The sequence below is a fragment of the Balaenoptera physalus genome, assembly GCF_965194825.1.
Source record: "Balaenoptera physalus genome assembly, chromosome: 4".
Taxonomy (NCBI): Eukaryota; Metazoa; Chordata; class Mammalia; order Artiodactyla; family Balaenopteridae; genus Balaenoptera; species Balaenoptera physalus.
The window spans coordinates 64,920,031-64,978,382 of NC_138891.1; the positions used below are offsets into that span (position 1 = coordinate 64,920,031).

A 58,352-nucleotide genomic window follows, 5' to 3' on the forward strand; every position below is an offset into this window, starting at 1 on the left:
CACCCCCATCCCACTAAGTACAATACACTTGTGCTGAATAAGATCAATGCTTACATTGTCTATGTGATAAAACTGATGATTTCCAGCTTCTTCTCCTTTTGCTTGTGTTTTAGAAGCCACACACTGAGCTCCAGCCACCTGTACCAGCGGGCAACGGACTGTCTCTCCAAGGTTTCCAACTGTCTGGGTACGTGAGTGTTTTTCTCCCACATTCGTTTACATTTGTCCCAGCTGCACTACAATTTAGATTCTGAACATACTCTGGCTCTCAAAACCGCATTCTTTTGCCCTCACACTACTTCTTTGTCATCTAACAACTGAAAAAGCACTGTTTCCTTGACTTGGCTCGAGAAAGGGGACCTCGATGAAGAGTAAACTTCACATTTTCTGGGCTTTCTTATCCTAGTGCCCAACAGGAGAAGGGAGGCCCAGTGTTTGGTGACCTCCTGCATTAGGTTAACAATCTGGATATGGGCCCAGGGGCATAATGAGCCCCTGAATAATAGGGAGCTGATTGTCAAAGTCTTATCATGGTGAAGCTGAGTGGCAGAGCTTGCTTTGTACTGGCTCCCTTGCCTTCTCCCCAAGCATCTCTTAATCTGTCGAAGCCAATGGGTTTATGTGGCAGACACTCATTCCTCACAAGCTTCGATTCAAGCGGCTGTGCACCGATTCAGGCTCAGATGTTTCTACACTTAGGGCTTGTAAAACAGTGAAAGAAAGATAGCAGATAAATTCACAGAAAGCCTTCTGTTATAGGCTTGAAAAAAGGATCTACTTATTTCTCTACTGTAACAGGAGTCTTGAAAAGCCCAAATTAAGGTGCAGAAAAAGGGTGAAATGAGAACACTAAAAGGCCTAATGCTGCAGAGAGCCCTGCAAACTTTTCCCAAGTGATATATATATTCCCGAAATCATGAGTTAAATTCATTTCACCTGCATTCACTAATCAACGTGGTTTTAAGACTTACCATGTCCTCCAAGGAGCACGTGGCCTAAACAACGTTTGCCTGAGATATTCTCGGGAACTTGCAGTCAGCTGTGTGTACCTAGTTGGAGCTGGGCTGGTTAAGACCGGACAGGAGCACGGACCCTCCAACTGGGCATGCGCGGTGTCCGCTGGGTGACCTTTCGACACAGAGGGCTGAAAACTCCACTCTCAGGATGTGCAGAGGCCTATAGCCTAGTGCAGAACCTCGATTCCCGCACCTTTTTCCAATCACCTTTCGCCGTGCTCCCCACGCCTCAGTCGGCCCTGACGCTTTATTCCTAAACCTATAAATACCCCCGCCCCTTGCCTTATAGGAGGTAGTTTTCAGACTTGTTTTCTCGTCTATCTCGCTGCTTTCCCTTTAAGCTCTTTTTTTGCTGCAAACCTCGGTGTCTCAGCATTTTGGCTTGCTGAGCATTAGAATGAACCTGGTTTGGTAACATGGTTCAAACTCGGAAGAAAGGTTTTTACTGCTCTATGGCTGGAAAGAACAAACAGCCAAAACTTTCCTAAGTTGTTGTTTTTGAGGGAACAACTATTAGTAAAATTTCTACTCCTTAAGGTCAAACCTTTTGGGGGGAAAACTAGGGAATGGGTGGTCTTCTTAACTTCTGTCTGGTTTTCCAAGAATCCATCTAAGGAGCTGAGCTGGATGCGTCTTGGAACTCAGAGTCCTAGCCTAGTTAGTGATCTTTTCACGCAACCCAGGGCCCAAGCGTGAGCTATGCTTTAAAAAAAGTTGACTAAAAGTTGGCAAGTAGGTGGGTTCAAGGAGAGGGGGTGGTGTCAGCTCACCACTGGCTAGGAAACCCTCTCTGCTTTCTACTCTCCTACTCTCTTGGGTCAAATGTTTAGCCAGAGCTTAAGAAATGAGGCAAGAGAGCAGTTGTACACAAACCATCAACTTCCACAGTCCTAAGGGTAAACAGCTGAGAGGGGGAGAGAAAGATGCCAGGTGGCTTCTGCTTGCTTCAAGATTAGACCACTGAGGAGGGCAAGAAAGAGGCGGGTTTCAAGCACTTGGTAAACTGAAAGCAAACTTCTTTATTGTACACAGTACAGAATATAACGCAGCTTGGCAGGATGCAAACGGCCCTGCGCAGGGGAAAGTATTTCAAATCAACTGGCAGGTTAAAGCCTTTCTGCACTGTAGACTTTCCACACTCTGGAAAGAAGCAAAAACAAGAACAAAGAAACAAAACCATCAGGGAGGTGCATGAGTCCGATGGGAATGCAACGGTGATGCTGCCATCCTGTGTCCCGTGACAGCACAGGCCACGCGGCTACAGCAGGGGAGGGGAGCTCAGGCTACACAGGATTCTTTTCGTACTTGCTAAGACAGCATAAATCCATCAAAAAAAAAAAAAAACCCAACAAAACCCAAACCCGGATAAGTAAAGAAAGGAAAAAACAAATCCTATACAGCATTTACAACAAATTAACCTCTAGCCAGCTGGGGGTAAAATATGCATCTATGTATAGACTATGTGTAGGTTAGAAAGCTATAAATACCGGTTTGGAAAGTCCTTTGATTAGAATACAATGCTAATTAAGGCCCAAGCTACAGGTTCAATAACTTTGTGGGCTAATTAGCTTCCAAGATAGGAAAATCTTGTATTTCCATAGCTATAAAATGCACCCCTTATCTCTGTGACCCTCTTCACAAATGTGCTCCTGGTCACCAGGGGGACTGTTTGAGACTACAGAGCATTCCATCAATAGAAAAACAACTCAAAGCACTGTCCTTCGCATATGAAGAGTAGCATAGTCATTCTTTGTGTGCTAGGTGTCAGGGGAAGCACAGAATCCTATCAGTAGGCAGCAAGGTGCTACCACTTTCTAATTCTTTTTCCACTACTTTGAGCTTAACTTTCATATAGCTTTAGCTGGGTTATTTAAAACTTTCCCAATATAATACAGCAATCAGAGAAAACCTTTTTTAAAGTGGCAGGAAACTAAGATGCTAGTACTGCTTTACCTGTCAGTGTCGCACGTTAAGTCTCAAACCCTATTGAATCATATGCAGGGTTTAAAGTCCAAAAATTAAAGAAAAAGGAAAACAAAACAAACTGAAATGGAAATTGTCATCAGTCATGCCCAGGGAAGAATCCCTACCTAGGGTTTCCACCAGGTGACCAGGTTTCAAATGGACATGACATGTATTATGTACATATGCTTTCCAGAGAGGGCATGTGAGGGAACGTGGGGGACTATACACATAGAATCTAAACGGTGTGTCCAGGCCGCCCTGCACACCTCAGAAATGTACAACTCAGGTGCAAATGTTCCATCAGGCTGTCTGGTGCAGAAAGCACAAAGCAGGCAATAAAAGAGGGCTTGTACTCGGCTAAGGGGACGCCCCCAGCAAAGCCCCTTTCAAGCTGCAGCGTCTTCATAAGTTGGCACTGCCCCGTTTAAAGGGCGCAGTGCACAGTTACCAAAAGGTTTGTTTTTTTTTGCTTTAAATACCAAAACTACAAAAATCAGTTTATAAACTGTTTTTCCAAAACAACCACCAAAACAAAACAATCCCCCGAATCAAAGCAAAACAAAATACTGTCAAAAGTATTAATCACCCTTCTCCTAAAATTAAAGCCATCCACACACACAGCCATGTGACTGGGAAGAGAAAGGGGACTTGCTCTACTTGGTGACCACATGGCCACAAGGTTCCCAAGGGTAGCAATGGTTTATTATTTGAGAACCATGGAGTGGGTAACAACTGTTCATCCTTTTCCCCCTTCTTTCCAGACCAAGAGGAAACATTTCAGATTAAGCTGGAAGAGCTCTCTGAGTTTTAAGATATATTTGTAACCCTTCATGGTTTGAGCCTCCCCAACTTTGCCTACCTCCTGTTCTATGGGTTTGTGACATCTTTTTCAATAAATTGTGCAAATCAGAGCCCTTCTATGTAAAGGCATTTAGTAGTCCATGATCAATGCAGATTGTCACACACTCTGTCCTGGTTTGTGGGTACTAACCTGAACAAGGTATTGCTTTGCATATATTGTCCATGGGAAGGAGGCTCCATTTCAATTGCTTTCCCAGAAACCTTGTCAGGTTCAGAGCTGAGGCACCAGCCTTTTGGTGGTTTTCTGCCCCTCCCTGTTCCCACTCCCCCGCCAAGGTATCTGTCTTTAAGGGTGCCGATCCAGAGACAGCTTGGGTTCTCCAGATAATACTCAAAGGGCAAGCTTTGGGAACAGCCAGAAACACAAACAAAACCACTGCCCTCGTTTGCCTGAATGGGAACTGCTAGCTCTAGGGTTTGGCCGCTCAGCTGCTCGGAAACTTAGTAAGCAAAGCCTTCGGCATAGGGGAGGCTGCTGCAGCGGTCCACATCCAGGAGGTAAGCAGGGTTGTCTTCAAAGTGGGTCAGTGGCAGGGTGTCCTCCTCGCTGAGGTGGCACTCAGACTCCGCTTTCAGGAACGGACGTTGGTTGTCGGGGAAGGCCATGGAGAAAAGGGCATCGGGGTCGCAGACAAACTTGTAGACGTATCGTTCCCCGGCCACCTGAGAGAGAAAACACACCTTATGAGGCCCAGCTGGAACAGGGCGTGGGCCGAGGCCAGGGCACCAAGGGAAGAATAACGAGATATTTGTAAGTCACCAAGCTCTCAGGGAGCCAGGGACCAAGAGGCTCACTGGTAGCTGATTATCCAAATCATTCAGATTTATTTTGATAAACTGTGGGAACCTGTTACCTGCCAAGTGTTGACACCACAGCTTAGCAGTTGAAAAGAATATCTGAATTTCAAACTCATATTAGGTTCTTTTAAAAGAAAATCCTCACTGTGTTATACTCACAGCCTAGAAACAACGGTTATGCTGACGTTGGTGCCTGATATTACGGGAAGATATACGGATTGAAAGATGCAGGAGTCAGACCATGTGTTCAGTTCCCTCCAAAGTTTACAGTCTTCCCAGGACAGCTTTGCTCTGAAGGGCTAGGAATTCAGAGAGCTGTGTGGGAATTTTAAGTTTGTTCCAAAACCAAACAGAACTGTGTTTTGGCTTACCTGCAGTTTTAAATTACTCATTCTATGGTTCTGCTACACTGAAGGAACTGATAACTACCTTTATATGAATTTTATGCATTATAATATTACGAGAACCAAATGGTCTTGATTAAGGGTGGCAGATGTATAAAATCAATCATCCCTATTTGGGTTGTTTTGTTTGAAAGCCAGTTTTACGTTAAATCTCTGGTTCCCCGGCCCAAGAGTCAGCTCACGTATGTGGAAGAAGTAGGAGGACATAGTGGCAATGATACCAGCTCAGAAGCCAGGAGCGGATGGCTCCCAGCCTTGGCTCAGTCGCTAACAAGTCTCAACCTCTATGAGCCTCAATTTTCCCTTTCAAAAACCGAGGGTATGGGACTACTGCTTTTCTAAGTCCCTCCCTAGACGGGCATGCTACCACTCTTTTATTTAGTTCTCATTTACTCATGGGTCATGTAATAAATATAACAATGATCTCTTACACTAGATAGCACATTACTATTTCTAGAATGTTTTCACATATATTACCCTTTGAGATTAGATTAGGGACTATTATCTACATTTTTATTGGAAACAGGCTTTGGAAGGTTGACTTTCCTTAAAGCATAAATAAATGGGAGTGCTGGATCTGAGCCCCCCAAGTCTCATTCCTGTGCCTTCCTGTACTTTTTGCCTGTTTTATTCTCAGAAAATTCTCTTCTACTTCCTTAGAAAACCTAGGAACAAGTTCATAGGGACAACTCGTTGCCATTAGTTCAATTTAACTGTCTTGATTACATTCCCTCAGATTGGATCTGGAGTTGGGAACAGCAAAGGAGTAATGGCCCTCCTTCCTGAGTTTAGGATTCTACCTGATAATGTTAAAACTAAAAGGGGAGAGAGTGTGTGTGAAGTTTGAGGGGAAAAAGGCAGTGATTGCTAATGGGTTCAGGGTTTCTTTTTAAGGTGATAAAATGTTCTAAAATTGATTGTGGTGACGGCTGCACTACTCTGTGCACATATTAAAGCCCCACTGACTTTAACCCTTTAAAAATAAAAGGGGGGAGGTCAGGTGGGGTGACCACCCATCCTAGAGTATTCACTCTGTGCCAAGCACTGAAGTCAAACCCTCATTCCTGCCCTAAAGGAGCTGATACTCCTGCGGCAGATACTGACAAGCCAGGGAGTAACTTACAATACAGACAGTAGGGGAAGTGATGGAGATGAGCCCAGGTGCTCTCAGAAGCAGAAGAGGGACCATGTAACTCAGCCTGAGAACTTCAGATTCTTGGAGTAAAGAGGTGATTTACTGAGAAAACAAGTAGGGGCTGGCCAGGCAATGAAGGCGTTAGGAGTGTTCTTAAGTAGGACGGTAGTTTAATAGGTATTTTTTTCATTTTATAGTATGCTTGATAACTTACATGAATGATACGTATTGTTCGGTAAAAAAATATATTAAGAGAAAGATGGCTATGCTAGTGAAAGCAGCCAAATACAAGTGAGGAAATGAGGGTTTAATGGTGCCTTGAGCCTGTATGAAGCATTAAAAAGTCTGGATCTTATCCAGAAGACCTTCCATGAAAAGCTGTTTTAATATTTTTTAAGGAGATGAGAGGAATATGGGGTCATATTACCACCTGCCTCTGAGAAAGATAAACCTGGCTTCAGCGTAGACAAGTTCTCAGCAGCAATGACCATATACTTCTGAGTGCATCTTGGCATCTACCATGTAGGCTGCTTAAATGTGTAAATGCTAGAATCTGGGCAACAGTACAGTATAAAATCTGGTGGCTAAGAAAAACCAATCAAAGATTTGCCATTCTCATCTTCTGCCTATCCACAGGATTTTAAGATTGTGGTTCTTCACCACCTATCACAATAAGGATTTTGTATTGGCTTCCTCAAAATTACACTTCATCCTCTTTTCTGCTACCTGCTACCAGGTGATTCTGCCATTTTGCAAACCTTGGGCTTTTAACTTGAGTTCCAGTTTCTAAGGTTCTAAAAGAGAAATAAGATTTTTTTTTTTTACTGCCCTAACTCTTTTGGGAGTATTAAACCAACATATTTGGAGGTCTCGGTGTTTCAACTAAAGACTTCGCCTAAGCTCTCATGGGAGGGGAGACCTTCAAGTCGATTCCCTCACTTGCTCCTTTATGGATATAATAGTTGGCCTAAATGTCTGGACATTTTTGTAAGTAGAGACAGTTTAAAGCAGAGGAGGCTAATTTTCCTACAGTGTCGTCCACACACAACCTTTGGCTTTCACATACCCAACAGCATTAAAGGTGCTCTTTATTATCTCATTTAACTCAAGTTTTTCCAAGATGTTTTTCCTATCACAGAATTACTTACGAGGCTGGCATTTCCTCCCAGTCATCACATACAGTTTTATTTCAGAAGCCCTTGACATTTTCTTTGAGAGTGGTCAGAGTGGTCTAAGTGTCTCTAGTAATCGCTCACCTTCTGCATGATGCCCTTTTCATAGTAATAGCGCAGAGATCGGCTGAGCTTGTCGTAGTTCATGGCTGGCCGGTTCTTCTGAATGCCCCAACGCCGAGCGACCTGAAGAGACAGGAAAGCAATGGAAACTCATTCCCTGGGCTTAGTGGTTTTCTCCCAATCCCAGGAGAGCCAGTTCTAGAACCTCACTGCTTTGGTCAGTGACCCATTTCTCTGACCTGGAAGGAAAAGCACTTAATTCCCTCAAGACCAAACATTCAGCAAAGGTGATGATTCAGTCAAATGCTAAGAGGTGAGACCTAGAGGTGGAAAAATCCTAGCACTTTAATAGGACTGCAGAGGGCTCGGCTAGCGTCCCAGAGGAAGCAGGCTCTCTACTGTGTCTCCACATATGAATTATCGACCAATACCCATAGACCATTAGCATGTTGCCATTAAGTGCTATGGTTTCTGTAGCAGTCAATAAGGAATAATTAGAATGGTCATTCCTGAAACATTAGAAACACACTGGTGAGTTGCTAATGGGCCAGCAGAGCAAAAGTTCAATTCTAATAAGATTGGAGAGGGGCTGGGAGATGTTTACTTATAGCAGCTCATGGAGTAAAGGGGAATCGGATCATTTCAGCCTGCTGCCATCCAATCCCCTGCTCCCAGCAGACTTGCAGAATGGACATTAAAACATGTAGCACCATTATCCACTTAATGAAAAATTAACAGGGCTTCCCAAACAGTTCTGAAGTGCATTATATCCAACTTGGTCCACCTCTGAGGTGCAGTGATGGGGGGAGGGGGTGTAATTGGAGCTTTGGGCAAAGAGGCCTTATAGCAAGAAAACTTCCTAGTGGAGTTCAGCAGGACAGCCAAGCAATTTCTGTTCTCAAGTATCTCAACATCCCAAATCCTACTTATAAGGATGACTGTCAAGGTAAGAGAAGAATAACCTTGGAAACACGAGGTCTTTAAATGTATGCAAACCAGGGATCATGTTTTGAACATTTTGGGTCAGTTTTAGAAACTTAAAAAACCAAAATAACTACATTCCTTTTTATTAAAAAAAAAAAAAGATGACAAACATGGAATGAGAAGTAGGGAGACTGCAAGTGGAAAAGGTGGATCATAAAACCACATTTCACTTGAAGTATTCTTTAAAAGTATTTGGGGCAGAATGAAAGCAACATCTTCTGAATTCAGGATTCTAAGATGACCTTTAATAAATACCAAAAATAATCTGATAAGTAAGGAAGAATGCATCTGTCCTAATTATATTACAGTAATTCAATAGCCACGATTCCACTCTGCCTTGCAAGAAACTGTGTGAAAGTTAAATTTCCATTCGTTTGCTTTGTGCCCCCATGGCACACACGATTATCCCTGGCTCTCCCCCTTTCTCCACATTGCACCCGTTCAACTCTTTGAAATGGCCAAAAAGGCAAAATTAACCAAAAATACATCCCCTGGTTAAAGAAGACAAACATTTTATTTTACTATTATTATTTTTGGCTGCACCGAGCAGCATGCAGGATCTTACTTCCCCAACCAGGGATCAAACGCATGTCCCCTGCAGTGGAAGCGTGGAGTCTTAACTACTGGGCTACCAGGGAAGTCCCGAGAAGATAAAACCAATTTTTAATCAATTTCTATTTTTAACCAGTTTTTAATCAATTTCAATATTTAACCAATTTCTATTTTTAAACCAATAGAAATAGGGGTAAGAAAGAACCTGTTAGATCAATACATGTCCTTTTACCTGTTCAAAAGAAATGACACCATGAAACTGTACTTCAACTGCTGTCAGACACAAGTGATGCAGGGACCCTTAAAAGAAGCCCAGCCTCATCATTTTACTACATTCAGTGGTGGAAAACAATTTGTGAATATTTTTCAACTTCAGCCGTGACCTCTCTTTGCTGTCACGTGCATATGCAGTAGCTTGCTGGAGAGAGGTTTTATATATGCACAGACTTCAAAGCAGCTCTGGTAGCCATAGTTACTGACTCATCCTCTTGGGCCAGGGCCCTCTGATTCAGTAGCCCTCACCAGGGCTGCTCCTTCTGCAGTAATCATGATGCAGCACAACTGCAGAGCAGCTGGGAATTAGGGCTGTCCCATTTCTGGGGGGAGGGGAGCAGGCAATAGCTTGCTACCAGATCCTCCTTTCTTTCATCTTTCACATTCGTTACTTTGATAGCATGCATCTTGAGGATGGAGGCTGAAGGAGTTTTAAAAACAAACAAACAAACAAAAAAACCTCACATGTCTCTTCCTCCCTTTTTAAGAGAGAGCAGCCGCAGCGCAGGGAGCGGCTCTTTCTAGCAGCCCGTCCTTTTAAACCTCCCCATGGCATCATTTATCTGCCACATGTTCAACAAACAACCCTACCCCCCAAAATATTCATTAATGCAGATTCACAGTTAAAATGGCTCCAGATTAAAGCCGAGTCAGTCATAATTGAGAGGGTGCTAAGCTGGATGACAATCAAAAGACATTTGATTAGGAGGCCTGCCAAAAGCAGTTCCAAAACCACAATTTCCATGCACAGTGTAATGGATATTATGGATAATTACCCAGAGTGCACTACTCAGCCACACAGCTGCCTACAATTACGGCCCAAACAGCTTCCTCCTCCGCTTCACCCTTCAAGCTTCCCCCATGACAACTTCTTACAGCTTTTTCGAGGAGTTGGTATCTTCCTGACAGTAACAAGAGTAGGGCCCTCCAAGTTACACAAGGATTAGAGAGCGAAAAAATTCAAATGCTGCATGTCCCGAGGCCAAAGTGCACATGTGGAACAGAGCTGATCCTGGGTTAAGAGAATGGAATATTCGGAGTTCATGGAATGCTCGGGGATTTCAAGGTGCGGCGGAAAGAAGTACTTCCTGAAGAAACAAAGCTGTCCAACCAGCTGAGGGGAGGCTCAAGGCCACCACAGGCCTCCCCTGTGACTTGGCTGCTTGGCATTTATGTGAGCATTCTGGCTTAGTATTAGCTTCGTTATTAAGAAAGCCGGGCCCTTTGCCATCTGTTCATCATTTTCTTTACCACTGGTAGGAGAGCAGCAGATTCAATAACAGCTTTACAAAGGGTCATAACCAGGTTTACCTGCAGCTATACAGCCTGTGCTTAGGCCAGAGGCAGTGGCAATAAAGTAATAAAAGCTCCTGTTTGAAATGAGATAAATCAATAAGGGCTGCCCACATGACAGACTGACTTTCAAAAAGCCTTAGTGAGTCTGGGCGACATGCTTTTCTCAAGCCTCACATAAACCAGGCCACGTTATGAGGAAAAGAATGCAGGGCGGATGCTCTCCAGTGTGGCTGGAAGCCGCAAACACGGCTCCACTTCTAAACACGACTTAGCCAAAAAGACACCCTTAGAAAAACACAGCAGTACCAAACTCTGGCTTTGAAGGTAGACTGACTCTTAACAGAAACCGTTTACAATATGAGGTGTTGACATATTTCCATTTTTCTGTGAATGATGCAAGATTGGGAACACCATACATGTATCTTCTCTAACTGCCTTTAATGAAGCCTGCCTTCCTCTCCTATCAGTCAGGATTCTCCTTAAGTCTCCAATCCACACATTCTCCTTTGCTCATCCATCTTAACTTTCAGGCCACTTTCTTCTTCCAAGTCTCCTGCTGTTAACCCCCATGCCCACCTGTCCCCTTGGTGTGCTAAAGTGAGCCCTGGGATTGATGGAACAACATCTACAACTGCAGTCCCTGTTCAAACTCCTTCGGAGAGCATTGGTCCCATTCCAATCACACCCAACCCAAAGATACGTTTTGCTCTGCTGGTTTAATATGTAACACCTAAGTACATGCTACCAAAAGAAGCATATGTTGGATTTTCAGGGAAGTTATTTCTTTTCTATTTATAATCTCTCTAGATTCTGAATCAGATAGAAATCAAATCAACCCCTTTGGGAATTCCCTGGCGGTCCAGGGGTTAGGATTCCGAGCTCTCACTGCTGAGGGCCCCGGTTTAATCCCTGGTCGGGGAACTAAGATCCCATAAGCCGTGTGGCGTGGCCATAAAACCAAAACAAACAAACAAAAAACAACCCCTTTTGAAATATGCCAAACTCAGAGCCTGATTTAATTTACTTTGTTATACTCAGGAAAGGAGGAGTTCTATGATGTCCTCCCCTTTTGAAGAAATGGTATTGGTTCTGTCCATTGGCCTTTCTGTCAATAGTGTGGGCAAACAGACAGTAAAAATGTTTCCTTTTTCTATTAACAAAATAATGAAGGTTTGTGTCCTCTCTCAACCACTGTGATACTACATTTAAAAAAAAAAAACTAACTTCCTAAGATTGACCCATCTCTGATAATTTTATTTCTCTAGGTTAGAGCCATTTGAAATACACAGTGGGGTAGTTGTAACCTATAGTATATAACCAAAATGTCTTACACTCTGTTCATGTAACCTCTGGTATAGGCTATGACATATGAGGGCTGACACCAAAACAAGTTGGTATCACTGAAATAACTCTTGAAAAAGACTTTCCAAGAGAGAGAGCAGACCCTATTAGAATGTAAGTCTTCATGGCCTCCCTCCCCAGAGTTTGCAGAAGTGTTACTAATACTTTTTATATATTCTGCAGTGGAGAACTCTGTCTGTGAATTATAAGTTGTCCTATTAATAGAGAAGGCACTGCCAAGCCCATTGGCCAGGCTAGAATCTGAATGAGAAGGAAAAGCATATTTAACACCGTAAAAAAGGCTCAATGGAGAACAGGAACAAACATCAACAAATCAAATCACCTGATGCCAGACTCCAGTGCTTACCTCCTCCGGTTCTATCAGCTTGAACTCCATGCCTCGGCCTGTCCAGGCAATGAAGTGGGCATTGGCTGGGTCGTCAAGAAGGGTAACCAGGAACTGCCACAGCTGAAGGGAACCTCGCCTCTGGTAAGGGGGCCCCTCCCGATACGTGGTGGGCTCTTGCTTGACTTTGCCTGTTTGGGACAAAGACACATATGTGGTACTTTAGTCTCAAGTTTCTCGGCTGATTTGGGCAAACGCTAATTTGGCCTCAAGACCGATGAGCGTACTCTGACATCTGGAACCTTCCAGTTTCGCAACAAACTGGATGTGGCTACTTACCTTCCAGTCTCTCAGGAACAACACAGGTGTCGTCAAAGTACAACCGGGGATCCTTCTCGTATGAAAAACCTGAAGGAGAATTTAGAAAGAACATGTTGCTGAACAAATTGTGTTCTCTGAAAACTCTGGATTTAAGGACTAAAACAGGATTCTACCATTTCAGGTCCTCAGCCTGATGAACTGCTCTATCTATGCCAGACTGAATTTTGGGGGGAACTTCAACTTCACCAGGACTTAGGTGTCCTGTTCTGATGCGATCAGAACTGAACCTGCGCTTCAGTCAGAGCAGCATCAATTCCTGCTATTAGAGCTGGGACTGTAGGGAGGCACTGAGTCGCCAGAACGTTCCTTCGCATCTTGCTTACGAGGTCTGCCTGGATCAGCGTGGCCGTGACTAAGCCTTTGTATCTGAAAAGACATCTCATCTATTTCAGTTGGCCTTACTGGGTGGATTTGGTTGATCTATACGTGGTCTCGCCGTGTTCCTTTTAGCAAATATTAATTTCAACCTTTCTTACTGCTCGTCCAGGCTGCCCACACACCTCATTCAATTACGAAAAAGCTTGGAGGGTAGGGAACAATGCCAAATGAGTGAAGACTTGGGCCTGTGGAGGATTGTGACAAGCAATAATTTTAAAGACAAGTTGGAGGTATTATCACCTCCAGACACTGTGGAAGGAATCTGAAGAGACTTGCTGTCAATAAAACTTATTCATTGTATAGGCAAGAAAACAAAGGGGAACTGACTGGGTCCAACAACACATGTAAGTGGAAATGAAAGGCAGGCAGGGCAAAAAGTGGAAGGTGTCAAGGAGAAGGATGGCCTGGCATTCTAAACCCACCAACCCTTAATATGCATTCAACGCTGACCACCAGGTCACCAGGCACCCTGACAAGGCCAGCGGCTCAAGCCAAAGCCAGTTAGTAGACAGGCATGATGGGACCACACCCTTGCCTGTGGTCCAGCCTGTTTCAGGGGGCGAGTGCTCCAGCGTACTCCCCTCTACCCGCACACTGCTCAAGAGGAAGCGCCAGGAGCTCCCGTCTGCTCGGTGGAGCTCCCTGTGCTCAGTTCTCTGATCAGTTCGTCCGGCGTGGGGTCCAGGCCTATGAGTGTCAGGTACGCGGTAGGGGGAGGGCAGAGGAGTGAAGGGCTAGCATTAGATTTTGAGAGAGATTTGCTCTGACTTAAAATCCTTGGGTAAAGGCGCCAAGAAAGAATCTGTTCTTTTTCTTCACAATCAGCCCGGGTCAAGTTCTTCTTGGCAGGATCAGCACAATTTTAAAGAGGCCTGGGGTTGGGAAAACACTGCCCAACATGGAGGAAACAGACTGTTTTAAGGTTCTGTATTATTCATTTTTGTTTCCTCAGCCCCAAGCATTATTCCTCTGCTTAACTACAAAGGAAGTATATTTTATTTAGTATTTAATCCAATAAATATTTATGCCGGGCACTGTGCTAGAAGGGGGTAGATAGAAGAATACAGGCGGTGCTTGCTCTCGTGGAGCTCGCATCCCAACTGGTGGAGACAGACAACAAAGTAGGGAAAAAAGAGACATGGTGTAGTGTGAAGAGTGTGGGCCCTGGAGCCAGACTGATAGACCTAGGTTAACTGTGTGACCTTGAACAAGTTAATTTCTCTCAAGTTAATTTCCTCATCTGAAGACTGGGGAAGATAATAATTCCCACCTTATAGGCTTGTGAGAATTTAATGACTTGATACATATTCTGTTCCACTGACCGATTTATCTTTACAATAGAGAGCTAACAATAGCTCCTGGTACATAAGTGTGCAATACATGATAGTTATAAGAAATTAAGACAGTAAGTACTTGTACATTGTGATAAGTGCTATTAAGAGATTAGCTGGATAATGTGAGAGCTTTATCTTATATTCTGTCATGGATTCTAAATTCCTTTAGGATAAGGACCATATCCTGAATATCTTAGCCTCCTTATAGCACCTGGTATGTAAGTGCTCAATAAATATTTGAATAAATATGAGAGAATCTATAGTTTCCATTAAAAGATTTAAGAATGCAATACTAACTTTTAAGTTAGGGACTCAGGGACTCCTATAATTTATTTTCCAGTTTAGTACTAGGAAACTGACTTATGACAAACTATTATACTTTATATTAACAAGAATTACATAATCCATCATGCTTCATGCTTTTTGCCTTGGCTACCAGGAAGCTATGTATTTCCTGACTTTCCACATGGATTTTGCTATTCCAGTGATGTTTTAACAGCCTTATTATAAAGTCATTATAAATAAACTACAAAGTTTACACACCTGTCAAAATTGCCATGTTATTTTTAGAGCTTTTCTTCCTCTAAGGTAAAGAAAATACATTCACAGTTCACAGTATACAGGGAAAAAATGTAAATCTAGATTAAATTCTAGGTTTGGTTTTTCAAACTAATCAGATGAAGCCCTGCCCATGAGTATCGTTTTGGTGTACTTTGTGGTTTCTAGTCATTGCCACATGTGGTTCTCTAAAACATCTGGAAGATGCTGTTGGTTTAAGTGAAATTTAAGTCAGTTGAATTTGCACAGCAGTTACATCAGTTGTGGCCACAACCATCTAATCACTCAAATAAAGGTGGCAGGAAGGAAGAACCTGTTTGAGGGACAAAGTGGAAATGAAAGATTCAAAACAGTATGCAAAGATTCCAGGTGAACGCTAAGGCAGGACGGCTGTCTTAGTAATCACAGATGCCAATCAGAAACACTTGTCTCACTATTTCACAGGCATCTGTGGTCAAGCCCGTATAAGGAGGAGAGAAAAACCATGTCAGGGTAATTAAGAGCAATTAAGAATGCAGATCTCTTTGAAACTAATTTCTTCAATGTGTATGGGGTCAGGGAAGAAGTGGGGGAAAAACACAAGCTCGCAGATATTCTGTGTGTAGTAAGCAGCCCGATGCCTTACTAAAAATATTTCCTTTAAGAGCATGCTCCTTTCTAAATGTTGTAATCATGCAAAGTGTTTTCCTCCCTCTCTTCCCTCACTCCCTTCTAGTTCGCCTGCTGCAGACATCACTTGCTGCTGTAGAAACATTCGGGAACCTGGAAGAGAGCCCCACACAGCTGTGCCGATCATGGCCAGAGGTCCAGTAGACAGCCCTTCCTTCCCAGGGCTGGACACTCACTCGGAATATCCCCGGGTGCCCGTGGCAGCCACGCTGGGTCTCTCCTCTAACCAAGTCAGTGGGAGGCAGCCACCCATAGAGACCACTCTTGTGAACCAATCACTCACAATAACCAGCCAATGCTTCACAGTGCTATTTTACCGGGTCTTTCAAACTTTCTCTAAAACTCTAGAACAGTGGTTGTCACCCTGGGACACATGAGAATCACCCAGGAAGCTTTACAAACTACTAACGCCTGAGCCCTACCTGAGAATTTCTGATTTAATTGCTCTGGGTGAAGCCTGGACACCAGAAGTTTTAACAGTTCCCCAGGGGATTCTAATGTGCAGCCAAAGCTGAGCCTCACGACTCTGCAGTAGTTCTCGTGTGAGTGTGCATCACGATCGCCTGGAGGGTTTGTTGGAACACAGTGCTGGGCCCCTCTCCTGGAGACTCTGATTCAGCAGGTCTGGGGTGGGTCCTGAGAATCTGCTTTTCTAACAAGTCCCAGGTGAAGCTGACTGATGCTGTAGGTTTGGGGAATCACACTGCTCTAGGTATTTACGGAGAGACGTATAGGACAGAAAACAGGACATACTTCTGGGGAACGTGTTCTAAGAGAGAAATCCTTCCCTGTTTCAGCGTTCAGAAGAGAACTCTTGAAGGTACTATCTCAAGCCGTGACGTAGTTCCTAAGTGCCAGTTTAGGTGATAGCGTTATCTACAGCTATATATACATAACCTCCTCGTATGGAAGGGTGGAAACCAGACAGTTCGTGTTTTCCTCGTAAAAGTTAGGGTCATTACTGTGGAAAAGGATGGCAGCCCTCACAGGTCAAGAGCATGCCTCAAACCCTGTGTGTGAGATAACTGGGGATCACAATAAGTGAACTCTCGTGTTCACAAGCTAAGGAAGGTTTAAACTATGATCTCAAATCTTAGCCTGGAAACTGAGCAACTTTAAGCTTCCTTGAATATTATTATTTTTTAACAAGCTACTTACCTTCATGGCTACTGGAGAAGTAGCCCCCTCTCATGTAGGACGACTGGCAGTTAGGCACTTCTGAAAGAGAAACAGACACACACACTCCTGTCAATAGTCTCTGCAGCTGAATCAGCACATCGGTCCAACTGCAGCACTGCGGGAAAGCCCCTAAACCTTCTCCTGCTCCAAGGTCATGTCTTTTTGGCCTTGTCTTGGAAAAGAGGTACCACTCTAGTAAGCAGCGTGGGAAACACTATAACCCACCATCTGAACGGGGAGGACTCGACTCGCAATCAAGAGAACTGGGAGGAAAAAATACTCCCGTAACTTGCTCATTTTAGAAACTAGTTAACGTCGAACCTCGTGAGAGAGTTAATGGCAGAAAAAGAAACTGGCTATCAGAAGGCCAACTTGGCCTTCTGCCTGTACTGACTCAGGGGCTTTGGGGTTTGGAGGGGCAGGAAGGTCACTTTAGAGCTTTCCCAGTTTGCTCCCCTTTACTGCTGATGGTCATATCCATTTCTGCTCCAAGAAGTGAGGGTATTTTTAGGTCAAAGAGATGAGGGGATTGGAAGTGATGAAGCGAGGATAAGAATGGGCAGGAGTGAGGAACTGCAGCTTGGCAAGCACATTTCTACCACATTGTTACTGTTAGAATGGAACCCATGCTGAAGCGATCTCTTCTTCAGACACCATGTTATCAAGGTGTCCATCGAGACAAAAGACAGTGAGCTGAGCTGTGCCCGTGTGGGATGAGGCTTCACCCTGGGAACACCTCTCAGATCAAAGCATTGTAGATACGGTAACATCTGCTGGGTGTCTTGCTTTAAGGGAGTGGGATGGGGTGAAAGACTCATAGGACCGATGGAAATGTCAGTCCCAAAGGAAAAATGCTGCTGGTCATGCCTGCTCCTGAGAAAAGTACATCAAAGCCTTCAGGAGGAATGCCAGTGGACATTTTATAACCTATCGATACCTATACTTGGTAATTTTTCCATCATAAAGCAACAGATGTCTCCCTTCTGCCTACCTCCCCAGCCTTTCCCATAACCAATTTCTGCCTGAATTGAGCAATCTATGTATTATCTCAGAAGGCCAAGAGAAAATTCTATATCCTATTCCATTTGCAAAAGCCATTGAGTACATACTGCCCCACCCCCTCCCCAGGGCCTTCAAGGAAAGCACGCACAGGAAAGGTTGATAACTGACCCACCACCCTCAAATTCCTTTAGCACCAACTGCAAAAAAAAAAAAAAAAAAAAAAGGAGCAAAAAAGTGTCATTTTTAAAATAAGGGGAAATGAAGAAGAGGAAAGAGTTTCTAAATGTGCAAGCTGCAAAATTCCCACTCTCCTTTCCCATAATGATCTCATTTAATAAGCCTGGCCTATAAGATATATAGTCAGTGAATGAGTGTTCGGGTGAGGGTGGAGAGGACTCCCAAGGACAGCTTAAACTTCTTTACGTTTAAGTTTCTAGAGAAGAGGTAACCCAAAAGCAAACCATAGGTGTTCTAACATGTTATACCTCTCCCTGTGTACACTGGCAACAGCTGAAGGACACAGGAATTTTCCCAGATGAAAGTACTGCAACAGAGCAGCGACTCCTATGAAGCAACCAACAGGACAAACTTTTCCATGGCGTACCCAGCACCCTATACAGCCATGACAGACCAGGCAATTTCTCAGAACACCACTCATTTCAAGAATAGAAAGAATCCCATCCTGCATGTGGACTCTCTTATATTTGTATTGGGAGTTTAATGGGTCACTGTATTCAAAAAGAAAGCCATAAAACTAGAGGCAGGACTAAAATGCAGAAATAATATCCCCTGTGTCCAGTGACTCAAAAGGTAACCGGTCTTAAGAAAGGACATCACCAAGACTGGATGGCGGCAATCCTCAGGCTCGGACTCAGATGTACTGTGACCACTTCCGACTGCCTACTGCTCTTCCTACCATTTGCATGGCTTTTCTGTTTTGTTTTGTATTCAGTTATGCATAGACATGTTTGCTTTACTAGCTCCTAAGTTCTTTGAGGGCAAATTTTATAAAACTACTCCCCAAAGCCCTGCACATAGAAGACAGTCAGTGACAACCTGACAGATGAATGGGAGACTGAAGAAGGAACGGCATGATTTTATGCTTACCTGAATCAACGCAGTAATCCCGGGGCTCCTGCTTGATTCCCATTGGTGACTGGAATCCATGTGCTGGGGGGCCCGGCATGCCTGGGACCCCATGTTCATAGAGTGGGTCATGGTATTCTTGTTTGAATCCCTGAGGGGGTGGGGGAGGTGCAGGGACGATAGGTTCTGACATTTGCCGGTGGTAATTGGGGCGATTATCTCCAGGAACTCCTGACTGAGGAGGGAAGGGGTGGCAGGGTTCAGACAGTTGTCTCTGAAATCTGCAAGAAGAAAGTAGTAGTTACATTGTTAAGTAAGAACAAGATGAATACCTTCTATGATTTAGCACTGAGGATTAGAAGTCCAGATTAATGGAATTATTTGCAGAGTACTTATTAATGCTTATTTCTGGACATCTTAGACTCTTCCCAAAATTATATCGCACATTTCAAACCTCCTGAGTCAGGGACTGGCCAAAAAAAAAAATAAATAAAACAATGACATGGTAGCATCTTATTTTCCATGCATTTTAATTTCATGCACAGTCTGTGTATAGTTGGGCCAGATTACGTATCTGAATATATAAAACCAATTATTTGCAAATATCACATGTTATGCTTGTTTACTCGTTCATTCATTCTCTAACCTGTAGACAGAATTAATTTTTAAAGACAGAGGAGTATTTAACCAGAAGTTAACCAGTTAGCAAACGTAGTTAAAAAAAAAAAAGCCTACATGTAATAGCAATCAAAGCCATAAAATCCCTAGGAATAATCCGGAAATGTGTAGGCTATACAAGAATAAAATCTTAAAACTATTTTCTAAGCAACAGATCTAATGAAAGAAAATATTTAGGACTAGGAAGGTATTCACTCACTGAAAATTATTCTGTAAAAGCAATTCCTTCCCAACCAACTTGACAAAATGATTCTAAACTTTAAAAGATTAAGAAAGAAATAATGATCTATTAGATTGACAAACATTATAAAGCCACAATAATAGGAATACAAAGAATGAAAGATAGGCATGTCAAAGGAATCCAACGAGAAGTCACAAACTGTCAAGCATATTCCAGAATATGCTACTTGTTAAGGTTAGCATTTCAAGTAAGAGGGGAAAAAGATCCCTGTTTTATACCACATGCCAAAATTTTTATGTAAAGATTTCGATGTGAAACCACGATAGTAAATATATATGAAAACATATCTTGGAGTGAGGAAAAACCTTTCAATACATCATACCAACAGCAAAAATCATGAAGATAAATATGGATATATCTCCTTGTATAAATTTCTGTAAGTCAATAAACACCAGAAACCTAAAGAAAAACAATAAACTGGGGGAAAAAATCTATAATAGTCAGAAAATACCAGAAACAAGGCCCCAAATTAAACAAACTGAGGAAAAATCTCTAACAGATACAGTAATGTTAATACTGTTGATATAAAGAGCTTTTAAAAAATCAATAAAAGATGGACACGCCAACAGAAAAAATGGGTAAAGAACATAAACGGGGAAATCACTAAAGAAGGGATGCAAATGGTCATAGACGAAAAGTTTAACTTCATTAGTAATCAAAAAAGGTAAGTTTTAAAAGTCAGCAATGTAACCCTATAATATTAAGGTCTTACTCTCTACTTTTAGTTTGATCCTATTGATAGTTTTAATCAAATAATTTGAATTTGATCTGAATCAATCTGTGACAACAGGTGGCCAATAGATTTCTAGAACATCAAGACTTAAAATCTTAAACTGAAGAGATCTGTGTGCAGATAAAACACTGTTTAGATCAGGGTATAGCGTGGCTCTCACTTTGTGAGTCTTTACTATCTTACTAAAAGCAGCACCACAAGACCATTTTATAACATGAAGATCACCAAACTATTTTATATATATTTATCCTTTTATCCCACACACCAAAAGCATCAGAATCTGCCTGGCTAATTATTTAAACAAGCTTTATGAACTCTGTAAGGTTCAGTGGGCACTGAATGCATTACAGTGGATTGTCACCAGGAGCGCAATTTTCAAGGTTGCTGTTATTTAAGGAAACCCTTCTGTGGTCTTTGAAGTGTAAATTTGAAACTTGGGTTTAGGCTTGACATTTAGAATACAGGCACCAGGAGCATGCTGCACCTGATTTTTTTTTTTAACGCAAATTCTGAAGAAGTGGCCAGAAAAGAAAGTGAAGATACTCTTTAGGGCTTTTTAAAATAACGTACCCAAAGTTTATGCTAGCAGGAACAGTAACGAGGGCACCCACTGTCCATGTTCTCTCCCTCCCCAGCTCTGCAACCTTCCTAGCACCTTCCAAAGTAACCTCCACAAATCACTTCCTCGATGGCTCTGAGACAGCACCGAACCGCTCAGTTCTGTAACCAGAGCCTGTGCAGCTGGCAGGCCCAATCACTGCACTTCCGCTCAGCGCTCATCTTCTCACTTTCCAGAATGAAACTCTAGAGTTGGCCTGCTATGGCCCCCTCAGGAAAAGGTACTTCCAGGTGGGCACCAGCCAGCAACCCTCATCCCCTCCCCCCAGCATAACTTTAAGGATGCATGAAGCTTACAGGCCTGGGATCTGCAGAACAGATTCTATAACTGGGATTGTTTTGTCCTAGTTTGTTTTGAGGGAGCGGGGGTGGCAAAGGGGAGCTTAAGGGTAGGTCACAAAACCAACGTATTTGGAAGAAAGATTCTCTCAGAGCTTGCTGCCGATAATGGCTTTTATTTGCAGAGATTAGTAAAGTGATTCAGTTCTTGTCCTCAAATACATTCTGTGAACTTTACTCACTGACCTTCATTTGAACCCCCTTCCCCTTTCTGCAATCCTTCTGAAGTATCTAAGAATGTGTTGTATACATAGCACAGCTATGACAGAGGTGCCTCTTGTTTACTGAGGCAGGCAATCATTTTCAGTGGAGGGGTGGCTTGGTTCCTAACAGACCTCTTCTTCCTCCTGATAACCACTCCCCCCTTCCACCACCCCCTCACCCCGTGATCCCAACAGATTTCAGGCCATAGTGAGCTCACAGTTGGTGAGCAAAAGGAGACTTCTGACTACTGAGCAAGCCTAAATTCAATAGGTTACAGATTAAGGCTTTTCTTCAGTGCCAGTTTATTTAAAGAATCAGTTATTTATTTATTTGTCAGATTTATATAGCGCCTTTCCTCCCAAGAGCTCACCCACGCTACCAACATTTGGTTTACATTATGAAAACCGTTAGATGCTTTTTCTGCATTTCCTTTTCGGTTTCTGCTGCCAACACATAGAGTAAACACAATCCTTAGAGAAAAAAGGAGAAAAGTGTGGATTCAACGAAGGCTACACAGTGGCAGGCTATGGGTGCCAGGTGAAGTAGAGTGACAGTTCAGAGGCTAGCCGAGAGATGATACAGAAAATTGGCTAAGAAACCACCACCACGTACTTAATATTTCCGTTAAAGCTAAGAGAAGATAGAAAATAGAGAAGCAGCATAGCTGGGTAAGAGGCTCTGGCTGCGAAGTCAGAACACACTGGGCTGAAATCCAATCTCTACCCCTTACCAGCTGTGTGACCTTGGGTTAGTTACGTAAATGCTCTGAGCCTCAGTTTCCTCATCAGGAAAATAAGGACAGTCCGGTTACTTGTCCCAAAGATCTGTCGTAAAGATTACATAAGATACTGTGTGAGACAGGGCCCAGCACGCTGCTGAGTTCTTGATTTTATGTTACCGTCAAATGTCACCATCAACTCCCCATGCCACCCTGACCCCCACAGTAAGCTAAATTCAGAAGGTATTCAAATGTAAGGGAAGATCTCAAGGAGCTGGGAGAAGACTTTCCTCCACACAAAATAAGAGTCTCCTAGCTGCCTAATCAGTCTCCTGTCTCAGAAAGAGAATGCTGACTTTTATTCCGGGTGGTAACATACCACCTAACTTCACATAATATTGATTTTCCTGACATATACCAAGAGCCAGGCACTGCTGCAAAACAAAACCCACACATTGTCCCTAAAAAGCCCAAAGAACTCTGAAACAGCTCTCAGGACTCTGTGAGGCCTGTTGGCATTGCTTAAACTCAAATTGGCTTAAACTCAAATTGGCCTATCTAAACTATGGTAAAACATAAAGAGATGAGGAACAAAATATGTCCTTTAAAGGCCTAGATATTTGTCTGATTTCTCATGATCTAATATGGAAGAAAAAAGGTGATGTAAATACAAGATGTTACCAGGAGATTAGATGGTGAAAGTATTAGTTTTACGTGTACAACATTAGTAAGTAAGTCTAATGATGAAAAGATTTAGGGATACAGGGAGCTTTACATTTTTAAAACTTAACATTAAACAGTGAACCAACTAAAGTTTCTGTTGTAGTATCCACATCATTTAAGGAAGATTCCTTTAGGATAGTTTTCTTTATAGAACATAAAAGTGATTTTTGAAATAAAATTGTCATGGAAACATTGAGTACTTTCCCTGTGCCAATGTGACTTCATCTAATTCACCCAATGAGCTAGTATTCTCCCATTTGCAGATGAAGAAACCAAAGCTTAGAAAAGTTAAATGCCTGCCTGAGGTCACACAGATAGGAGAGACGTAAGTGAGAGAGCAGTGTATTCCAAAATTCTTAGATAGGAAGTAGCAGAGCTGGGATTCAATCTAAGGCTGTTAGTCTGTCCAACTCCAGAGCCATTGGCCTATACTATTTGTACAATTGTTTCTATAATTGTTTTTAAATACCCTCTTGATGACATTTAAATAACAGTCATTTAGTCCAGGCAGCTAGAAAACTCCCATATGTTTAGAAATCAAGAAATATATATTTTAAGAACTCCAGGATTGAAGAAATAATAGAAAACACTTGGAACTGAATTTTTTAAATACCACAAATCAGAACCTGTGGGATACAGCTAAAGCAGGACTTGGGAAGGGAGATCAAATAACTGATTGTCCCAGCCATGATATTTTGGGGAGTGAAAAGGCAAGCTATTAGCAATTACTTTCATAAACCATAAGTGACCCAGGAAAAACTGAATGTTTGGTCACCCCAGCCTTAGGAGAAATTTTATTTGGTTATATGGTTGTAGTATAAAGAAAGAAAGCTAAAAAAATTAATGAGCAAATCATCCAACCAAAGAAGTTAGAAAAAACAGAATAAGCAAAGAAAATAGAGTAAAACATTTTAGTAGGAGCAGAAATCAATGAAATAGAAAACATCCAATAGAAAGAATGAGCAAAGCCAGAGTTGATTTGTTGAAAAGATGAGTGATATAATCTGCTAAGACTAAGAAGGTCTAGATAAATAGCATCAAAAATGAAAAATGGATAAACAGATGCTATAGAGGTTGTTAAAAGGACATTACGAACAGCTTTATGCCAATTAATTTTAAAACTCGTAAAACAGAAAAATTCCTAGAAAAATAATGTATTAAATTCACTCAATTAAATAGGAATCCCCAGAGCAAGACCATAAAAGGTGAAGACACTGAAGCAACCAGTAATTAAAAAATCTTCCCACAAAGAAAACATCAGGCCCAAATGGTTTTACTGGTAAATTCTTCCAAAAATTCAAGGAATGAAAAACCCCAAATTCACACGAGCTATTCTGGAATATGTAGAAAGGAGAATACCCTCTACTCATTTGGTGAGTATAACCTCAATGCTAAAACCCAACAAGGACAATATAAGAAAGAGAAAGTATACATTATTCTTAATCATAAATACAAATGCAGAAGTCCTAAATATATATTGGAAAACCTAGCCCAGCAATGTATAAATGATAATACATAACAAATAATTTTGCCTTATCACAAGTATATGAGGTTGGCTTCATATAACTCAATGTAATTCATAACATTGAAAAATAAAAGGAGAAAATTTGTTTGATCCTCTCAATAGAGGCAGAAAAAGTGTTTGATAAGACTCAGTATGTATGTAGTCATATTAAAAAATGTCAGTACACTAGGGAAAGAAGGAAATTTCCTTTAGCTTGATAAAAGGTAAAAAAAATTAAAAAACCCAAAATCAACCCCCCACCCCCCAAAAAAACCTATAGTAAACATGGGGAAATGCAGAAAACAAGCTCTTTTAAGATTCAGAACCAAAAAAAACCCCATACTCGAACCATTAGAAGTACATTATTCAGTCTGTCAAAGAAGGTTCCATTAAGCATCTATGAAACTCAGTTTTGGATCCTAAAGTGAATTTGCGCTGCCACACATAACACGCTGTTAACAGGAGTGCGTGGAGAGGCATGTGTCAGACAGGCTACAAGTGTGACTCACTGTCAAGTTCTTCCCTCTCTAAAAACTACGAAATATGAAGGACAAAAATGAATAGCCATTTATTAGGGATGGACTTTAAGAGAGGAAGTAGAAGCAAGAGAAAAACTTGCATATATTACATCTCTTAATCTAGCATCTTTAGGGAATAAATAGTTTTCTATTAAATCACAATTCTAGAAAACGTAGGCTCATCCTTGAAGCTCTTAAGTTTCGATCATAACCACTGAGGGAACCTTCTCAACCAGGCCATTCACTCCTTTAGATTGTGTGGCACACAACAGACCCTTTCTTGATGACTCTGGGGACTCGGTTCTGACTATCGATTTCAGTGTGATAGCTTATTGCAATACTGATGCCCTTAGGAAGCATCAAGAAGCAGAGGATTTTTCCACCATCAGGGGTATCTCCTTAAATTTTGTCTTTTCTTGAGTTTTTGCTTCTTGATGCCATGTAAGTGCGACAGCAGTGTATTCCAAAATTCTTAGATGATGCTTTTCTTAGTGGAGTCTCTTCAGTTGAATTGTGGGGACTCAACTTGAGATGGATGACAAATGGAATAGTAAAGATGAAAACATATCTGGCCAGGACTATGGGCATAACATAGGAATGTTTTCTAAGTTCCTCCACCCAGCACATGTAAACATCGTAAACAGCACAGTGAAAACTCCTGTGAGAGTGGAAAAGCTGCATGAGAAGCACTCCTTCTCAAGGAGCAGCTGCTCTTTAAGGATAAATGGAACATGTCTGAACATGCCAAATTGCATGTTTTTTTTTTTTTTTTCTCCTCCTTGAGGGGAGGAAATAACGAACATAAATCATGGCTTTCAAACACAGTATTTATCTTCTAAAAATGAATTTTGAGTTGTAAAGAATTATATACTAAGATTATACAAAACATTAAGAATGTACTCTTGACTGGATTCTATTTTACTTGTTTAAAGTATAATCTTAGCAAACAATCGCTATCAATAAACATTGAAGACAAGATACTGAGCTGAATGTGGTCTAAAGAAAGGGGTCTAAGTCATGATTTTTAAACCTTAAAGAGTTTGCTCTAGTCAACTGAAGAAATAAGGCACTCTGTGAGCAAAACAGAAAATATAGGTGTTACAAGGTGTTACAACGTGGGCTTAGATAAGTGATGTGGGAATTAAGTAGGATTTTGTAGTTTAAGAGATGGATAAAGTTCTGGTAGTTTAGGAGATAAAGAGATAGATAAAATTCAAGGTCGAAATGGATTTCTCAAGGTCCCTTACTCAGCTTTCAGTAGATTGTTAGCAACCTTCCTCCTGCAAGCATAACCAAAATGGTGTACTTATATGTTAATGTTTTGGCTTCTAAGTGTAGGACCCTGTATTTGGCTATGCGACCTTTAGGAAGTTCTTTAGATGCTCTGAGGTCTGATTTTTTTTCCTTATCTGTAAAATGGGGTTTTTGTTTTTCTACTCTGCCTTGGTTACAGAGCTGTTAAAAAAAAAAAAAAAAAAAAAAAGCTCAAGTAAGACTATATTTCCTTCTATCCTGCAAAATATCACATTTTTGTTATGGGGTTAGTTTTGAAGCGATATTCCCTCTAATTTAAGAGTCAGCAAAGAACAAGCTACAGTTACAAACTAATCTGCCCCACTTTCAGGCAGGTATAAGTTATTGAATATGTAATTATTAAGCTTGTAATCATACATGACTACAATTCCCATTACTTTTACAAAATCAGACTAGGGATTTTAGTTTGTCTCATTTTCTGCACGCTATCCAGTATCTACAAGCAAAATCAATTGTCATGTTTTTGATGTATTCTGCATCACACAGATATCAAATCTCATTAATAACAGACAAGGGCAATAAGAACAAAATTCAGAGTATTGGGTACTTGCTGCTTAAAAAGAAAAAAAAGATGAGTTGGAGTAGGCGTGGGGGGTAGAAGAGAGGGTGGCACCATGATGTCTCAAAGTGTGACAATAATATTTCCAGGTCCTGCCCCAAAACCACAACTCCATCTCTGGGGTAGAGCAAGAAATCTGCATTATTAATAGCCCCCCACGGGGACTCCTGTGTACCCTCAGCTTGGAGACTACAGTGGTCTGGGGTAGAAGCCTAAGCACCCAGTGTTGCTTGTATTTTACCTCTCTAGGCGCCTGCCCTTCACCCCAATTTTCTCAAGGATCTCTATCACTTCCGTGTGTGTGAGGTCTTTTTATTTCAGACCCACCATTCCTAAAGGCAGAGGGGAAGGGGAAGTGAGTGCAAGGCGGACAAGCAGATTTCAGGGAGGAATCACCCCCCAAAAGAAACACCTACTTTCTGGCTCCTGCCTTTGGACACCTGAGGACAGACACTCAAATCTCAGGGATCAAATGTCCTCCTTTTGGGAGGAGGCAAACCTACTTCATCGCTGAGACTAAGGCTCCCTGTCTGCCAGGGCTGCAAGGGGATGAATAACCACAGCAGAACAAGGGGATTTCTCCCCCAGTGTAGTTAGCCATTGACACCATCTGTTTACACAGGCCCCTGGATAAGAAACAGAGATTGGGAGGAAATAGGAATAAAACAGACGGAACACAAAGTAATTTTCCTTTCTATATGGTGTAATAAATATAAAGTTTGCTAATTATTTCAAATACCAAACATATACCCCACCCCAACCCTCCTCTTCAATTAATAATCCCTGTAGAAAATCAGAAAGATACTGTTTAAAAACATAAAACCAGAAAAATTATTGAAATAGAAATGGCATCCAGGCTCGAGTTCACAAGCTGGCAGGCCTGAGGGTGATTCTGCCCACAGAGAGGCTTTGTTTAGTCTGCAAAGTGTTACTGCTGTTTTAAATTTGAATTAGTTGCCAGCTTAAAACAAAACAAAACAAAAAAACCTCAAACAAATCTGAAATTTCTACATAAAAATCCAAATTTCCAAATTTTGAAAAACTATTAAGACTATTATTACAAGGCAAGAACTAGCAAAAGCTTCGTGGTAGCTGTCTCCTTCAGATGAGCTCCCTGTGGAAAGCAAGGCCCACCACTGAGCCAGCCGCCAGTCAGCACTCTCCCCTCAGGCCCCATATATCATTGGCGTTTGTGGCCCCCTGGCTTCAGCAGGGGAATAAACACTAACCAAACAAGTTATATAGTTCTTTATGGTGACTTTCACAGCAAAGGGGGAAGGGAATTGGAACCAGACAAGAGTGCTTACTTTTCTACATTTCATCTAGAAATAAAGAAAGTGACCTCCAATTAAATACCAGCAGGCATCTGGGTTGGACCAGGCCAGGGGAAGAAACACTCATACATCCTTCCTCTCCTGTCCTCCTCCCCCACGCCCACCTATGCAGAGCAAGAAAGACAGAAAGGACAAACAACAGTCACCACCTGGCAGCCCTTGGTAACCACAGACAACTACCCACTATGTTATCTCCTCATCCCAGAGGGACTTGAAATAAAAAAAAGACAGGTCCGCAGAATATCCTGCATAAAGGAAGGTGACAAGCATCCAAAGTTCTAGAATACTGCAGATAATGGACTTTGAAGGCTGGGACCTAAGAGGTTAAGTTTGGTGTTTGCAGAGTAGATTCCTTTTACATTTTAGTTTTTCTTGAGAATGAATGACTTTGGACAAGTTATTCCTGATGCCTCAATTTCCTTATTAAGAATGTAGAACTACCTGGAGTGAAGTCAAGATCTCTATCTCAAAAGTGAAAAATTATAAATAAGGTCCTTGGGTAATCCCCTACTGTAAAAATGTGTTAAAAATCAAATGAGTAATAATTCCTCCTATAACTCAGCAATCTTCCCTAATACGTAAGTAAAATGGTAATAAAGTATTTATGGGTAGCATAAACCAAAGTGCAATTCTAGCAGGCAGCATCCAATGAGGAGCCAGGAAACCTGCCCTCAGCCACGGTCAACGGACTGTGCATCCTGAGCAGGCCCCTCTTCCTCTGCCTCTGCAATGGGGAGAGTACCAGCTACCTCTCCCCTACCTACTTCACAAGGATGTTGTAATGTCTATAACCCATGTGCAGTACCTCAGGTACCGGGTGATATATAAACAGGTCATATTCATATTATTAGTAGTCTTACCTCACAAGATGTCTCAATGGAATGAGAGCTTTATAGGTACCTGGTAAATATGACTAACTGCTTCCCCTCTCCCTGGGAGGTAAAGGGGAGGGGGAAGGAGGCAGTAAAGGAAGCCCAGATAGGCACCCACCTCTGTTCTGATGGATACTGGCTTTCAGGCATCATCTTTGGCATCTGCAGGGGCTGATGTGGCGGCCGGGGGACCGCAAAGGTTTGCTGCTGTGGTCCAGGTTCTGGAAGTGAATGAGGGCTGGGGGTGGGGCCCACACCTGGTACTGGGCCAGCTGCAGGGGCATGTGCCGAGGTGGGCAGAGTTGCCTGAGGCGGGGGAAATAGGGAATTCTGATGGGTAGGCGACAGTGGGGTGGTAGGAGGGGTTAATGGCTTGAACCCAGAGGGAGGCTTCCTATCATAGGCACTGTAAACAGAAAAAGAGAAGGAACCATTTAGCTGCAATGAAGCCATTAGCATGGTCACCAGGTCCAGCTTGCAGCCCACGGTTGCCAGGAAATGACAGCATTAACATAGTTAAATTGCTGGCAGCCCCGAGGGAATATTTGTACCTCTGAAAAGTGACAAACACACTGCGTCACAGGGACTTGTTTAACACTTCTAGTGATTCTTCTCAAAGATAATTTTAGCCTCTGCTTCCGGTTTCCTTCTTCCCCGTTTCTAAAAGAATTCTCCATGTATGCGTGTGCAGGGGTGGATAGATGAGGGGAGAAAGTATGCCTTGGGAGGAGTTTTCTGGCCCCCTCTCCAAGAATTCCAGGGTTCCCAGGAATTAGAATCTTTATTGAAGATAAATTTCTGCTGTAACATCACTAAACAACTCTTCTCCTCCCCCTTTCAGGCAGGTCTGTGTTTATCTTCCAGAGCAAAGAATGATTTAAAATTAAAGCTTCATTCCTGGGGCCTGGATATTCTTAAGTAAAGGGCACAAGCATGGGGACTTTTTCATATATTCTGATTTGAAGATTACTTCTTTGGTGCTTAAAGTTCACATTAACATATGATAGACATGAAGAAGCATATATTCCCTCCCTCGAAGCCACAGATCAAATATCCCAGCATTCAAGGTTCTTTCCCTTAGGAGGGCTCAGTACCCCATGAACTCAGTACCCCCAGAGAGCCGATTTAACAGTTTTGCATTTTACGTGCAGACAAAGCCGCATTTGGACTGGCTACACCTAGAGGATCATTACACTGCCACGAAAGATGGGGTGCGCTACACTGAGCATCTGCTGAATAATACTGAAAGCAATCAGCGTGCTGGCCACTTCCAGGCCAGCCTTCCTCTGGCTCCACTTACCAATAGTTGTAGAGGCACTTTTCTCCATAATTAGCACCGAGAGCCTGTTCATGGCTACAGGACGACAGCTCAGAGGAGGGGCTGTGCAGCTCCCGTTTGATCTTGGCTGGAGGTGGGGCATGAAGCACCACTAAAATCAGAAGAGGGATGAGGGAGGAACAGAGGACAGCTGATTAACAGGGAGCACAATGCTTCCTTCTGCAAACCCTATACTAGCTGATTGTTCTTGGAACTCGTGTCAAATCACATGCCAGAGAAAGCCCAACCCTTAACACAGAGCCTACCATCTAAAACCAATGAAAAGTTCTTTAAAGTCAGAAATCATCATCTGACACTTTACATTAGCCAAGTCTGTTTTCACCAAACTTCTTTGGTGTTGGGTCTGCTTCCTAGCAGCTCTGAGGCCCTTAAAGATCCTGTAGGTGATGAAAAATCCTCAAGAAAAATGCAGGTGTGATAGAATACCAAGGATTGCAGATAAGAACAATTTTGTTTCTGAAAAGGACAAAACAACACCAAAAATATACTGGTAGACATTACACATTAGCTTATCAAAGGCTTAAAATTGCTGTGGCAAAATACAGAGGCATATATACAAATTAAATATATGACTTAAAAAAAAATACATGATTTTGAAAAGTCCTTCCTCAAGCAACTAAATATTAGCTCTGAGTAAGAAATACTCAATTTTAGGGGCATTTCAAAATTTTTAAAAGCAAAGGAATACAACGATGGACCAAACCACAACCGAGGAGAGGTTAACTGCATACAGGAGGAGGCCTGGAAACCTCTGTGCTTGTGTCGGCTCCATGCCTGTCCTAGTACCCGGCCACGAAGGGCAGGCTCTCATAACCAATCCTTTCACAGATGGTGCCAATTACTTTTCCTAAATTGATAGCATACAGAGCTGTTGCTTTATGTTTAGAAATCGACTGCACATTCCATACGTGATTCTGAGAGGGCAGAGGAGCAAGAGTTTTTCAAACCAAGGTGACTTAACACGCAGTGGCAAAACCCAACCAGTTTTGTCTTTTCTGCCGTATCTAGGAGCTAACTCATTTTAGAGAGGGCGTTTTACCCAAAGTAGAAGGGCAAACTCTAAAGATGCCGCATCGTAATGGTTGTCTTCTAGCTACGGGGTAGAATTGCTACTCTCTGTCCAGCATCTGGGAAGGAGAGGGAGGGGAACGAGTTAAGCTTTCCTGCCAGCTGTTCTCCACTGGATCCAAATTCTCATTAAATAGCTAACAGAGCTTAGTGCTCTGGTGACCCACTAAAGTTTTCTGTTCCACTCAATCTTTACTTATAAGCCATCTTCCAGGAGCTTGGTTTTCTTAGTGATTCTATTAGGGAGAATTAGCTAAAGGATCATCCCTTTCCTGTCTGGTAAGACTGAACAATCTTCCCACCAACTGGTTTCTCAGGTGCCTCCTCCAACCCCTGAATTCTGGACTCAGAAGTGAACAAATGAGACTGAAGACTAGATCACAGATGACAAGTTTATAAAGCAAAGTCCTGCCAGGGACTGACTGGCAAGGGCAGGTTTTCATTATTCCTTTCCTACATAATGCCAACTGCTTTTCCCGAACATGCAAAATAAGTTCAGAACTGGCAGATTATATTTAGAAGTCATTAGAGTCTCTCTTGTGATTTTTTGATGGTGACATCATGGCAGCCAACCCTCAATTGCTATCAAATGTTTTCAGACATTCAGACACAGAAAATGGCTAAGCTTGTTGTTGTTAGAATGTTGTTAGTAAACGAGAAGGGAGAATTAACGACTTGACACAGAAAACCATTTCTCCAATGCAGTGGATGCTCTGGGGGTTCTCGGCACTGCCCCTGTGTCACTGCTTCTCCTCTTACCAGTCTTCTGCCATAAAAGTTTTGGCAAGATAATGAGGGAAGGTGATGATGCCCCAGCGTAAACAGAAGTTACATGTCCTGGAAAGTACTTTTCTGACTTTATCTAAAGAAAATCCTTTATAATCACTGTTTTACCGAAGTTTGGAGAGTAAACAAGTTATAGCATTATTCAATTTTCTCACTTCAGGTTTTAGAAATGTTTTGACATTTTCACAATATTGTTATAAAAGTTACCAGCTCTGCTGACAGGACTAACACCAGAGGGTAAACCAAAGTTTCCCAGAAAGCAAACTTTCATAATGTCTTCAGGAATAGTATATACCCATTTTGAAAGAGAATCTAAGCTTTTGGCTAATTGGATGTCCTGATTCCCTCAAATCTACACAGTACTCTTAGTGTGTACTCCACCATTTTGGCTCTTGATTGTATGGTATCTTCTACCACACCAAACTGTCCTATACCTGGAATCTTATGTTCTCTAACCAAAGGAGGAGTTCAAGAAATAGCTGATGAGTGCTACGGTCTGAATGTTTGTGACCCCCAAAATTCATATGTTGAAATCCTAATGCCCTATGTGATATTAGGGGGAGGGGCTTTTGGGAGGTGATTAGGTCACAAGGGCACAGCTATCTGAGGACACAAGTCTGTGACCTGGAGGGGAGCCCTCACCCAACCATGATCTCAAACTTCCAGCCTCCAGAACAGTGAGAAACAAATTTCTGTTGTTTGTTAGCTCCCCAGTCTGTGGTACTAAAGCAGCCTGAATCAACTACGATAATAAGTGATTGAATGGGTTATATTTCCAATTAATTCTTAACCTTGAAGGTAGGGACCACATTTACCCTTCAAGGCTAGACACGATGTTAGTCATAAATATTCTTTCCCTCAGGAATCAACCATTCCAAGGAGGGAGAGAGAGGAGAGTGGTACAGAGCAGGAACGAGAATTGGAAGTTTCACAGATAACTGACAGGAAAGCCAGTAGGGGCCCTGTGAGGGGTTAGGACGAAGGCTCGGTCTCCAAAGGGACTGCTGGGCCAGAGGATGTATGAAGGAGCCTGACAGTGGTATGCACTAGTCAGAGCTAGTCGTGTATTTTAAGCAGGAACTTAGAAGTCCAAGGAATGCTCCTTGCTTTCAGCCTGTTCCCTCTTTGTAAAATGAGGTGGGTGATGCTGCCTTCAGAAGTTAAGAAAATGGCACAGCACCTTGCAGATGGTGCTATGATGCTGTGTAATTATACACTGTGCTTTCAAACACAGAGTATTTACCTTCGCATGGGCGACTTACTAAACGATGACAGAGACTGAGGACTATGAAGCACGGCAATGAATTGCAATTAAAAGAGGAGCATGAACTCCTTAGGAAGTTTGAAAAGAGATGCTACTTGACTATTTGAGTTGATAAACATTTTCCACAATTAGAAACTTTGAGTTTAAGCTCAGTTATAGAAGATGAGTCCATAAAGCCAACAGCGCCCTGAGAACAATTCCTGGCAAACGTGGGCCACCTTCCTTGTTGTAAACATTTCTTTCATTCATTCATCCAATCATTCATTCATTGAACATCTTCCATGGGTCAGGCATCCTGAAGGTGTTGGGGATATGACGGTAAACAAAACAGACATGGCAGTCCTTTCTTCAGGGCATGCATAATTTAGTGAGAGGTCTGACTTTCAGCATCTTCCCACAGATGTAATTAGAGTTGGACTAGGGCCTCATGATCCACTTAATTCAGGCCCTTACATTTATAGATAAGGACCCTGAGGCCCAGAGGGGTTAAAGGAATTGCTCAAGGTCTTGGAGCTTCTGATATTGGAGGGGAAAGGAGGCAAGAGCCCTCCACTGTCATTTCAGTGATCTACCACATTGACAGCAATGGGAGATACTGCACTCACCCACTTTGTACATCAAAAATAGAGGACAGGGCTTCCCTGGTGGCGCAGTGGTTGGGAGTCTGCCTGCCAGTGCAGGGGACACGGGTTCGAGCCCTGGTCTGGGAGGATCCCGCATGCCGCGGAGCGGCTAGGCCCATGAGCCACGACTACTGAGCCTGCGCGTCTGGAGCCCATGCTCCGCAACAAGAGAGGCTGCGACGGTGAGAGGCCCGCGCACCGCGATGAAGAGTGGACCCCGCTCGCTGGAACTGGAGAAAGCCCTCGCACAGAAACGAAGACCCAACACACCCAAAAATAAAAATAAAATAAATAAAAATTAAAAAAAAAAAAAAACCTTTAAAAAAAAAAAATAGAGGACATAGACCTTTTTTTCAATGAAAACAACAAAAATAGCACATTACATCTGGTTTAGAGAAAGTGTTCTAGAACAAAGGAATAATGGATAAGAACCAACACCTCTGGAAAAGAACCAGGTAGACCAAGAGAGAGGCAGCCAGACAGACCCCTTATCATTGGCTTTGACCAGTTTGTTTATATACATTATTTTATTCAATCTTCCCAACCCAGTGAGAAAGCTACTTTCACTGTCTCCATTTTAGAGATGAGAAAATCAAGGCTCAAAAGGTAAGTAATCTGCCACAGTCTCATAGCTGTAAGTGATCAGGATACTGTCCTAAACAGTTGTTAGTCATTCCATCATATTGCTTCCCAGAGGGAATCTGAGAGAAAAAGACTAAATCAAAAAGGGATTAAAAGAAATACAGAAAGAGGTCGAGAAAGAAGACAACACCAGAGAAGAAGATGAAGGAATACTATTTGCCAATTATCAGGGTCTGTGTCCTCATGTTTACTCTGCACTCGCCAGCTGGAGGCACACCTGATACACCTGAATCCACTCAAGGGCTTACACCTTCCCCATCTCTAGGCCACCAAAATACCCAGGATCCCTGCCTCACTCCTACTGGCAACTAACATCTCTTGACTCCAGTGGCCTCTACTTCTTACAGTCTTTGCCTCCCATCCTAGTATTCCATCTAGAAGATCTCATTCTCCCTTCTATATCCTGCTGATCAAAATCTTCTCATTCAGATAGCTGCAGGCACTTTGGAAGGCCTGGCATCTTCTACAGCCAGTCACTGACCAGCCAGATGCCACACTGTTGCCATGGATACCACCTCGCACCCCAAATGCCCCACCCCTCCTGAAACTGCTTCTTGACATTCCCTCTTAATGCCACCTCTGAGGCAAGAACACTTTGAGTGAGCTGTCTGGACCCCTATTTGACTATAAGAACTCTGTTAAGGATTCATGCACAAATATATGAGAGTCTCTGCTTGTCAGGGGTAGGAAAGACAAGGGTGGCTGGCTGACAAGATACAAGTCCATACCTGTGGGCATGCATTACAAAGTACAATGTGCTGCTTTGTAGACCATCATAATACCATCTAAAATTTAGATACGATGTTCAGAGATCAACCAACTTAACTTCACAGTTGCTTTTCTTACTAGGGAACTCCTTGGAATATTTTTCTATCTGACACAGTGATCAAAAATCAAGCCTGATCCTAGCCAATGCAGTAAGTTAAGAAAAATGAATAGAAGGCAAAAAGATTAGAAAGAAAAACGTAACTCTCATTATTCACAGATGGCCTGGTTGGGTACACAGAAAATATTAAAGAATCCACAAAGTATAATAATCAATAAGCTAATTTACCAAGATCATTGGCTACAAGGCCAGTACATAAAAAGAACGATTTATATACACAGTAACTAAAACAACGTGACATTCAAAAAATACATTTACAATAGCAACAGATAACATCAAATACCTAGGAACATACCTAATAAAAGACATGAAAGATATCTAAACTGAAAACTATAAAACCATGAGGAAAATCAAAGAACTCTCAATAAATGGAAGAATATATTATGTTCATAGGTTGGAAGGTTGATACTGTAAAGATATCAATTCTTTCCAAATTTATGTATAGGCTCAATGTAATCCCAAACAAAATTTCAATACTACACAGAAATGAGAATGAAGAAATTACAATCACACTTAACAACACGGACTCATAAATAAAAGCCAGACACTACAAAAATAGCCAGACACTACATGAGCCCATTTACAATAACATTCAAAAGGAAACAAAATTACTCTATGGTGTTTAAAGTCAGGATGGAGGTTACTCCTGAGTCTGGGGGTGGTGCCTGTTCAGGGGGCACATGGAGTCTCCTTGTATTTTGATAAGTTCTAGGTCTTGATCTAAAGGCTTGTATAGTTTGAAAATTTATCAAGTTGTACTCTTATGATTGCTATGTGTTATTTCAATTGTTCCTATTTTAAAAAAAAACAGCCCTCTCCTGGTCAAATAGCATCACTGAGTTAAAACTAAGGTTTCTCAAACTTTAGAAAATCTTTCTTCTGTGATGGTGTAGAAGCAGTCTTTCAAAGACATAACCCAATTGTTTCAAAATAGAAAAAAAAAATAGACAAACTAGTCCATTCAAGAGAAATAATAATTCCCTCTGCTGACAAAATCTGTTTCCTGCCCACAAGTACAGGCCTGTGGATTCTGTCCAAGGCAGCTACCCCATGCCAGTGCTGGCAGTGAACTTCACTATTACAGCACAGAGGATCAAAACAAAGGAAAACACTTTTGTTGAATGTTATGATGCACGACAGTTTGAGTCAAAAGGAATTTTTTCAGAAAGACAAAAACCACCTTGTCTAATAATAAGCCTTTCCTTTGGTGTTTCGTGATCATCAAAATTTCAATTCGCCACAGCCTTTGTTGTGAATACATACAGCATTTATGTAGTCGCTGAGTGTTAAAGAAATTGCCAATCAGTTATACCGCGGTCTGCGCGGGAGAGAGACCAAGACCATCCTACTTCTCCTGCATCACACACGGGCTCTGCCTGCCTTCTGTCGGGTGCCGCCGCTCTGATTTGGTTTTGGGGTTTTCCTCTCCACCTTCTTCAGTTTCATTACTTGCATCTGGAACAGATTCATCCTTCCCAAATCAGCTGTGCAGGCATGACCTCAGGGTAGGACCTTATGTGGTCACGATTGACAGCACGATCTTCTTACCGTACATGGAAGGTTGACTTTGGGCATGTCCATGAGGCTATGTGGCCAGGTGGCCAGCCCGTGTCTCCAGAGCCTCTCACAGCACTCGTGAACAAACGTGGTGTGGATGTACACGGTCATGGCTGAGACACTTCTCAGGATTCCAGAGCCATAATCCTAAAGGGAAGGTCCATTCCTAAGCTTACTACTCCCTGTGCCACCAGCTTTGGGTCACTGTTCCTCTCTTAGGCCACTACCATCCTGCTTCATTTCCCTCCATAGTATGGAATACATACTGTTTAGTTCAAGAATGATGGTGGGGAGGAGCCCGAGACACCTGCCCGTACTGCTCTTTGGCTGTGGCTGTCAGTAGAACTCAAGGAGAGGGCAGAGGGACACATGAACTTAAAAATGACACTGGTAAAACAGAAATGCAGAAGCCGTCTGGAAGGAGCAGGTGTGGACTCTTCTCCCCTGATTACTCTTAACTTGTCAGGCTACCCAGTTGGCAAAGACCAGAGGGCTTTAAGTCACCAGGTGCAGTGTCCCTTGAGTTCTGTGCACAACAAAACCAAAAGGCTTACTTTCCAACATACTGCTGCCTTTCCTTAGTGCTGGCCTGTTTTGGACAAATTCTGAGACAAAGCATAGATAGCTAGTGAGTAAGAAAAAAGGGGTAGACAAGCTGAGGCTTATTTTAAGTTCTACCATACTACTAAAAGGGGTCAGAAATATGTCTTTATTTTAGGCCTGAGTAGATTAGAAATTCATTTCAAGCATAAAATATATTCCTAATCTCAATATTCTTTGCAATTGCTATAGCAAATGACAAGGACAGGAGATAAGACCCTGGTCTGGGAACCAAAGAGGTTTAAGGGAGATGAGATAAGTGGACAGGTTCTGGCACTTAAAAAGAGTATCTGGAAAAGGAGATGCCTTTTAGATTTCTAAACCAAATAAGAGACATGCTCAAACCCGTTTGAATGGATGGTTAACATTGATTCTGCCTGGCAACAGTTGCCAAAAATAAAAATTTGAAATGTTATCAAATTTAGTTAAGGGGCACAAGTACTAAAAGCAGAATTGGTGGAGATATGGGGGACTATGCCATTTTCTTTAATATCTGATACAGCTAACCTTTGTAAACATAAATTCAAAAATTGAATATAGCAAAAAATCATCCATAAATAGTAAAATCAACTATTTAGTAAGCTTTGCTAAAAAATTGTAATGAATCCCTCAAAAGCCCTCTCCTTTTGAGGGATTCATTTACTTAGTTACATGCATGTTTAGTTCTCTCCAGGAACTAAACATGCATGTAACTAAGTAAGCATGCACAAACTCTTTCCATCTGATTCACTCTGTTCTTCTACCAGTGTTTCGAGGTCAACATAATAACATGGATATGAGAGGTGAGAAAACCCAAAACATAGGGAATTTCCAGGCCTAAGGTCAGCATCTCTGTATGTTGTTTGCATTTCTACATATCCTTTAGAAATGTACCCTAAAAAAGTCAACAACTACAAAACAACTGGCCAGGACCCTGCAAAAAAAGTCAGTGTTTTTTTTTTTAAATCTGTATTGGAGTATAATTGCTTCACAATACTGTGTTAGTTTCTGTTGCACAACAAAGCGAATCAGGCATAGGCATACATATGTCCCCATATCCCCTCCCTCTTGAGCCTCCCCTCTCATCCTCCCTATCCTACCCCCCTCTAGGTCATCGCAAAGCACCGAGCAGATCTCCCTGTGCTATATGCTGCTGCTTCCCACCAGCCAACTATTTTACATTCGGTAGTGTATATATGTCGATGCTACTCTCACTTCGCCCCAGCTTTGCCCTCCCACCCCATGTCCTCAAGTCCCTTCTCTATGTCTACCTCTTTATTCCTGCCCTGCAACTAGGTTCATCAGTACCGTTTTTTTTTTAGATTCCATATATATGCGTTAGCATACGGTATTTTTCTCTTTCTGACTTACTTCACTCTGTATAACAGACTCTAGGTCCATCCACCTCACTACAAATAACTCAATTTCATTTCTTAAAAAAGGTCAATGTTATTGGGGGGAGGGGGCAAGGTAGGCAGATTGTTATAGATTGAAGATAAAAGAGGCATAACAATAAACATAATGTGTGATTCTTAATCAAATCCTATATCAATAACAATGTCAATATCAGTTATAAAAGACAGCTGGGGAATATTACTGAATAAAAGTTAATTTTCTTGACTATGTAGAAGAATGTCCTTCGGAGACGCACACTAAAGTATCTGGGGGGTGAAATGTCATAATGCCTGCAACTTACTTTCCAATAACTTGGAAAAAAAAATCTATACACAGAGAAATGAAGTAAATGTAGCAATATGTTTTAAAAATAAATTGATAAAACAGCTATTATATCTCATCTCCTCCAAGATACTTGGAGAAAAAAATTATCTTACGGTTGACTAACAGGTCAGTAGACGTGCTAAGAACTTCAAAACCATGCATTTACACACGAAGGAAGTCACCCCTGGCCTATTACCAAACTGGAAGGAGACTGCCCTGTTTATACTGTACATTTACCATGTTTGGATAATACAGCCCTGGCAATCTAAAATTACACAAGGACAAATGTTGTCATACTCTAACATCTAAGCCAGTGATTCTCAAATATTTTTTTGTCCCTGGCCCACTTAAAAAGGAGAAGGGAACACCCAAGAGAGGGCAAAATGAAAACTGCCACTACTATCACCATGACTACTGCCCAGTGCCACCTCTACTATGGCCTGGGTAAAAAGACAGCAATTACACAAGTACAAAATATTAACAAAAGTAAAATTGATCAGTAGTTCCATATACATATTAATACGCATATAACAGGAACTAAAACATAAGCTCAACTCAAGATCACAAAGCATTTTTGGACAAAAAAAAAATGGAGAATGTCCACTCCTTGTGAATGTATATGCACAACAGGTTTAGAACACTACCAGAACAGATGAACAACTCATTAGATTTCATCCCGAGTCCTCAGAAGGGCACAATGCAGCCATCATCAAGCTGTGAAGGCTGGCAGAATTAAAAGGAATTAAAGTTCTCTTCCTCGAGGTTCTCCTTCATTCTTCCCTCCAAGCAGCTGGTTTGGCTCCTTCTGCCCATAAAGGCTGAGCAGGGCCAGGGCCAGGAGAAGAAGCTTGAAATGGGTGGCCTGGACTTTTGGTGCTCTGAGCCTTGGGGAAAAAAGGCACAAGAGTTTCTGGGAGCTACAACTGGTCCAACCTAGCTTATTAAGCTAAGAGATCAGAAAGGAGTGTGGAGCTGGAGACCTAAATTGTGTTCAAGTCTGTTGGCTTGGAGAATCCCCTGTGCATTTATGTTTTGGGAATCAAGAATGGCAGCAGGACTCTGGTATGGAAACAGGCTCTCCACATAACTCATGGGAAATATGACAAACATCTGGTACAGCCAACATCTGGGTGAGCATACCACATACAGGGGCTGAGATTTCAGGGTAGGTTCATTCTGAATCTCAAGTGGCAAGAATAGCTGCATTTGTCCTGGGCAAAGTCCTACATGGAGAAAGCAAGGCTTCTGTTCTGGGATAGAATCTGGTATCAGTAGGTATAGGGAAAGATCTCTTCACAATTGTCACAGTGGCAGTATTCAAGATTTTATTTATTTAAAGTAACTTTTGTTTTCATCACACTGATAAATTCACATAGTTTCAGAAATCAAATAGAACTACAAGGTTTATGACGATGAGTAACAGTGGTAGTATTCAGGGTTTTAGACTGGAGATTAATCATGGTGGTGGGGGGATATGTTGATTATTCCGGCTTATTCTTTCCTTACTTGTCCTGTTTCTCAGTAAGGACCAAAGGACTGACTATCACCCTGGTGATATATTTCAGGGCCCCAGGACGTAAGATCAACCATGAAGTAGCAGAATTCATCAATTAACAATTAAAGAAGTCCTCCCTATACGGCCAATATCATCTTCTGTACAATAAATAACGCAAGAGCCAAATTAGGAACTGATAAAACTAGTTCCTGGAACATCTGGCTCCAGGAATCAGATTTCTCCCAAGCAGTGGGAAAAACCTACAGTCAGCAGAAGAGAGGCTTCAGGAATTGGTGTGTGGACAAAAAAACCCACTCTGTTTTTCATGATTTAGAGCTAGAAACTTGGGGTAACATAATCAGCTCAAGAAAAAAGCCTTTGAACTTATCATGACATGGACTATGGGAAAAGACTGTCAGATCCAACAAATAGGGTTATAATTACATTGGTATTGGAACAGGACCAGCCCAAGAGCGAGATTCAAATCTTGATGACCCTGCATGAAGATGGCTGGGTAATACCAGAGTGAAATAATAACCTACAAAACTAGAGCCAGGTCTTGCTACAGTGGGAAAAGAGGCGAGGGAAGAAAACACCTCTCTTAATCATAAGAGTAAATGAGGTTATATCAAGTATTTGGAATTCTAGAGCTGGAAACTTTGGGGGATGCAAGCCCAGGAATATTTTGTTGGTGAGTTCCTATAAAAAATGATAGGCACTTAACTTGAAAGATGGTGTGGATTGGGAGTTTGGGACTGACATGTACACACTGCTATATTTAAAATGGATAACCAATAAGGACCTACCATATAGCCCAGGGAACTCTGCTCAATACTCTGTAACAGCCTAAATGGGAAAAGAATTTGAAAAAGAATAGATGCATGTATATGTATAACTGAGTCACTCTGCTGTATACCTGAAACTAACACAACACTGTTAATCAACTATGCTCCAATATAAAATAAAAATTTTTTTAAAAGGTGGTATGGAGACTGTCTCCAGAGAGACCCCTCTCAATTCACAAATGGGGTGGCAGAAAAACAGGGTTCGCAGGGACATGAGACGATCACTTCAGAATTCTGAAAATGGAAACCTAGAGGTCTTGAATACAAGAGTTAGAAATTAAAGAGAGGAAAAGGAGCTTAAAAAAAACTGGCCCAACTTTGAAAAGGTATAAATAGCATTAGTAAAGAGTGGTATCTGAAACTTCTGAGAGGTCACCTGCAAAGGCAGTGGAATTTCTCCCAGGAGACAGGAATTAGAGTTATTGATAGAATGTCTCCCACCTGGGTTTTAAATTAGACAACAGAATTGATACCATGAAGAAGTTAAAACCATGAGGCCATGCTCTGTAGGCCTCTCTTCCATTTTGTTTACCTTGGATGACCCTAAATCTCTGCTATGGACTCGAGCTGACAAGAGCAACATGGGTCTAGGTTGTGCCCCAGATCAAGTATTGGGCTTGTAGAATGCTGCTTTCTCAGGGGGAAAGGCTGGCTGTATGTGAGATTGGTGCTTCGATGACAAGAAGCTGCAGTGTTCACACTGGCTCTGGGAAGTGAAATGTTGCTAAATTTTGTTTGGATGGGCCTGTGTTATGGTATTTTATGCTCTTACTGCTCCCTGGAATGTGGAATATATGACACAAGATAGATTCAACAATGGAGAAACCCAGCTCCAAAGATGCCAAAGCTCCAGCTTAAGGGGCCCCGAGGTTGTAGCTTCCTTTAGACCCCCAAACAAAGCCCTTCTGGCTAGGGTAAAAGCAGGAAGAGATGAAAATGGTGGTTTTACACTTATAAAGGGACTTAAATTTCTCTGTGGAAAAGAGGGACTGACTGGACATGGGGGTTATATTTTATAGGAAAGGGCTTTATTGGGGGCGTTCTTACACTGCTGGGGTCTTATATGAACTAGAGTGTTTATATTATCTAGTAACTTCATAGAATGGGGAGGGGAGGTGGGTGATTTGGAGGTTTGCTTCTGCTAGGCCCAGCTCCATGATATCATCCCACAAAAAGTTTCCTCCCTCCCCTGCCCCCTCTTCCACTGCCTCTTCCAGCAATGGCAGCCACTGGTGGCACAACCAGGACACGGTATCTCAAAATCAAATCACCAGCTGAAATACTATTGGGCAGAAGATGAAAAACTAAATTTTGCCCATGGAAGTCAGTTTGGCAGGTCACTGTATAATGTACACTTGCAACCCAAAAGGTAGAACAGTACCACCCAGGCTGACCACTCAAAATGTGGGGGGCACTCTAGCCTCCAGGGGGTGCGCCAGGCTTCCCCTACCTCTTTACCCTGCCTCCGGAGAGGAGAAAACGTGACCCAAGACAAGGGTGATGCCCAGGTCCTAAAGCGCAGACAGAGCGAGGATAGCTTTGGCTAGGAAGAGAAGTGGTCCTCGAGGCCATCTATTTGCTACTTCTGCTACAAGGGGCTGGAAAGGCTGGGAGGGTGCTGGGAAGAGGTCAGGGTGATGGGTCTATACACAGGGAGGCCTTAGGAGCCAAAGAGTCCTCAAGGGGGGGGACCTATGGCCCAGTGGCAAGTTTGCCAGGGTAAAGAGGTTGGCTGGTCATGTCCTTGGTCATCAACTAGGAAGAGCAGTTGCTAAATGGAATTTATAGGACATTGGCCTTATCCTTTCTTCACCTCTACCAGTACTAACAATAATGACAGGTGATTTTTTTTAAGGGCTTCTATTCTAAATCTGGCTAAAATAGAAGGAAAGAGATTCTTTGTATTAAGGCTTTCTTTCTCCTCCCAAAAGAAGTGGTCATGTTAGTAAGAGGAACCCACCTTGGCTGAATGTACTAAAACAGGAATGTCCTGACTCAGAGGGGAACTGCAGGTCAGAAAGAGGGCCTATCACGGAACAGCTGCCTCTCGTTGAAACTGCATCTTTCAAACAGTCATTTCTAAATAGAAAACTGGTTACTCAAATAAGGAAGATAATTTAATGCCAATGGTAGTAGAGAGGTTTTTTGGGGTATTTTTTTGACCCAGATGAACTAGTTTCAGATTTACTTCAAGTTTACACTCTCTCCACACTTTAGTATTATTCTTGAAACAGCTTGGATTTGTACAGTTCATTTTCTTTCAGGGACTCATTCATCCTAACAATTTAGGATTGTTATTTTAGAATTCCAAAAATGGAAACCCAGAGGCCTTGAATATAAGAGTTAGAAATGAAAGGGAGAAAAAGGAGCTTAGAAAAGATCTGGCCCAACTCTGACTGAGGTAGTCTTGTGTATTATAATACGGGGCTCTGCCATGAAAATATTTTGTACAGAACGAATATTTCTAATTGCATCAGAGTGTCACATCCCAAAACTCTAGGCCACAGAGAAACTAATATGATAGACAACTTATTTGCTTAACTTTTACCATGGAGAGAGAGAACTAAATAGAGCCCTGTTCTCCCAACTCGGGTTTGGTTAGAGGTGAAAGGCTGGCTCCCCCCACTGTGGGCTTTCCGTCAGCCACAGCAAATTCTACCACGAAGGGCTGCTCACGGTGGAACACTCCATCAGGGAAGGGGGGGAAACAGCGCATTCCTCCTGAATGGAAAAAAATGCAAGACCAAACCTTACACCCCTTCTATAATTTATTCCAAGTTTATTTGATTTTCATCTAAACTGGCATTAAAGCATCAACAATATTTGAAGTGGGATTTAATCACTGTGGAAAATTTTACCTTCAAGTTTAAAATTCATCTTAAAAGTCTGACGGGAGAAAACTCAAACCCTAGAGAAATAGGCTTCTCCTACGAGAGAACCATTCCCTTCTATTTATAACCCTGACGCTCCTGAGAGCAGAAACGCACCAAGTGTGTCAAGGGTACCTAAACTGTGACTTGTCCCCTCACACATACAGCCTTACTGGGGAACAGCATTAGCCACACAAAGTCTAGATGCAGCCTGGGAAGACCTGGCTAGTGTATGTGTTTAAAAGAGGAATCAGAAAATGAGAAATAGCGCTAGCTAGTTTTTTTCTATCACTAAGGTCATCCCACGGGCTTTCAGAACTCATGTTACAAACTTACTTCCCTGCAGGCTGGAGGCTGGTGTTGGGGCCTGCTGAGCAACAGGGCGGGGAGGGAACAGAACAGAGAGCGGTGGTGTGCAAAACACTCCCCAAGTGTCGGCTGCGCGCAGAGCGTCATGCTACGGCTCAGGCAGACGTGAAGAAACACATGACAGGGGTTCTCTGCTTTTGGACACACTTAGCGCCTAAGAGAAACTGTTTGCTTCTTGTTTCGACAGGAATGGAAATTGGGAAGCAGAGACCTTGTTTAATATGTCAAAATACAGAATACATTAAAGCCCTACGCTGTTTTCTCCTTATTCCCCAAGAAATAAGATCCCAGGCTGGTGCGGAAGGAAAGGAAAGAGAACGAAGTTGAAGAGGAGCAGAAACGTTCTGACTCTGCTGAGGCCCCCTCAGCACAGTGACATTATCCCTACGGAATTATTCTCTGTTAAAATTCAGATTCGGAAACTTGGGGTAGGCCTTCCAGGATCTGGTCTTTACCGTGGGCAGCCAAGTAGAAGAGACATCCCCCCTCTTCTATTCTACCTTTTCTATGGGAAAAGTATAAAAGACCCTCCTTAAGTGCCCTTTCAGGCAATTACAAAGCATTTCCAGGCACTCAGCTGAAAAGTGTTTATGTAAGCGAAGTCCTCCTCAGCCCCTCTGGAGAAGCACAAGTATCAGCATCCTCTTACACAGCCAATATCTAGGGTTACCTCCTGAGAGGTTTCAAACTCTCTCACAAAAGGACAATCTGCCCAGGCCTGTTCTTTTTTTAATAGGGAAGGGAAGACATTCTTGCAAGACCAATTTACAGCAAGGGAAACATTTCAGGAAAAAAAAAAATCCTTACAGCAAAAACACAAATGCAAACAGCCTTGTTAGGTTGTGAGGATGAGAAGCAGGAACTAAGAAGAGCTCTTAATTTAAAACCCTGAGGAAATGGCACCGGATCATTACTATTAAGTGTTGTTTTTTTAAAGGATTGTCCTTTTTATGCTTATCATACAGCCCTGGTCTAGCCCACATGGCCCTTTGAGGTGGGGGAGGAGGGGGGGGTATGTCTGCGAGCTGTTAGCCAAGACGTTGGAAGATGTTTAGGGTGGGCGATCCTGAGTCAAGTGTACCCCTAGAACCTGGCCTAGTTTGGGGGTGAGAAAGCCACTCTGGTGTTGGGGTTCCTCAGAGGCTGGGTTCTTTCTGGTACTTCCTGGGATGTTAATTGAGGAGAAAAGGCATTTGATGAGTACCCCATGGGAGGGTTGCTGCCATAGTGAGGCTCCCCCATAGCTGAGGCCCAGTCTGGGAAGGGTCATTTTAAAATGACAGGTATCTGACCACAGTGGGAAATTAACCGGGAGAGAGAAGGCCAAGGAGTCGAGAAATTACAGCTAGGTCCCTCCCATGTTAAAATGTTAAGTAGAAGTGCTATGGCAGAAAAACACCCGTTCTTCAGGCCTGGAGTAAAGACTGGAGAAGAAGAGCAGGCAGGACTCTTCAGTGGGGAGATAAAGCCACAGCCCCACGGGAACCAAGAGATAAAAGGGTAATATCCTCAGATCAAGTCTCAACACCTCTCTCTCCAGGGAAGCTAAACCACCCTCTCTTATTATCACTCCCTTTAGACAGCTACAGTCTAAAATGGGAGACAAAGAAAGGGGGGGCGGGCCCATGGGTCAGTAGCAGCCCTTCCCTAAGCCCAGGCCCCCAGCTTGGCAGTTGGAGGGTTAAAGTCAGCACTTAAAAGAAAACTCAAACCCCATTAAGCCCAGGCTTGGAGAACAGGGAGCAGCAGGGAAGCCAAAGGAAACTAATTTTGGAGGTTCTCCAAACTGCCAATCACCAGCATATTTCTAACAGTCCCAGTGTTGTTTGAGTTGGTTGTTTTTCCACAGCCTGCACAATGGGGTCTGGTTATTCATTGAAAAAGTCTGCAAGGGAGCCCCGCCCTCCATTCACAACCAATTTGGAATGCTCCATTCAGGCCAGGGGGGGTACTCAGCCGCTCAGCTCGCTGGGGCCGACGGAGCAGAGCCCAGCTGTCGCCGCAGGGACGCTTGCTTGCCCGGCGCGCTGTGTTTATGTAAGAAATTCAGACCCTGCAGGCGTGCTCTGCACTCTCCCTGATTCAGATGGTCAAGACGCTGGCTGAAATCCGCAAGGGTGTGCAAGTCAGCTCCAAGTGAGGTCGGCAAGTGCCCTCTGTGCGGCCCACTTCAGACTCTGACTGTAGCTACCAGCTGAGAGAAACAGACTTCAGCGGTATTTCTCCTGCCCTCAGGGACGAACTGGTTTGCATTAGAAGACAGCTCCCTATGGAAGCCAGCCTTTCCAGACTCCTTGCTTTTCCATTCATTGCCAATAGCTGTATCGGGAGCCACCTGGCTTCCTCCCCAAGGGAGTGGGTCTCTGGAGACACCCACTACTAGATTCTGGCTGCAGAGGGGGAGGGGTCGAGCTACCTATTATGAACAGTTTCACAGTTCCTTTTCCTGGCTTTGCATCCGGCCTGAAAAGTTTATAATACCCCCCGGGCATGCTCATGAGACATCAAAAGAGAAGGGCAGGAGATCTGGGGGTGGGGGTGGGAGTGAAATCTACTCCAAGGACAACGCAAAGTACAAGGCTAAAAACTGGTTGGGTTTCTATTCTTCTCAAACCTTCAATAATCACCCTAAGGGTGATCTTATGAAGCCAGTGTGACAACTAGACTTTATTTCAAGGCAGAATGTACTACTTTAGGAAAATTTATCTCCAGGAGATAAATTTTAGCACATGGGTTTTTCTTCTTTTTCGAAACCTATTGGACTATTTTCAAATGTCTTATGTGGACCTCTTCTCACTGCCTGCCCCCATTCCCACAGCCAGTGAACTCAGATAGTGGCACCGGAAGCATTTCTCTGCATCTTTCTAACTACAGACTCTCCATTCAACACCTTGAGTGCTCTGCAGATCAGTCTCAAACCCCTGGCCTTTTAATAGCTAGATCTTATCCTGCTCCCTGGAATCTTCACCCTTGGCTGCAACTTTCCTCTAGATGTTTCTTTCTGTTAGGCAGGGGAGCCTCCTTCATGAGGAGGCTCTTCTCAACTTTAACATCTGAGTTGCTAACATCTATCATTTACCTGCCAAGCCCAAAGGTGTACTTACCTTGTGATCACACACACACACACACACACACACACACACCCCTGTGCAGGCATCCACCCACAGACACACTCGGGGCTTAGTGTCTTGTCTCTCCTTTATTTTAAGCTGAGCCACTTAGAGGGATGGGACAATGATAGAAACTGACGACCAAAGCCTCTGTTAAATGAGCTTGATGAGTTCACAAAATGAATTTTTAAAAAAGAAACCTAATCCGGTACTGGCATCAACATGCCTGGCACTTGTCCAAGAGCTGGGAGCTGCAACATGACAAGACTCTGAGCTCCTTGGATTCCAAGTGGAGAAGCACTGTGTGCCAGGGCACAGATGGGGCCCAAGCTGCCTCAAGGGCAGCCATGTGCCGGAGAGGGGGCTGTCAGCCTCTGAGCCCGGATGTGCTTTACCACCATGAAAACCGCAGAAACACGTGGAGGGAACAGTCTCTGGGTAGAGAATTACACACCCCACCCTACTCCACCAGCGGTAATATTTTTTTCTAGGATTGAAATTAAAACAATGATACTACTAGATGGTTGAAATGGCATATAGTACAAATCCCCAGCTTTATCAGTCTACCCATGTCTTAATCTTATAAAGCTGAAGAATGCTGAAAAACGGGGGATAGACTGTAATTTCTTGATTGATGCCAGGATTTTGTTACCTCTGGAATCTACAAAAGTGATCTGCCCGGCAGACGTAGATGTAATTCCCCATTCCAAGTCTTTTGTGCCAAACACAAATGATTGGAAAGGATACTGGGTTTTATTAGAGGACTGAGAGCAGAGAGACATAGAAGAGGAAGAGAAAAAAAATCTATTGTTTTTAATAAGCCTAACTGAATTAAAGTCAGATGAAAAGAGATTTTGTGTAAACATATGGCTCTGTTTGATAAATGGGAACACTAGGTCTTGGGTCCTTAACAGTCCAGCATCTTAGGGATCTTGGAGGCTATCAAAACAGGAAGGATTTCAAATCATTTAGTCTCTTCTCAGTGGTAAGGTGGTGAGTGGGCTAGCTAACAAAGACTTTGAAAGGTTTGTAAAACTTGGAGTCAAATAACCTCCAGTTTTCATCCTCTTGCTTTAGCACGCTTGTTTCTTCTCCCTACCTTCAGAGCTACCAGCTCTGGATAAGGATAAAATGATAGGCTTGACTCCCTCAAGCCTCTTATTTTTAAAGTGCCTACTGTTTTCTCTCTTACCTTTTATAACAAAAAGACTTTAGGATGCTCCTTTCATACAGAAATGGCCCAAGGACACAGAGCAAGTAAATGTACAGTTTTGCTACATCATGTCTGGGGCCAAAATGATGTGCCCTCTGCCAAAGGAAGGCACTCCCTCTACCATATCAACCTCCTATGCAGTAAAGAAACAAACAAAAAAACCAGATGAATAATATCATATAGAAACAGGATTAAGATCAATGTATTTTAAGCTCAAGGGCTGCCATAACAGTTAATCCTATTTCCCCAGTCATCTATTGCAATGTATTTATGAAATGTCGATTTTTATCAGTTAATTAGCCAGTCCTTAGGAAATTACCCTTACTTCCTCCAGTCGGTCCATTCTTTTTGAAGCACAGATCTAAAAAGAACACTTCCAGGGGAAAATAAGGTCATTCAGATTTTAAAACAATTCTTCAAATTATATTTGGTACAGAGACCATCTTTTAAAATAAGATTTTACCACACCTTCTCCCCAGCATAAAATATTTTAGTTATTCAAAATGCCGACAGGTAAAACAGTCACAATATCACAATTCAAACAAATGAGTGAGATTTTTAAAAATCAGAACTGAAAGCTGCATTAAAAAAAAAAACCATTTATATATGCTAAAATCTAGTAATTACCCTAAGGTGCCCAAACAGTCAGCTCAGAAAAATGAATGTCGACTACCCACCCCTACCCCACATCTAAGCACTTTGAGTTCCATTCTTATCCATGGTTTTGATTTGCAGCTAATTCTGTGAAAATGTGTAGTAAAAATGTGTGGTACACATCTATCTACTGACCCAGATTCCGTGGTTTCGTAGCTCTGTGTGTTAAGGCACATGTAGCTACACACACATTTATAATATACAGGATATATACTCATAGTTTTATCTGTATACACACTAATGTCTTCTAGGAAACATGTGCGTTTCATAATTTTTCTGTTTTATAATTTCTCTTTCTTCCAAATCCTACATGAAAAAACTCAAAGCACCAAGATACTGAATTGGTTTCTTGGGATTGTAGAATGAAGAGAACTGTGGGTTATAGACTGGGCAGCCAGCGCTCTCCCAGGCCTTCTTGAGGGCCAGCTCCAGGTATCTGAAATAATGAGGGAGAGCCCTGAGCAGCCCTGAGCGTGACAGTGCTCCCTGGCTCTGCAGCTTTGTGAGAGCTTCTTCAAGGATATGATTTTATACATTTTCCCCCCTCATTTCACTTAACCCCTCCCACTTGCCCCCAATCACTAGTCAGTCTCCCCAGCTATCTGGACCTTGTCATAAGTAAAATGAAAGGGTTAGGCAAGACCATCTCTACAAGGGACCTCTAGCTCAAACAATCTGGGATCTTCAGGATTATTTATCAGGATCAAGGGACGATGGATGGCATTGGCAGAACGCCTATGTCTATAGGTTAAACTTTCTATTCCCTTGAATGTAACCTTTAGGAGTTTCCAGGTGGGGGATACTTTACTAATGTCTGAATTTGTGATGTAAGGGGAAATCTATACAACTAGAAGTAGGCTGGGCATTTCTATAAGACTTATAAGAACAGTGGTTTCATTTATTTAAATCACACTTATAGATGGATGTCTACGGGTAGGAACCCAAATCTAGAAAATTTACAAAATATAATCTCTTTAGAAGTTGAGCTTACAGTGTTTATCAAAAAAAGGTAAGCCATAATCTTCAAACCTGACGTTCTAAAATAAAACGTTACCCACATTACTTGGTATTTCTTTTTCTCTCTCACACACACACAAAAACTCTCACACATACAAGATGGAAAATTAATCAAATCATCAGTAACAGGAAAGGTAGACTACTACTCGTGGCAGGCCACAGAAGAATATTTGCAGAAACAAACGTTTCTGCTACCCTAGGGAAGAGGTTTGCTTTACCTAGCAAGTGTGAGTTTGGTTTATAGTTCATTGATCGGGTGATTCAAATCAATTCATAAGATTTCATTAAATTTAAATGAGCTTCCCCCCCTCCCCTGGAACAATCATGGGTTCTTCCAGAAGGTGACTGGAGTGGAAGCTGATCCTCAGCAGGAGGTTGTGAGATGCACTCACAGAGAGTCTGCCCAGCCCTGGGCTCTGCCAGCTCCCATGAGTCTACACTGCCTGTCTCAACTGCAGTCAAAGCAGTTACACATGTAACAGCAAGGATAAATGGCTCAAGGATACACCTCCCCACATTTGTGTTCCTGCCTAACCTCTGTTTGAATCGATCCTTCTTGAAGCTCCATCTCCAGAAATAAGAGTCAGAGAGGGGGAAAGAATTATTAAGAGACTTTTTGAGGCTACTCAACCATCTGCTTTATCCTTAAAAGACAGAAAAGCTCAACCTTAAGAAGTTAAAGCAAAAAGCAAACAAAGTAAGAAACACATCACACTTGGTAAGCAGAAACATCCCCCAAAGCAGCTCCATTTTAGGTATGGCACTTTAATTAAAGAAGTTAGCACATTCTATTTGCTGAGCAGGAATTATTTCTAAGGAGCCAAAACACATTTATTGATTCCTTCACTTTAGCTTCTTCCTGCAGATAAATATCTCTCCAAATATAAATCTTGTTTGCTGACATCTTTCTCTAAAGAACATACCTTTGATTCAGCACATGAAATCAACCTGAATGCAGTCATCTCACCTTCCTTTTAACTCTTTTGGGTTACAGAGAAACAAAAGTGTCATAAAAGCATTACCTCTGCCAAGAAAGCCACCTCCCAAACAGACTGCAGTTTATGCTGCTCTGAGCAAGAACCGGAAAGGCTGGGCAAAATTGTCAACACGGAACGAAGTAGGATTACAAATCCTGTCTTTTATCTTGCAAACACACACACACACACACACACAATTTAGGTTATCTTTATTTAGTCTTTTAGTGGCAAGCTTCCCAATCACTTGAAAGCAATCAGAGGGCAATAATTAACACGCATTTACTCTCCTATAGAAAACATTCACAGCAAGCTGTGACAAAGCTAAGGTAACCATGCATCTGTGGGTTACAGTTTGTTCCCTTTCAAAGTCTCCCAGCACTGCACCTTGAATACGAGGCCTATCATTAAAGAATGTTCAGCTGGTACCTCTGGTCTTTCATTTATTGATTTAGAACACCCAACTTTTACTTAGACCCAAAGATATGCTCTTTCCCAGTGGCATTTTTACACACACACACACACACACACACACACACACACACGATAAAACAAAGCTGGGAAGAATGTGTTGGTGCAAAATGAGAAATCGAATCCTTGCCTGGCTCAGGTGCTTGCTATTATAAACTATGACTAAGACACGAATTTCTCTATGATGCAACTCTCAAGAGAGGCAGCATTTTTCTCCAGGCCTCTCTTAAACCTGCTCATTCGCCAGTAACTAATGCTCTCTAGAGCTGCCCTGTGCTGCTCAAATTTCATCAGCCAGCTTTGTCCTTGATAGCTCTTCCTGGACCATAAAATCTCCCAGACCTGTTGAGGACAGCCCCAAAAGATCAGCGTAATGCGAACCGCGCCTGTGCCAGCATAGGGAGCCATCTTTTGAGCTCCCACTGCATTTGTTATCTCAGTGATATGAGCACTTAAAGACCATTTTAAGAAAGTTTTTACTCTTCTCTGAATGATAAAGTCCTGACAACTACATGAAAAATAAGTGTAAATCAGGTCACTCTGTGACCACTTTTTGTCAACTTTGAACTAGAAACAAAACTGACAACATGTTTGGTGAAGCGACAATTAACTGGAATCTTCCATTAACTATTTTCTGCACCTTTAAAAGAAAAAAAAGTCAGGCTCATGATTTGCATCAAGGATTTAATTTATAAAACAAACCCTAAAAAACCACTGTAAAAGGAAGACTGATTTATGGATGCTTGGTCCAACAACTTATATATTTCAATTAATTTATCATTTGGATCTTGAAGCCTTGCAAAATTCTTAGGCAAAAAGACATTTTAAGATAAAATCATGTTCAGTAAATCTCACCTGCAATACAATAAAAGCACTTTAGAAGTAATTTCAATAAGGAATGAAACAAATTCGGAGGGGGGTTAACTTTGAATTATTAAAAGAAACAAAACACATTCCACTGTCCAAATATGCTGGCTACAACTGGAAAGAGTATTCTAGACTTGGATGATCCAAGACCAAACAATTTCAGAACACATGTGCCACCACCAGAAAGGTACTTACAGTTATCAGACTGAAAATCTGGGACAAACTGTTCGTCATCAGGAACTTGTGCTGGAAAAGAGATTTTTATTTTAGACCTTTAAGTTTTATTAAAAAGCACAGTAAAATGTTTTATGTGGAAAATAGGACAGCCAAGAAACTTGCCTTCAGCTAACCAAGCCTCTTGAAGTTGACTGAGATCCTGAAACAACTCTGGAATTGAAAACAGAAGACACCAGAATGAGGAGAATTCTTCTGCTAGGGAGAAGAGGGAAGAGCTGGCTGCATGCAGCTTTCGCGGGGAGCCATGTGAACGAGCCACAACAGAGGGGAAAGCTTCACTACCTTCAGAATCATGAGCCAGATCTGTGTCCAAAAACTTCCTCTTTCTGTCAATCACAGGCCGCCCTCTACTCTCCTCTGACCGAGATTTCTGAAAGAGGCCAACAGACAGTGAAGACTCAAGTGTAATAAAGGGGTCCAAAGGGGGTTGTGCCATAAACCAATAAGGAGAAGACTCATGTTCGAAGAGGGAAGACAAAACAAACCAAAAGCCACATAAACTTACCCCTGGGACCATAAAAGGGACTTGTTGATCATAAAAACCATCCATGGTGCTTCCAATGTCTCTAATGTCACTTTGGAAGGTCTCAGCATTGAGTAATTTCTGGGGGGAAAGGGGTCCTCCTGTAATACGAATTTGGGAGATTTTAACCGAGAGGGGGGAAGAAAGAGAAATGAAGTAATTTTATATTGCTTGTCCTTTTAGGGCCTGTGCAAAATCACTACCTTTCTCTGAGGTAATTAAAGCCCACTTCAAGGTGTAAGCTTTACAGACTAACGCTGGGCTTGATTAAGGGCATCAAAGATTCATGGTGTACTTAGTGCCAAATCCATTCAGCTAGTCAGTCTTTTAATCTTTTTCTCTCTCTTTTATTTAGTCATTAAAATTATAGGTTTACTACTACCTGTCTCCTACCAAAAAAAAAAAGGCCTTATTTTCATTAAAAAGGGCGATTTCAAGATTCTCTCCATAAGAATATTCCCCAGGGCGTTTGTAGTGTTAGGGTTTTTTTTTTTTTAGACATAGTTTAATTTTTGACAGTACAGTGACAGGAAGGAGAAAAACTGGGTTTAAGCATTCCAAATTATTTGCAATTAAGAATCTGACATACATAGTGTTTCTAAAAGTATTTTGTAGGTCAGTGGTAAAACACTAAAAATAGTTCCAGGAATACAACGATCAGTGGTATACTTATCTTCATACACAACTTTTTATTAAAACTTAAACCTTCTGTCCAAACAGCTGTAGTGTCTGTAATGTCACAGATATCTCCGTGGCAACTTACAGAGATGTCTGTGATATCTCCAACTTCTTAAAGAATAAAGTAGCTATGAAAAGTAACACATAAAGTTAACTAAATTCCACTGCACATATTTTAAATGCATCTCTACCACAGATCTTTAAAAAGCATTAAGAGCAAAAGATCCATGGAAAGAAAAATGAGTTTATTATAGTGAAATTATTTTTTCTCAAACATGACCAAAAAATAAAATTAAACTTGTTTCAGCACTGTCAAGTGTTGGGGCTGGGAAGGGAGGTTGGGGGTCAGAATGGAGAGGAGGAACTTTTTCTAATTTGAGAGGTATACACTAACAATTTTAGGAAAGTGCCATTTTCCCAAACACTGTTTTATTCTTCAAACAAAAACGCAGTTAAGTCAACAAAATGGGGGAAACATTAATTTCACTCATCCCAGCTCTAAGCAATGCGAAACACTTCAGGATAAATCTTTTCTTTAACTTGTATAAAATTTTTAGATAGGGAACTTTTTCTCAGTGGGCAATTCCATCCAATTTGTTTTTCACACTGTGTGAAACATATCCAATTTTTGTAAGTTAGCGGGATACGAGGAAACCCTTCACGGCCAGCCTCCTTTCAGCACTTTGGTCCAAGTAATAAGATATTTTCCAAGTCAAAGAGAAAGAGGGAGAGGAACAAAACTGCACACTTCATAACTTCCTAGAAAAACACTTCGGCTAGCCTGCCTGCGTGCCTTCCAAACAGCGCAAAAACGTTCAGAATAAAGCTTCTTTCCCAAATGTCACCAACCCGTAAACAAAATCTGAGGGGCATCAGCAGTGAGTTGAGGGGCAAGAAAATGAGTTCTCTGCAGCCTTCAAAAATCTGTCAGATTAAATAAATCGCGGCCTTAGAAATTCTGTAAATGTCTATTGGGAGAAGGGGACAACGGGTAGGAGATCGGAGGGAGAGAGATTTTCAGAGTCTCACGATGAAATACGTTGGCAAAAATACTTCACCATGAAGAGCAAAAATACCTTTTAAAAAATTAAATGAAAGAAAGAAGCGAACCCAAAAGAGGGATCAAGGATCTTTAACGCAGCTCTCAAAGTTCAAGGGCTAGAAAAATCGTGTTCAAAGTGTAATTTTTTTTTAAAGCCTTAAGGGAAGGCTCGAGTTCATCCAGGAGTTTAAACCACTTCCTTTGTGCCCCCCCCCTTCCCGGGGCCCCCAGGAAAAACTTTAACACAGCGCAGCGGCGCAATCGAGGCCCCACCCCCGCGGCGCGCAGCGGGCCCGGTTTTATGAATGAGAGAGAGCCGCGGCCGCCACATCAGGTAAAGGCTGTAACTGGATCCCTCTCACTGGGCCCCATTCACAAAACAAGACACACTTCCACCCAATTCCCAGCCTTCTCCATTCAAGAAAACTCCTTCAGATGCGCCCCCGCCCCCACTCCCAAAGCACGCCCAGCCTCCGACGCAGGCCCCTCACCCCAGCGTCCTAGGAAGAAAGCTCAATGCTTCATTCACAAAAAGGGAAAGAAAAAAAAGCCGCAGGGAGCGGCGAGCCAACGAAAGAAACCCGCTTCATTCATAAAGTCACCCACATTCATAAAAACGAGCTGCGGCGCCAGGCGCTACCAACCGCCTCCAATAGCCCCCCCCCCCAAAAACACCCTTCCAAACATCTCTCTTTGGCACCCCTCCTCAATCAGGACTTCGGCTCCCCCAGAGGTCCCCTCCCCTCTGAAAACGCGGTCAGATCCCAAATCCAGCGCGAGGCTCCAGCATCTCTCCATCCCCCGCCCTCCGCACCCATTTTTTTTCTTTTCCACCATCCCCAGGCCGCGGTTCTGATGCTCTCCTATTTCTCGAGAATCGCCATGCAGCCTGACGCCCTCAGTCTGCTGGGGGTGGGAGTCGGGGGATTGGGTGTCCGCTTTCCACAACCTGAAACTTGCAAGGCCTTCATAAGTTCCTGGCCGACCCCCAACCCCGGAGGCTGCACATGCCTATGTCACTTAACCCCTCCAGGTGCTGGGGTGGGGGTGCATCACTCTCAAACATTCCCCCTAAGCTGCTTCAGCCCCCTCCTCCCCGCTGCAAAGATCTGCCGAGTGCCTCTTCTCGCGAGCCTCCAAGTCCCCTCGGGGCTCTCAGGTCTCTAGAGACTGTAAAGCCCGCAACTCCCCGCCCCTCCATCTCCACCCGGGAGCCTCCGCACCTCGCGCTCCCGCTCGCCTCCCCCGCGACGTGCGGAAACCCGCTCTCCGCTAGATCCGGAACCGTTAGCCGCCCCCGCCCGACGCATCCCAGGAACCGAACCGGACCCGGCCGCGGGAGGAGGGGGTGGTCAGCCTCGGGAGGGAAGGGGACCCAACCCCAGTAGAAAGTGCACCCGGACTCTGAGGATTCTGAATCAGCCAGTGAACTCTCGCCGGCTGGGCCCTTCCTGGACACCCCCTCCTAAGCCCCCTTGTCTCCTCGACGCCCCCTCACCTGAGGCAGTGGCTCTCCTCCCCTTGCAGCGGCCCCGGGGCGCAGGCGCGCTCACGCACGCGCGCACCGGGCCTGGGCGCCTAGGCTAATGGCTGGGCCGAACCGCTCCGGGGACGCTGAACCGCTCCGCGAACCAGCCGCTGGACTCTGCGCCGCAGCTGCCAACCAGGCTGGAGCGCTGGCCCGGCCCCCAGCGGCCTGCTGCTCCGCCCTCTGCTATTGGCCCGCGGCTATAGCCCAGCAGCGTTCCCATTGGCCCGAGGCCGCTCCAGCGACTGTCCATCACCTCTTGTTTACCCTGTCTGCGGGCAAATCCAGCCAAGCCGCCCCATCAACTCCGGCCCCCATTGGTCAACAGCGCGTCCCTCCCCCCACCTCAGGGGTCTGTTTTACATAATTTATGCACCGGGGGCCATTGGCCAATCAGCACAGGCTTGTTTATATAATGAATGTAAGGACGTTTTTCATTCATAAAAAACGCGACCTGAGGGGGGAAGCTTAGCTGAGTCAGTGAAGAACTTAAAGGGGCCGAGGGCCTCGAGGAGCCGCAGTTCCTTCCTTCCCTGCAGCTCTCCCAACTTTTTACCGAGGCTTGGATCTTTCCCCTTCCCCATTCACCCCTAACTTCTCTCCCCACCCCGCCCCCCAGCAACACCACTGCCAGGACTGGGCCGCTGGGCGCCAGTCGTTTGCAGCTGCAGCACCAAGCGAAGTTATCATTTTAGAATTCGGGCTACAGGAATCCGTCATTCCACCCGGAGAGAAACTCGCTGACCGACCTGGGCGTTCGGCCCATAGAAACACAGAAAACGGAAACCGACCGCTCTAATCTTAGTTACCTTTAAGAGAGGCCTTAATTTCCTTTAACTATGTTTCCA

General features: G+C 42.8%; 1 protein-coding gene across 1 annotated transcript; it reads right to left on the reverse strand.

Moving 5' to 3' along the window:
* Window positions 1–2,015: 2,015 nt before the first annotated feature.
* On the reverse strand, window positions 2,016–57,623 carry ETV5 (ETS variant transcription factor 5). Its single transcript, XM_082460920.1, has 13 exons — window positions 57,475–57,623; window positions 54,239–54,357; window positions 54,016–54,103; window positions 53,836–53,883; window positions 53,692–53,742; window positions 30,449–30,578; window positions 29,267–29,554; window positions 18,815–19,074; window positions 16,685–16,744; window positions 12,546–12,614; window positions 12,228–12,397; window positions 7,436–7,537; window positions 2,016–4,505 (listed from the first exon to the last, which is right to left on the reverse strand). The coding sequence occupies exons 2-13, from the start codon at window positions 54,281–54,283 to the stop codon at window positions 4,284–4,286; spliced, it is 1,533 nt and encodes a 510-aa protein (XP_082317046.1). The 5' UTR covers window positions 54,284–54,357; window positions 57,475–57,623; the 3' UTR covers window positions 2,016–4,283.
* Between the last annotated feature and the right edge of the window lie 729 nt (window positions 57,624–58,352).

Bases quoted from the DNA above. Each gene is read 5' to 3' on its own strand.
- ETV5 (XM_082460920.1), bottom strand. From the start codon at position 54,283: ATGGATGGTTTTTATGATCAACAAGTCCCTTTTATGGTCCCAGGG. The intron at 53,884-54,015 runs GTAGTGAAGCTT...TTTCAATTCCAG, and splicing joins TCTGGCTCATGATTCTGAAG to AGTTGTTTCAGGATCTCAGT. The intron at 16,745-18,814 runs GTAAGCATAAAA...TTTCTCTTTCAG, and splicing joins GGATTACTGCGTTGATTCAG to AAGTGCCTAACTGCCAGTCG.